Source organism: Enoplosus armatus, chromosome 14 (assembly GCF_043641665.1).
Source record: "Enoplosus armatus isolate fEnoArm2 chromosome 14, fEnoArm2.hap1, whole genome shotgun sequence".
Taxonomy (NCBI): domain Eukaryota; kingdom Metazoa; phylum Chordata; class Actinopteri; order Centrarchiformes; family Enoplosidae; genus Enoplosus; species Enoplosus armatus.
The window spans coordinates 700,875-772,963 of record NC_092193.1 but is presented as its reverse complement, the minus strand read 5'-3'; the positions used below and the strand labels follow the sequence as shown (position 1 = coordinate 772,963).

The 72,089-nt window shown below is 37.3% G+C and overlaps 1 protein-coding gene and 5 gene segments (V, D, J or C); 1 reads left to right on the top strand and 5 right to left on the bottom strand.

Moving 5' to 3' along the window:
• The first annotated feature begins 18,063 nt into the window (after nucleotides 1-18,063).
• LOC139296191 (T-cell receptor alpha chain constant-like) lies at nucleotides 18,064-27,630 on the top strand. The segment is given in 5 exon segments: nucleotides 18,064-18,110; nucleotides 24,933-25,139; nucleotides 25,256-25,294; nucleotides 25,384-25,491; nucleotides 27,293-27,630. Coding segments are annotated over 5 exon segments (372 nt in total).
• A 15,754-nt stretch (nucleotides 27,631-43,384) lies between these two features.
• On the bottom strand, nucleotides 43,385-48,442 carry LOC139296309 (uncharacterized). Its single transcript, XM_070918668.1, has 5 exons — nucleotides 48,388-48,442; nucleotides 48,090-48,304; nucleotides 47,253-47,403; nucleotides 43,977-44,183; nucleotides 43,385-43,867 (listed from the first exon to the last, which is right to left on the bottom strand). The coding sequence occupies exons 1-5, from the start codon at nucleotides 48,440-48,442 to the stop codon at nucleotides 43,503-43,505; spliced, it is 993 nt and encodes a 330-aa protein (XP_070774769.1). The 3' UTR covers nucleotides 43,385-43,502.
• Nucleotides 48,443-51,486: 3,044 nt separating this feature from the next.
• Nucleotides 51,487-52,006, bottom strand: LOC139296308 (T cell receptor alpha variable 14/delta variable 4-like). The segment is given in 2 exon segments: nucleotides 51,487-51,872; nucleotides 51,961-52,006. Coding segments are annotated over 2 exon segments (432 nt in total).
• Nucleotides 52,007-53,590: 1,584 nt separating this feature from the next.
• On the bottom strand, nucleotides 53,591-55,931 carry LOC139296307 (T-cell receptor alpha chain V region RL-5-like). The segment is given in 3 exon segments: nucleotides 53,591-54,046; nucleotides 55,428-55,767; nucleotides 55,877-55,931. Coding segments are annotated over 3 exon segments (768 nt in total).
• A 9,310-nt stretch (nucleotides 55,932-65,241) lies between these two features.
• On the bottom strand, nucleotides 65,242-65,797 carry LOC139296305 (T cell receptor alpha variable 3-like). The segment is given in 2 exon segments: nucleotides 65,242-65,633; nucleotides 65,743-65,797. Coding segments are annotated over 2 exon segments (447 nt in total).
• Nucleotides 65,798-68,910: 3,113 nt separating this feature from the next.
• LOC139296304 (T cell receptor alpha variable 19-like) lies at nucleotides 68,911-69,430 on the bottom strand. The segment is given in 2 exon segments: nucleotides 68,911-69,296; nucleotides 69,385-69,430. Coding segments are annotated over 2 exon segments (432 nt in total).
• Nucleotides 69,431-72,089: the final 2,659 nt, after the last annotated feature.

The following is a 72,089-nucleotide window of genomic DNA, read 5'->3' as shown; positions in this document are numbered from 1 at the left end:
GATTAAACATTGAGCCCAGTAAGTAAAAAATAAATATAATAAATATAATTTACACGAGGCGTCTTAAATAAGAAGTTTGACTTCGTTTTCAGGAATACATAAAATAGTTAGTTCACTCTACTGTACAGTAAATGTCAACATTTACATTTAATTCAACAGCGTATTGTTGTGATTGCAATGTCATGATTCAAGCTAAAGTCTCAAATGTTAAAATTATGTTTTTCTAAATTAAGTTTGGTTTAGTTCGTCAGCTGTGTTTAGTTTGCGTTATGGTACTTCATGTTGTGTGAATACTGCAATTAAGCTCATCTTTGGAAGTGGAACCAGTTTAACCATTGAACCCAGTAAGTACTAATATAGATCATATGTGGAGCATCTTTAAAAGCAATCTTTACCTGTCATATACACAAAATTAGAATGGCAGATAAAAACGTCATCAGCTGGATTTATTGATGAGTGAACAATAATCAAAATAATCAAATACATCAACTGAGAAGGTTAATCAGATACATCAGTGTATTAATCAAAAGCATCAACACTAAAACACTTTGGTCAGTATCTCTACTGTAAATTTCAAAATTTACATTTGATTCAGACAGAAGTCTTTCATGTAAAAATCATGTTTTTCTACATGAAGTTTGGTTCAGTTAGTCAATCTGCTAAATTTGTGTAATGGTGATTTATGTTGTGTGACTGGAGGTGCAAAACAATATAAACTCATCTTTGGAAATGGAACCAGATTAAACATTGAACCAAGTAAGTCCTAACATTGATTATAAGCCAGAGTTTGCAGTTTTGGTGTTATTTAGCAAGTTTTATAAACCTAATTGGTTGAAAATTGTTAATCATATTAATCACAATCAACATATTAACTGATCATGTATTAATCAAAGTATCAATATATTTATTAAGAGCATCATCACTAAAATGGTTCATTCACTATCTCTATTGTACATGTCAAAATGCACATTTTAGTTATAAGATATAAATAATATAAATCTAATGGACAAATAGCATCTTATTGTTGTGACAAGACTATCCATTCAGACAAAAGTCTCAAATGTAAAAACAATGATTTTCTAAATGAAATTTGGTTCAGTTTGTCATTCTGAGTTTGTGTTATGGTGCGTCATGTTGTGTGAATACTGGAAATCGAAATAAGCTCATCTTTGGAAGTGGAACCAGATTAACCATCGAGCCCAGTAAGTAGTAACGCATACCATAATCACTATTTATAGAAGGTGTCTTTAACAGACAAACAAATATACACAAACCAGAATAGCAGATAAAAGATTACTTATCTGGACTGATTGATGAGTGAACAGCTACTGACAGTGAAGGAAACGATCCATTCGACTCCTCAGAATCATAAAAACAGCACAAAGTAGAAAATAATTCAATATAACTCTGATGAGATGAAAACCTTGTATCTCCAAAATGTCAACCTTTCAGAATCTAGGATTCAGTTTTGGGATGAAACTACAAATACAGCCTCATCCAGCTAAAACTAAATGAGTTATGTTAGAACATTGTCCCGAAAACAGTTCGTTCAGCATCTCTACTGTACAGTAAATATTAGAAGCTACATAATATTAATGATATATATTTATCATGTATTATAATGAAAACACCTATTTTTAGGACTAAAAGTCTCAAATGTAAATGTAAATGTTGGTTGGGGGTGCTGAGTTTATGTTATGGTGTTTCATGTAGTGTGAATGCTGGAGGTGGATATAAAACCATCTTTGCAAGTGGAACCAGGTTAACCATTAAAATCAGTAAGTACTAATACAGATCTAAAATATTATTAATATGGGACTTGTAATAAATAATTCAGTCTAAAATCGTTGATGAAATACTTGTAGTTCTAAAATGTAAACTTTTCACAAACTGTTTTTGTTTTATCTGGATGATGCTGCAGTCATCCAAAGATTTAAAGATGCTTTTAACTAACTGGTTGTACGATTGTCTTGATGATTTTAAACTTAAACATTAACATCATAAATGCATCAATAAATGTAGATACTTTACATAAAATCTGGATAATCACATTTAAAATTTTAGTAGAATACTCCGAGATGAAGTTTGGTTCATCACTTTGAGTTTGTGTTATGAGGCTTCATGTTGTGTGACAACTGGAAATCAATTTAGGATCATCTTTGGAAGTGAAACCAGATTAAACATTGAACCCAGTAAGTATTAACATAGATTAGAAACATTATTAAAAAGGAACATTAAAATAGAACTTTTTAAACTAGAAGTTTTACTGAAATATATACAAAAGAAGAATTCATGAGGAATGTCAGGAATAAAGCAAAGTTGATAGTTTATGTGTGAAGACATTTAGTTTTTTTTTAAAAATCTAGATTGAGCCTCAGTTTGTCTGCAGGGCCTCTGTTCAGCGTTGGCTGTTTAAATTGAACCTGCAGCTGTTTACTCTCAGTCTGGTGTGTTGGAGGGTTTTCATCAGGCTGACAAACACTGTGCGATGGTGGGGACTAAGCTGCTGTTCGGTCGAGGAATCAGGCTGAATATTCAGTCACGTAAGTTCATGTCAATTCTGAGCTTAAACTCTGTATGTGTTTCCCCAGAATGGGCAGTAGAAAGTCCACTGGAAACAACAACGATACAAAATTTGACCCCAAACTCTTATTTTTCATTAACTGAACCAAAACGTGAAGCTACCCTGAACCAAACTGAACTGTTAGCTAACATTTCCCTCTATTGTCACATAATGTCAACTTTCCATTTTTGGAATCCAACTTGTGTCTGTTTCCAGAGTTTTCTATAACTTGGTTTGAGTTTGGCTGAAGAGTGCTGTTTGCTACAGAGCCGGTGAGGTTTGTGTACGGAGGTTTTAGACTGTGTGAATGTTAACAAGATCGTCTTTGGAAGCGGCACCAAACTTCATGTTGATGCCAGTAAGTTGAATTCTTCTTATACTGTGATGAAAATCTGCAAAGTTGTTCAAAGCAAAAGGTTGACAAGCTCGTTTCAAAATATTGTACATACAACAACAGTTAGTTAGTTCTTTATTAGAATGACAGCATATCTCCAACAAGTTAAAGATTCATGACAATTATTGGACCGCAAGTTTTTAGGACATTTCTATAGATTTCTTTACTGGCCATATAAAGATCTATGTGTAACAACCTGTGTCTAAAAAATACTATTTGCAGGTGATGTGGTTAAATCCACCACTGCCCCTTTACATGTCAGTTAAGTGCCGATACAGTTCATGCAGATCGAAGAGCCAAATTAGAAAATTAGAAATTAGAAAATGTGATTGCATCAAAACGCTGAAAATGTTTAATTTTGGTGGTGAAATAAATTACATGTTTAAATACTCCAGTTTTTATAGTTTGGTGGAAAATTAAGTATACTAAATAAAAATCAACAAATTTAAAGAAGCCATCAAACACTTAACAGGAACTTTAAATCTGATACTGTAAGAATCTTGCTAATGTAACATATATGACTTATATCATGTTAACAAAGAAATAATGACAAAAACACTTGCTCTTCACCTTTTCTACTTTAACAGTAAAATTACTCATTTATAAAAAATACAAGTTCATTTTGAATGTTTTAACAGTTCTGAAACTGTGAACTTGTATCTTAATTCATGATGTACAGACCTTTTACATATACAGGTAATAAGTAATAAGTCAATGTTAATGGCAAATTTTCCTTTTTGAAATAAGAGTTCAGTTCAGCGGATTAGGACACTGAGCTGCTTCACTGTTAGCTGTAGAGTTGTAGCCCTGCAGAGTTTATGTAATGCTGTTTTGTGTTGTGTGAATACTGGAACTTACAAGCTGATCTTTGGGTCAGGGATCAGACTGAACATTGAAGCCGGTAAGTCCAGTTAGGTTTGTTTTATTTCAAAAATCGCTCTAAACTGGACTGGACTGAAGTCCAAAGATCACAAGAACTAAATCCGTTTGAAGTTAAACGTTCATGTGATCTCAAATCTTTAAATGGTGGGCACCTGACTTTGACTTTAAAAACCTCAGCTGTCAGTTTGAGTGTACAATTTAGATTCAGTCCAATGTAATCATATCATTGCTGTTGGGTAAAAACCTTGTTTCTCAAATTTTGGTGATTTGTCTCACTGTTCAAATAAGTTGAATAATGATGCCATTTTCAAGCCCCTTCACTCATATGACATTACAATGCTCTGTCCAGCTAAAATGTGTCTGTTTGCCCCCAAAATGCCATACTGCTGACATTTGTTACCATTCATGAAGCAGCAGCATGTTTCCGAAAACAAACTTTCCTCCTTCAGTTATTGTGATGGCAACAAACATTGTGTGTCATATTCCAAGATCACATTTGGCCAAGGGATAAAATTGATCGCTGATTCAAGTAAGTTCAGAGGATGATTGGATGAAAAGTAGATTCCTGAGATTAAAGTAGTTATTATTTAATTACATTTTTGAATATACTTTTTCCCCCGTCAAAATTCTGCTAATGCCATGTGTTTTAAGAACACTAGAAGAACCCTTTAGTCTTTTAGTTATATTTGAATGCCCTCTTAACTGCTAATTGTAGCAGATGCGGCAATGAAAAATGACATTTAATAATTAAAGTGCAAAGTCCAAATACTATTAAGCCAAATACATATTTGCAGTTACATTTTTGTTTTACTTATCTTTTGTTATCTGTAATTAGTGTATGTTTACGAGGAAATAGGTTGTGTAGTTATTGTTCAGGTCAGAGTCAATGTGTGACTGTTACTGGAAACAACAAAGTCATTTTTGGAGAAGGAACCAAACTAACTGTACAGAGCCGTGAGTATTAAGAATATAATTTTAATTGTTTTGATCTTTCCACCTGCAACCAAATCTGCTGTTTCTATCATTTAACTTAACATGACCGCTGCCAAAACTGCAAATTGAATGGAATTAATATTTTTACTGGCACAAAATAATGTAATAATACATTCAACTAACTTTCAGAAATTTAGGATTAGAGGACATTTTCTAATATGAGTGTAAGTGGTTAAATGGTCTCCACCCATGGGGGAGCATGTGATCATTTAACTTACCTAACAAAAATCACAGAAATTGGATGTTTTTACCTGACAGCGATGATGATAATAAATGTAATAATGGTTTGAATTTCAGGATATTTACTCTCTTAGTTTGATGCATAAGTGGCTCCATCTGGAATATTTCCATTTCAAGGAATGGTCCTTTTAGGGGAAAATCAAATGTTTTAAACATCAAAGAATAATGTTTTATCTGTATTAGAATCCAGAGAATAAGCAAATATTATCTAAAAAATACAGCTGTTTGCAGATGATGTGATTATATTCGTCAGTGTGAGCTCTGTAGTTATTGTTGAGGGCAGAAACACTGTGATACTGGGACAGGAAGCGTAAAAATACTTTTTGGTGAAGGAATACAGTTGACTGTTGAATCCAGTGAGTATAATTTTAACTTTTAAGGTATCTCTGCTGATAGCACATAAAATGGAAGCTCATAAACAAACAAAATCTAAGACACAATGAGGTATTTTAGTCAAATAAGAACAGAAAACCAGAGATGTTCCATTTAATCTTTCAAAAACATCTTTGTTATAAGCGTGAAAGTCGTTCCTCAAACATATTTCTGTGCTTGCACATTCAATCTGTAGTCAGTCTTTAAAATCCACCTATGATTTGTCAACTGTAACTCTGTACCTGCATGAGGAAAGAGTTGATGTAGTTATTGTTCAGATCAGACTGACTGTGTGACTACGTCTGGAAACTGGAAAATCCTTTTTGGGAATGGAATCAAACTAACTGTAGAGAGCAGTGAGTATCCAAAATACAAATACTGAAAATGAAAAAAATTACCTGATAACTTTTATTTCATGTAAGACATCCTGTGCCAGGAGTTCAAATGGCAGCTCCATGTTAATGTCTCTTGTAGGTTTGTAACTAAATAATTCAACAATGAATCAAAAGACCAACCTGGTTCAATATATCCATCAAGTAAATCTGATGGTTGTTGGTCTTGTTTTTTGAAATTAGCTGGACTTAGTGACACAACAGCTGCTGGTTAACTGTTGGTCCGGTGTGTTTATGTTGCTGTGTTTGTCAGAGTGTGACTGGCTCTTTGGCTAAACTCATCTTTGGCTCAGGCACAAAACTGACTGTTGGCTCAAGTAAGTTGAAGTATCATTTGTCCTCTACAAACTAAACTTAATTCTGAATTTCTCATTTTTACAATTTGGTGTTTTGTTGCTGAGAGAACTATGTCTATGTATAACACATATACTCAAACCAGACAACCCATGCAACATGATACTAGCAAAAACAAAGATTAAAATGCTTTTTTTAAATTTTGTAACAATTGAGAGATCTGTATGGACATATTTGAGACATTTTTATAGAAAGGTGGGCCAAAAGAAAATGTAAACAGTTAGTAATTTACTCAATAACCCTAGCCTTCCTCGTACTGGCGAACCACATAAATTGCTTAAATTAAAGTTTGTAATCCTTTTTACCTCTAATTTTATTTGAATAATTATTAATTGATTTAATGTCGATTAGCTGCATTAGTTGTTGTTATTCATGCAGATGTAAGCAGTGGCTTTCCATGTGGTTGTTGTTGAGCTCAGATCCACTATGTGACTTTTGGATCAGGAAACTTTAAACTGATGTTTGGAGAAGGAATCAAACTAATTGTAGAAATCAGTAAGTATCAAGAATTCATATATTCAAAGATGCCAAAGTTTGGATTTGGTGTTGACACAATGCAAATTCATGTATAGAATTTTAGAAATGTGTTACAATTGTGGAAAAAAATGGCAACACTAGCTGACTTCTTATTTAACTTATAGATTTTGGCACTAGGTCTTCATCTTAGTGTTTGACATTGAGGACGAAAAATGCTTTTATATCTAAATCGTTAATTAACTCCATTAGTTGTTATTAACCAATTCAGTGTCGATTGAAGCAGAAGCAGTCCATGTAGTTATTGTTCAAATCAGATCCACTGTGTGACTACTGGAGGAGGAAACTTGAAACTCACTTTTGGAGAAGGAACCAAACTAATTGTAGAAACCAGTGAGTATCAAGAATTCACATACTCATTACATAAAATTAATTAACGTGTTTTATGTTTATGCAAAGGTATTATTTGAGTTGAAATAAAGCCTAACTTTAATGATAAATTTTGATGACAATATTGCCAATTTAAAAAATTTAAGTTAGTCAGAGTAGACCTTGGTCTGATACGTCTAAACTAAAATAATGTGTTGTGTGTCAGACTAAAAACTCGACATAACAAATACAGAACAGAAAATATTCAATCACTTGTTAGATGTGAACATACTAACACAATAACACTTCAGAGGCAATATGTGATTGATAATTTAAAATAGAAGATGTTGTTTTAATCATTTGTGAAAAAAAGAGCAGATGCCACACCTTAAATGGACTGCTGATTTAAAGTTTATATTTTAACACATCTCTCCTACATTTTATACATACCATCTCCTTTTTTTTTTGACGTTTTAGTCACTCAAATGTCCACTGATACAACTAAAATACAACTATTAAAAAGCAAACAAGATAACCTGCATAAGGCAGTACATAACAAAAAACCTTATATCTACAGTTTTGTTGATTTTCACACTTTCAAATACATTTAATGATGATGTGATAATCTGACAGTTTTCCAACACATTAAAACCTTTGGATAATAATATCAAAACGCACTGAATTTCAGCTAAAAAAAGTATGTTTACAAAAATGACATTTGCAGATACGAGGCTCTCACCTGTAAGAAGCAATATAGCTTGATATTATAAATTACTGTAGTTAAAAGCATATATATTTATATATATATTTTTAAATAGACTGTTTTAAGCAAAGGTGAAAAATTTGGTGTAGCTTCATGATGAAACAGTCCATGCAGTAATTGTTCAGATCAGATCCACTGTGTGACTGATGGAGGAGGAAACTTTAAACTCACTTTTGGAGAAGGAACCCAACTAATTGTAGAAGCTAGTGAGTATCAAAAAATTCATATATTTAAAAGGATAAAATTAATTTAACTGTTTTCGAAAAGCCATGGCAAGCTATTATTTGGTATTGACACAACTCAAACTAAAACAGTCAATTTAATTGCACACTATTCATATAGCCCCAAATCAAATTTCTCTTAATAGTTTGTTCTATCTAGACTCGCCAAAGTTCTTCAGAATTCTGAGAAATGAACCTGTTGAATACATTAAGTCCCCCATGTCTGGGTTTATGTGGTTGGATTACACATAGTGTGACATACTCTGGAGCTTCTAAACTCATCTTTGGATCTGGCATTAAACTGACAGTTGGCTCCAGTAAGTATAATTAAATACATTATCTCTTTTTGATGATGATTTAAGTAACAACCTTATATGTGGAGTTACACTGACATCCAGCTAAAACAAGCTGGTTTTATGTAGTTCCCCAGAAATTACATTTCTCAGATACATGGATTTTACTTGACAGGAGCAATATGGTATGATGATTAGACACAAAACAAAGCAAGTTAAAAAAACAAACCATCAAGTCCCTTTCACTCCTTTATTTCTACGATGGCATTTTTGTCATTATTGTACAACTGTATGCTAGAACACAGCCATCCAAATGATGTTATTCAATGTTATGATTCAATCTGACGTGATAATTTCCAGTTAAAAAGCATCACTTTTTTTGGTACCTTTTCAAGTTAGTTATGATTAGTCTAGCTTGACAATAAAAGTCCATGTAGTTATTGTTCAGATCAGATCCACTGTGTGACTACTGGAGGAAACAGGAGGGTGCTTTTTGGAAAAGGGACCAAACTAACAATAGAAAGCAGTGAGTATCAAGAATTTTAATATTCAAGAGTGAATGACATATCTAGTTGTTCATGCCATGTCATTTTTGCCATTACTTTAAAAAGCGTTATTCATAATGGGAAATATGACAGCAAACACAAGTGATAGATTATGAAAATAATGTTTACCACAAAGTTGCAGGTGTAGTTTGTTCTTGATGTGATTATGGAAAAACGACAATCACTTAAAAATAACAGTTAGTTGGATGCAGTTTTTGAAATTCATCATAAATTCTAAAATAAAAATATTTTTAAAGACGAATTATGTTTAACCTAATAGAACCTTGTATCCATACAATTATGTCAGTATCAGCTGTTTGCAGATGATGTGATTAGATTTGTTGCTGTCAGGTTCTTTATGCTGCAGTTTTTGTTGAGAGAAAGAACACTGTGTTACTGGGACGGGAAACTGGAAAATAATTTTTGGGGAGGGCATCAAACTGATTGCAGAGGACAGTAAGTTCAATATTTATTGTTGTAAATTATTTCCAGCTAACAAATGGATCCACAGTGGACATATAAATTAACTACAAACCCGGCAGGAAAAATATCTGCGTTAGCTTGTCTGTTGCAGAAAAGCGAACCCCCTGCATTTCAAGCCTACTATTTATTTGTTTTGAGCAGTAAATCAAAAGTTCAACTTTATGTAAATAACAGGTTCATTATAACGAGACCCACCCTGAGCAACTAACTTAAATTACATACAACAAAATAATTGTTGCATGTTAATAACATATTTATTCTCCTAAACTGATGATTTGTTGGCCCGTTTTTGTTTGATGTCTATGAGACTCTTCTCACCTCAGAGTGGATCTTGGGGTTTATGTGATTGGATTTCTTACTGTGTGAATAGCTATGGGGACAAGATCATCTTTGGTTCTGGCACAAAACTGAAAGCTGAATTGAGTAAGTTACTGAATTCAGTATTTTTAAACTGGTTCTACACCAGCAACTTACATACTCTAGATACACCTTTAGGTTACAACAGGTGTTTTAAACTCCCTGTCAGCCCTGTAATTGTTCACTTTCATGTTTACACATTTAAGGTAGCACTAACATTTTTTAGTTGTATGTAGTAGTTTTTGTCTTTAAATTAAATTCCTATTAAGCCAAATAAGAATTGCTGGGAATATATTATTGTATGACCTTTTAAATATGAATAGAGTAGCTTCATGAGGAAATTGTAATCTGTCATGTCATTGATCTCTGGGTTTATGCAGTTTACTTATTGTGTGACTGGTTATGGAAATTCAAAACTCATCTTTTCTGGCACAAAACAGAGTTCAATCAAGTAAGTTATTTTATTAATTTTCAAGAACTGATGGTTGACCTAATACATCTCTCTAAACTCAACATTTTCACCTGGATTTACAATTTCACCTAGTTAAGACAAAAATATGGCTTCTAAAATGCCAATGAACTCTAGTAAGCGTTTCATTTCTGAAAAGCTACATTCTGGTTATGCCTTCCTAGTGATTCTCATGCTTAAATCATAAAAATCCAAATAAGATGTGTTTATATAGATTATCATTTCATCATCTTTACATGTAAATAACGGTATCTAACAAGAAAAAAAGTCTATATCATTGATTTCAGGGTTTATGTAGTTGCATTTTCCATTGTGTGACTGGCAATTCGAATACAAAACTCATCTTTGGTTCTCGCACCAAACTCATAGTTGGATCAAGTAAGATATTTTCTTAATTTTTAAGGAATGATGGTTGATCTGATACAACTGAATTCAGCATTTTTTACCTGGTTCTAAAGTTGCCAGAATGTATACTAGCAGCTTCTGCACAAATAAAAACTCTAGATTAACCTTTAGTTCAGACAGAAACACAACCTTTATCTTCCAGGCTTTTCACATTGCACTTAGCCCCAGGCTAAGAAACCTTTCACATTGGCACAATCCTGGAACGTTACAATGGGCTAACCCCAACTTTAGCCTAGGGCTTGCTGGCCCTGCTCCAGTGCAGGGTTAGCCCAGAGTTTGCAGGGTTATCCCCTGAAAATACGGGGCTAAAAGGTGCCAATGTGAAATGGGGCTAAGAATATGCAGTGTGAAAAGCCTTTTCCTGGTAGATATCAAATATTTCAGTCACATGAAATGATTTATGTGGTCAAGTTCAATTATTTTTCAGCAATCCTAATAAGAATCAAAAAGAAACTTTACATTTAAAAGGTGTTTGATAAAAAATAAATAAAATAATAAAAAAATAGAGTATCTTCATGAGGAATAGTCCACGTTGTTATTGTGTAGAGTAGATCCACTGTGTGACTGCTTCAACAGGAATTAGGAGGCTGAGTTTTGGAAAAGGGACCAAACTAACAGTAGAGAGCAGTGAGTATAACCAATTTTAAAATTGAAGAGGAAAATGGCTAATGAATATGAATGACAAATGATGATTTATATTTTAGTATCATCACAAGGTTGTCTGACATCTGAGGCTCCTAAAACCATTTCAAAACTTTGTATAATTTAAGATTTACTCTTCATCAACTCAATACAAGGCTGTTGTTGATATAATTAGTTAAAGGTTAGCTGCCATGAAAAAGTTAACATTGTAAGTTCACATTAAAAAGTAAGATCAAAATTGTGTATTTAAACTAACACAAATCTTGGAAATGGAAATATGATTTATTCAGTAGAAAATGCTGCTGAGAATTACATTTAAATCCAGTCTTCACATACAACTGTTTGCAGATGATGTAATTTGTCCATTTGGATTTTGTCCAAGAAGAAAAAACAGATTCTTTGACAGGGCTGGTTCTTTGATAGACACTACTTTTTGGGGAAGGAATCAAATTGATTGTTGAGGGAGAGACTATTAATGTTTAAGGTTGTTTGTGTTTTTGAAACTACACGAGGAAACAGTTTGTAGTTATTGTTCAGACCAGATCCAAAGTGTGACTACTTCAGGATCAAACTGGAGACTTATTTTTGGAGAAGGAACCAAGCTGATTATAGAGAGCAGTGAGTAGAATTCAAATATTCATTAAGTAAATTACAATTAGTTTGTTCTGACAAGCTAACACATGGTATTTCCTTAACTTAGACAAGTAGAATTAGCTAGACATTATCATAGAGTATCTTAATGCCATTAATGTATACACTGATCAATGAATAACAGCTATCAAACAATCTAACAAAATTTTAAAACGATATTATGTCCATCACCAAAATGAATACTCCTGCAATAAATGCTGTTATTACTGTTATAACATATTTAACCACTTTCAACATATGGGTCAGCCCCCATGTGCAGTCAGTTGATTTATAAACAGATCACAGAAGATTAGACGATTGATGCAGACTGATATAAATAAAACATTATACATTATATATATATCCAATATTTCAGGATAATCCATTCAGAGCTGCCTCCATACATACATACCAGCAGTGCTGGCCCTTGAAAAGCAAAGACATTCATCTGAACATTTACCATCCTCTGATCACTGAGGTTATTAGAAATGCTGGAGAGTTACACTCATCAATATATAGATTTTTTTAATCTTAAACATAATCTAGTACACAGGGTCTGTGCACAGACTGACAGAACAGTAAAATAATTATCGATGAGGATTTGTTTACTGGACTTCATATTGATCAGTCTGCTGCCTCATTTCAGTGGATGTCAGTGTTTTATGTATTTGAGTTTCGGAGTGTGTGACTGACTCTGGACTTTACAAACTCATCTTTGGTGGTGGCACAAAACTGATAGTTGGCTCAAGTAAGTCGATTTCTATGCTTAAGCAAAAGGCACAAGTTAATAGTCTTTTGTATATTATAGAGTTGTATTTGTAAAAATGTACTGAATTGTTTTAAGTAGATAATGTCCTTTCTAAGATTAGTACGTTCTCCATTACATAACAGTTAATACTCACAGTAATAACTAATCATTTTTTAATGTTTTATCATACCCTGCCCTTTTATAATTTTACAATACTTGTAATATTTCATAGGCTACAACCTGTCTAGCATTAAATATGTGTTAGTTTTAATTCCAACAGAATTTAAGGCTTCAGAAAGGTTCCAGTTGTTTTTGTTGAGTCTGTTTCCAGTGTGTGAATGCTGGAGAGAAGCTCCTCTTCAGCACTGGAACGACTCTTCTTGTAGAAACAAGTGAGAAAAACATATCTTTAAAATTCTAGTTGTTGAAAAATTCTTAAGTTTGGTCGGAAAAACACCAAGTACATATAATGAAACTTATTATGAAGTAAAATTAGACACTGGATTAGTAAACGTTAAACAGAAGATAGAACAAACGGACTGCAATGGAATAATCCAACAATTTATATATCACTTTGATCAAATCCAGACTACATTAAACTGTGCCTGCATAATGATGACAAAAATCATGTATAATACGTAACAAATGTCTTTGTGAGTAGTTGATTAGTTCAGTTTAGTTAATCCATTTAAACGCTCTCATGATTTCTGCAACAGCAACTGCTCTGAACTTTTCTTGTTAGAACAAGACATTTCGTTTAAGGCTATAAACACGCTTAGTAACAATCTTAACAAAGGATTAATCAGTTAGAAATACTGCCAGTTTTTATTGTATTCTCAACTGATTCAAATGTTGTCTTACATATCACTATTTGCAGATGACTGACTTTGTCACACTTTGTTTATTTTAAACAACCGATTTTGTTACGGGAAGAAATGTTCTGGAACTGATTGTTTGATAGGATGCAGGAAATTACGTTTTGGGAAGGAAACAAATGAACTGTTGAGGCCAGTGAGTGTTACTGTTAAATCTGGTTTAGGCTGCTATTTTTCTGTTTGAAGATTGGAATCATGGAAGCGTATTTCAACATTTTCCAATCCTCCGTCTTAAAGTTTATATTCATTAGTTTGAAACTTGCTTACAGTAGTTAGCATGAAAACAAAAACATAAGAATGATTGTTTCCAACGATGGCAGTTCTGTAGCCTTTCTTGTGAAACCATTCAAACGTGTTACATTTAAAAATTTTTAAATTAATTTCAGTCCATTAGCTGTCAGTGTTTGTACTGAGCTGAGATCAGTGTCAGTGTTTCTGCAGTTGTTGCTGTCACGGTGTGACTGCTTCTGGAGTTTATAAGATCTTCTTTGGTTCTGGCACTAAACTGTCAGTAGAATCCAGTAAGTTTGTTTTATTCATATTATCACAGATCAATGGTTGATCTACGATCTAATTCTGCAGATACTTTAACTTAGTTTGTATGTTTTTGTCAAAGTTTCAGTTATCTTTCAGAAGACTTCTTGACTCCCCTCTGTCATTTATCCATTATAATGCCATAGACTCAAACTTGGGAAGTATCAGTGGGTTCATTCATGGATTATTACTGTGAGGATAACAATTATCCAAAGACGCTTGACTGATTACTTTCAACTGGACTCGATACAAATAACATGTTTTGCTTTAATGATTAAGACACTGAGTCTTGGGCTTATTGGGACCTGATAAGTATAAAAACCAAGCATCATCTGTTGACATGATGTGGTTCTGCATACGGGGACAATTTTGAATTTCCATATAAGCAGAATTAAGTATTATGGTATAACCCAAAATGTGATGTCCACGCATGTGGATGCCAGGTCTTAGGAGGTTAAAAACAGTAGATCTTGAGATTAAAGCAGTCAATGCTTGAGGGGTTGTTAAGGTAGTCTTGAAACTTGTCAAATTAATATTGTTATCCACCACTATTAATAACTGCCTGAAAGAAATGTTGTTGGTTTGGCATTAGATGACAGGAGAAAATAATGTAAATTTGTTGTTAGTTTAAGGAATATCTCTTTGTAGATGTAAAAGAAAAAGAAAAACTGACCCAATATATCTGCATTATTATATATCATAGACTGAATATCAGGTGTAATCTGGTTAATGCTTCTAACATGCCTTCTTTATCAGCAGTAAATTCAAGTTTTGATCAGTTATAAGCTTTGAAACAAACCGACAGTTGAAGTCAGTTTTTGTTCATCTTGTTGTCGTTGTGTGAATCTTGGGGGAACAAAACTTCTCTTTGGCAGTGGAGCGGCTCTGTTTGTACAAATCAGTAAGAAAAATTTACTTCTTCTAAGATTATCTAAGAGAATAATCGTATTAGTTTGCTTCATAGTTTGTTGTCGCTTCTCTGTACTACTGTAAATGTTTTGTCTGAGGAACCTAATGAGTTGTTGTTTCCCTGTGAAAATTCAAAGTTTGCATTAGGGAATACATTTGTCAACTGTGAGAAAGAAAAAAAATCTAACATCTTAAGATTGAAAAATTATTATATTTCCATATCTGATCATTGGTAACCTTTAGAAAGAAAAAGATTTCCCAACAAAACTATAAACGGAATACAAAGCTCTAGCTGGAGTCTTTGGTTTGTAGCAGACCACTGTGGGACTGACTCTGGAGTCAGAAAGCTCTCCTTTGGAAGAGGAACCAAATTAGTTATTGAAACCAGTGAGTCAAATCTCATTTATTTATCTTTACCTTAACAAAACTTGTTTCTTTCAAACTGTTTTCCCTTCACCTCGATTTCATACCACAGACACAATCAACAAAATCCCTTTAATCGTTGTTGCACAAGTTGTTTTCATTAAACTTTCTAGATTTGCAAAATAATTTCATTTAGTCAGTATATTAAATATCTGTACAGTATAAACAGTAATATGTAAGTTAAGAGTTTATAAGCTCCATTTTCCTGCTGTCTTTCCTTGTTTCCCACAAAACATATTTTGGTTGTATATGATGATCATTTACAGAACATCAGATTGATCCAGGACACACTGCTTTTTTGTTTCAAACAAAAATATAAAAAACATTTAGTTAAGTATTAATGCATTAGAGTTTGTGAAAGAGGTTCTGAGTTATTGCTCAGCCTCCCTGAACTGTGTGACTTCAAGCAGTTACCAAAAACTTCAGTTTGGATCAGGAACTAAACTCATCATCCATGACAGTAAGTAAAACATGTTTATTACAACTGAATCAAATCTACAGTTAATATTAATATAAAATACACATTTCAGATCTTTACTTACCATTTTAGTCTTTTGTTTGTATGAGAACAAAATGATTATGAAGCTATTACCTTAGTTTCTTGTAGGAAAATACAATACAAATATCATGATTTTCATTGGAGAGGGTTCATCAGCACTAATGTGAACATTAACAAATACACGCCATCAATTAAATGTTTGCAAATTGGAGGGATTACTCAAATAACATTGAAATTGAAATTTGAATGGGATTCAGAAAAGTCCCCAAAATGATCACCTTTGACTTTTAACATAAGTGATAAACAATTCCTCAGACAGAACAGACTCAACACTGAAATATTTCGAAAAGGTAAAGACGTAAGTAACAGTCTGCTATTTTAAAAACATTTAGCAGATATAAATGCCATGATTCTTTTTAAAATTTTAGTTTCCTTCAACATTTTAAAAATCAAATCTAAATCACATTTAGCCGCTCAGTGAGTTTATGTTGTGAAGTATCTCAGTGTGTGAATAGTGGGACTGGAAGGCTGATGTTTGGTCGAGGAATTGAGCTGAAAATACAAAACAGTAAGATTTTATTTGTATTAACCTGAAAAGAAATGAATCAGGGACAACTCACTAAATGACAATTCACTAAAGGCTAAAACAGTCTGATTTTCAATCAATAATAAAAGCTGCCTTACACACACTGTAAATATATGAATTTATTTGACTGGCAAGAAATTAATTGATGATAATTTTGATCAATGAAGAATTGCGTTAATCTCATAAAAATACCAATTATTTGCTGGTATCACTATATATCACTGTCAACTGAACACCTTTGGCAATTAATTACCTATTTAACTCAAAAATAAAATGGTTCAAGTTTAAATAAGAATAAAAAATATTGCATCCCTTTTGTTTAAACACTGCAATTTGATACAGTTAACCTTTATCAGAATCAGAATCAGAAATACTTTATTGATCCCCGGGGGGAAATTGTACAGTACCGGTGCTCCCATTCCAGAGTAGAAAAATATGTATTATATAAATATATATATTAATATAAATATTTAATATGTATGATGAACACATTTTCCATGTGTTTGACCAAACCTGTAGAGTTTGTGAAGGAGTATCTGAGTTATTGATCAATCTTCCTGAACTGTGTGACTGGATCTGCTTTTCAAAAACTCTACTTTGGATCCGGAACTAAACTCATCATCCATGACAGTGAGTAAAAACTGTTTGTGGGTATAAACAAACCCATAAACAGGTTTCCCCTTATCATTGACCATTAAATTCTTCTAAATCTTGTGAGAACAAAATGTTATATTGAGGTTCTTCTCCTTAATTTTAATATCTTGTGGGAAAATACTAATATAAGGATTCACTTTGGGAGCTCCAAAGTTTTCATCAGTGCTTATGTGAAGTAAAGGAGTATCTGAGTTATTGATCATCCTTCCTGAACTGTGTGACTACAAGCGGTTACCAAAAACTCCAGTTTGGATCAGGAACTAAACTCATCATCCATGACAGTGAGTAAAAACTGTTCATAAAGATAAACACACTTAAAATGAATTCTATCTGAGTTGTTTGTCATAAAGCTGCTCTTAAATGTAGAAAAGAGTTAATTTTATCCCTTCATCAGGATGGGACAAATATCCCTTAATAATATTTACTTTTACATACAGACTTACATATTTTTCATTTCCCAAGTGGCTTTCATGGTTTTCATTAATTCGGGGAGTGATGTGTAAAAGCACATCTTCAGCATACAGTGTTAACTTAATAACATAATGTGTAATATAGTAATATATTACTATATACATTTTCTTGCCATCTAAGTTGTCTAATTGCTTCAGTGAGTTATTCCAAGCAAATATTGAAGATCACTGTGGCCTCTTTCATGTTTTTGAAAGTCTTTAATAGGCTGACTTTAACAACTGGATTTTTATACGATTTTTAAAACAAATCTATCCCCTATTTCATCTTAGAAAACTCTGGGTGCTTAAATGAACATTAATTCCATTCAGTCAGTCAAGATTTAAACCTTTAATCATGAGTATGAAAGTAAACTGAGGAGAAGCAACATTTAAGGCTTCAGTTTAGTTTGACAATGGTCTGTTTTATCCAACATGATTTCACCGTAATGCAACTGAAAAGTTTGAAGGGGGTTTTAAGGTGTAAAGAGATACTCTCTTCCTCAGTGTATTTGCACTGAAGCGTGACACTGTGTGAATTATGCAGACAACAAACTAATTTTTGGATCTGGCACAAAGATGACAGTTCACACCAGTAAGTCTCTTTAACCACTAAACTATCAATTTAATGTTAATTTCAAACTAATATGTGAAAGTAATCACTAGTTTTTTTTAAATCAGATCTTACATGTGGTAAAATGTATTTTGAGAACATTAATATCTGTTGTTGGATTCCACCTGAGTAAGTTTATCAACACTAATATTCTTGTTTTACAAGTTTAAATGATCATAATTGTCAAATTTTTGACTCCACTTTGCATTGATACAGTAGCTTTTTGCAATTGATTTATAAGTAAAAGTGGAGGTGTATGTTGAAGTTTGACACTGCATCATCATGTCACTTACGCTTTAAATTTTTACTAATTATCCCATTACAAGGAAACAAACTAGCCTTCAGACGACGTTAACAGTAGATTGTTGTGTTATAGTTTATTATCTTTATGAGATGATTGGGCGGTATATTCTATAGTTAAAACATAAAACATTAAGAATTTAAGGTTTAAGGTTTTTGGAATGACGACTTGTACAGTGTGAATGACGCTGCACGCAAGCTCATCTTTGGGAAAGGAACTAAACTCTTCGTACAATCCAGTAAGAATGAAAGAAAAACATAATTATCATTTGTTTTTTGCATGAGAATGAGAAATACCTTCTGTAAATAGTATTTTTTTAAAGCAAGCTACCAAGTGCTTTACAGAGCAACATAAAAAAGATCAAACTGTACAAGACAAAATGAAATAAAAGGGCAGCAATAAAGCAAAACAAACTTAAATATAGTTACTGCAAAGTACCAATAGAAATCAAGTAAAAGAAGAAATGTTTTTAAAGAAAAATGTTTAGAGTTGCAGCTGATTTGATTTACTGTATTGAAAACAGCAGTTTGCTCCAAAGTTTGGAGCCTTCAAAGAAAGCTTGAACCCCCTTGAGCAAGATTTTACATTTAACTGTTTATATACAAATTTCACCTTTTATCTTTTCAATTATTTTACATGTTGCAAACAATTATTATAATTTATAATAATAATTATTAGCTTATTATCTTCTGGGAAAATACAATACTACTAATATCCAAATTTTTCTTATGTGAACACATACAGTAAATGATTTTGAGTTTCAATAGGAGTGTTGGTGGTGGTGGTGGGGGGGGGGGGGGGGGGTTACTGCTTGATTTAGCCATTGAAAATCTAAAAAAGTACAAATTATCAACTTTGACTTTAAGTATCTGATTGTGAACTGAAAGCAAACTAATCTACAGAAACACTCAACACTAAATATCGCCATAAAAATCTATAATGTTGAAAACAAGTAGCAGGTGTAAATGACTATTAAAACGTTAAGTTAAGTTAATGTTAAGAGAAGTTGTCCTGTTGATGTTACTGTAACAAACATTCCTGTTGAGTCGGTCAGTGAGTTCCTGTTGTGAAGCGTCTCAGTGTGTGAATGACGGCACTCAACGACTGATCTTTGGACAAGGAACCCAGCTGAACATACAAAACCGTAAGATTTTATGTTCATTAAACAGAAATAACAGAATCAATCAGTAATAACTTGCTAATTAACAGTTTACAAAACTCCAAAACAACATAATTAATATGCCCTACAATTATTAACATATTGTTCAGTTGAATGACAAAAGTTGATGACAGTTTTGATTATTGATGAGTTACCAACAATCAGTTAAGAAGAAAAACTAGTAAACAAATTGCAATATGCATGCAGTAATAAATGATAATTATCACAAAATGATCTTAGTCATAAGGGATATTATTTACTAAAGCTATTAAAAAAATCACATGGTATAAAGTTAATCAAATATTTCTGTTATTATTCATAACAAAAACCTGTAATTCAAAAAGAAAGTGTTCCAGATTGTCACAGACTTGAATTGATTCTCATAAATCAATAATAATTTATGAGAACTGTGAACAAACATACTGCAGAGTGTGATTACAACATGAATATAAGGAGTATAAATAAGTCTTAACTGATCACAGTCATGACTGAAATATTACATAAATGATACAGAACACAACATTTTATTTATTAGCAGTATGTGTTGATCAGTTCACAGTTCTTGTCAAAGCTCTCTTTGATGTGTGACTCAGACTGGACTCCAAAAGATCTTGTTTGGATCAGGGATTCACGTCTCAGTGGAAACAAGTGAGTCTGGTTTCAGTTCATTAAGCAGCTGATCAGTCTGTTTAAGGTCAGTTTCAATGGTTCACAAAGCTAACTCCAGCCTTCTTAAGATAAGTAAAGTTTTATAAAGCTACTCAGTTGTCAGCTTAAAATGTTTTATATCTGAAGTTAATTCAAACTATGAACCCTAATTTTAATGTTGTTTTATGACATATTGTTTTTAATTAACATAGTCGTCCTGCTGAGGTTAAATATATTTGATTGAGATGCAGCTTCATCACATAAAAACATACCACAATATATACAGTATGTATAAAAAAATACCCAAAAATAAACTGTAAATTCTTCTTTTCTTACATTCAAAAATGATTTTAATAATTAATATTTCTTTATTGTCATTGCTCAGTACAATGAAGATGAGGTTTCATTAGTAGATGTAAATAAAAAATTTCAAAGAAATCCATTAATTAATAACACTATTACTATTAGTATATATATAGTATTGTACTGTAACTACTTCTACTGTAACTGTAAGCTTTTATAGCAATAGAATTTTTCACAGCATACTACAAAACAGGGTTTACTGCTCTGCAGAATATTTCAATATTTTCCAAAGAAATATTAGTTCTGGTTATAATTTAGCATCATTTGTGCTGGTTGTTAGTGTGCATCCTGTCAGCAGGTTATTGTTGAGCTTTCATGCAGAGTGTGTATAGTAACAACGTGAAAATGATTTTCGGTTCAGGAATTCAACTGAAAATTCAAACTCGTGAGTACAAAGTTTCATAAAAAGCTATTTCAATTTTAAAGATAAAGAAATCTTAAAGATACTACAAATTTTCATATAAATTTTAGGAGACGAGGTTGTGTGTTTAACTTTTGTCTTCACTCCGAAACACTTGGGTTGAATCTTTATTGATGCAACTCAACTTAAAGGCAAACAAACTGGTTTCAGTGTTAAGATGTTGATACATCAACTGGATACGTGAGCGAACTAATAGATGGATTATTGGCGGAGAAGTTAAGTGTGGTGGTCTGTTCAGATGGACACGCTGCATGTTTACAGACATAAAGTAAACGTTGTATTTAAGGTTTGAAATAATAATAATGTACTATCTGGGGCCGTGAGGACCAGCAGTCTGAAACTGAGTGTGTGATGGTTTTTGTTCTGGACTCGATTAATGTGTGAATGTCGGATACAAGTTAACTTTTGGAAATGGGATCAAACTACACGTCCAGGCCAGTAAGTTGTTTATCATCTTTAAAATATACATGAAATAGCAGTCACCGTGACTTAATAATAATAATGATAATAACTTGTTGAAGATGTAATTAGTATAACCATTACACACTATCATGAAGGTGACGTTGACATATGTCTTCATGTTGTGTGACTGATGGATGGAACCAAATCTATTTTGAAACAGGAACAAAAGTGATTGTTTCGTCAGGTAAAACTATTTAAAACACGTCTTTAATTTTGGCAGAAAATAACTAACAGGAAACATTATTTAAACATAATAATAATTCTTGGATTTGCATAGACTATAATATTTTTATGTATTGCATACAATAAAAAAACATTACAAACTTTACAACCTTAAAACATAGAAATGCATCATTTGGTGATATAACATGTCATATTGTTTTTACCTGCAATATTTCATATTTCACATGTGAAGAATAACATGCGCCTACATTTAGTGTATTTATAAAATGTGAAATGTCTAAAAACTACATGTCAATTTAAGAATTATGTGAATTCACATATGCTTGAATATTAGTTACTGATAAATGATCCAAACCAATGTCTACCTGCAGAAAGTTAAACAATTAAATTTCACGTTACATTTTTTATAACATTTTATTTTCAACTTTTTTCTTTTAAACTATTTTAAACATGAAGCAGAACACGGTTGGCGTAAAGATGAAGCTGTTGACTTACGCAACATGAAGACACAAACATTACGTATTTAATACCTATTTGTGTAAAAGTACAAAGTATTGTGAATAGTTTACATTTTGTCGATAGTAAAGAGTCCCTGTTGTTCAGAGGAGGTACTTTTAACCTAAAATAGAGATTTTTAAGTGAAAGGAACAAGGATATTGACTTATTTGGGTTTTATTTATGAATGTCTGAATTAGTCGTCTAAACTTGTCTGACAGTTTAACTTCAGACCCTGATTTTTGACTTTTTAGAATTCACGCATTTATAAAATAAACCAACTGTAGTTAAATATGTTTCAAACATCCCCCTCACTCCCTGAGTTTGCTGGTGTTTTTGAAGCCAGATAAATCTGTGTGTGAATAACAACATCAGGATTGTGTTTGGAGCTGGAATTAAACTTATCATCAGTACAAGTAAGTGTGAGACTGAACTACACAGCAGTAAACATTTCATTCATATTTTAATGTAATATTTTAGTTATTACTTTGAAATTGATCTCGATCTGGTCAGCCGTTTTGATTAAAACAAAACTTAATTTCTCACATTTCAAGTCCAAAAAATCTTAAGAGATGTTAATGGTTTTATATTTAAAATCCCCCTCATGTTGAAGTACAAACACCAAGTGTTCCTTAAAGAACCTAAATGAGTGGAAACTGTCCAACAGCACAACAAAATTTTGAGACGAATCTCACAATGACACTGATAGACAAGCAGCTTCTTTTTTTATTAATTATGATTTAATTCATGCACTTCAGAGGTGCTGCAATGTTGCAACAGAACTCCACTTTTTTTGTAGAACATTTAACAAAAATCAAATCTGTGAAGTAAAGGTACCGTTATGTTGGTATGGTTGGATTTTATATCCAAAATAAGTGTAGCATAAATGTTGTTATCACTGAGGCATTGATCTGCAGTGGATGTAAGATATTATTTGGCATAAAATTAACTGTAATGCCACTTAAATCAGTGATGATCTGTTTACTGTATACTATTATTCTAAACTATACAACACTGTACTAACACACAACACTAAACAAGATGCCAAACATATAAAAAGTAAGAACAGATGAGTAATAATTATCTGTAAAATACTAAAAATGAGAAGAAAACCATGCAGAGAAGTTTAATTTCGACATAAATCATGAGAATCAGTTTAATGAGGGACACTTTATGTTGAAGAACTGCACTGGTTCTTGTAACTGGTTTAGTTCCTGTGTGAATGCCAACAACTTCAAAATCATGTTTGCATCTGGAATCAGAGTTTTTCTATTGTCAAGTAAGTATGTTGTCTACATTAACAGATCTACACATGATGATGATTATCACAAAATGATCTACGCAGCTGGAAAACATCAGAATTCATTTTAATTCAGATTCTATAAGAAGAAATATATCTTATCACTGTGCTGATTGGTTACAAAACTGATAATGTAGGAATCAAAAACGTTTACTCTGTGGATAAAAAAACAACAGCAACACATATTCAATATTAATATAAAAAAATCTCATTAAAATATCCGCTCAGTCTGTGTTTTTGCTGCCAGACAAATCTTTGTGTGAATGACATCAGAACTACATTTGGATCTGGAATTAAACTTGTTGTTCAGACAAGTAAGTGTGAGACCGTATTTTAGCCATAACTGAACTCTAATGATAATAATGATGATAACATGATGTCACAATTCAAAATGCCTTCGTAACATTACAGCAAAACATAAAGTCTAATTTATCTGATCAAGATAAACAACAGATTCTGATTCTGAAATATTTCAACATTTCTTGTTACCAAACCAAAGCTTTTTCTGAAAACTGAAGAGCTGTAATCATCCAACAACAACGTGTGACACAACTCTGGAACTAAACTTCAGGTAGAAAGAAGTGAGTCATCAAATATTAAATTGAATCTTAACATCTTTGAAATGTCACAGTGACATTAACACGAGAGGTTTCCATCCTACTACACTAGGTTACTAACTAACTACATCATGAGCTGTAGTTGACAGTTGTTCATCTACTGTTTGTGAATCATAAATTATGTGGCTTCACTCAGATGAGTCGTTTTTGTAGTTAGACAATCTGCTGTGTGAATTACAATGACAACAATATCCTGTTTGGATCAGGATCAAAACTGGTCCCGACTAATACTGTATATATATATATATATATATATATATATATATATATATATATATACATATACATATATATATCACACTAAAACTGAGAGAAATACCAAACCTCATAATGTATTTGCTTGAAATGGATAAAAATGTAAATATATATATATATATTTTCAACACAATTCTTTGTTTTTTTTCACTTGATATCTTCACATCAGCTGATACTTCAAAGTGATCAGGGTAGAATTTCTTTAAATTTCCTTCAGTGTACACAATAAATGAGACGGTAAAGTAGTGTTGACTAATGAATGAATCAAGGATGAGCCTTGTTTTATTGAAAACAGTTAAATGGACAGAAATGTACACTTCAAGTTGAGGAATAATTAAAGATGTTTTCCAGCAGTAGTCTGATTTAGGATCGTTATTATTGAGTTTTCAACCTTCAGCTAAAATGGATGTGTTAGTGTTTCAGTCGCGGTGTGTCTGAGTGACGTCTTCTTCTTTGGATTTTGGTTCGATGTACTTTGGGTTGCTCTTTTTTCTTCATCTGTTCAACACAGAAAACGTCTCGTGAACGGGATACCGTCACATTGGCGATGACTGAACATTATTCCTGTGTGATTATGAGTTATCGTTTTGTGTTTTTCAGGGGAGGAGTACGAGCCGTCCTACTACGAACTGGAAGAGGGCAACACCACGGCATGCCTGGCCACTGGTTTCAGCAGACACAATGCGACAACGTCAGGCGTCAATAAGGACATTTTCAATAACACACAGGCTGTCCGGATATCAAACGACTCACTGTACAACCAGGTGGCTTTCTTTTCATCTTCAGATGGAGCCACATGTGGGCAAGGTAAGTGTGAATGATTTAATATGTATGACATCAGATCAAATGTATTAAAAATATGTGGCAAAGTAATTATCACTGTCAAAACTAATAATCTTGTGGTGTCTGATATCTTCGAGCAGATGCTGGATCTGATGCCTGTGAAGATACTTTTGAGAAAGGTTTGTATTAGATCTGACTGAACAGTTGACTCTGGGTTTAAAGCTCTGTTTGTGCTTTGGTTTAATGTTCGTGATGTTGTTGTTTGCAGATCCGACAGTGAACTTCATGTCTCTGACCATCATGGGCCTCAGGCTGCTCTTCATCAAGACCATCGTCTTCAACGTCCTGATGACCCTGCGGCTGTGGATCAGTCAGTGTGAGTACAAAATCACATGAATCACACAAACACCGTGAATTCTTATAGAACAGACAGGTCTCCATTTCCAGCTTCAGCTGTTTTATCAGTATATTTGATGGTATGTTGGTAAAAGTGCTCCCTGTTGTCTGACCTGCACCTGTTTTAATTTGCTGTTGATACAAACTCAACACTTCCTCCATTATAGTAAAGATTCTCTTTGGGTTTTGGACTGTTAGTCGGACATGAAGATGTCACCTTGGACTCTGAGGAACTGTCATTGACACTTTATTCTGTTCTCTGGTGTTTTATAGACTAAATGATTCATCGATTAGCCCGATGTTAAGCTCCTGTTGATAAACCTCAAAACTTCCTGCTCTAGATTTTTCAGATTAAAAGCCTTCCAGCAGCTCAAAGGGCACAATCCCTCCTCTTCTTGGTGAGCTTTTAATGTGAAACATCTGCTGAAAGATTCACAGCTTCATTGATGTAACAGCAATAAAAAAACACTCCCAGCAAAGTACAATAAAGCGTGTTTTTTGAAATGACCTACTCACCAAAGAAAGAGTCACTTTGGGACGATTGCTCAAACCTCAGATTGTGTTTAATGACCACATTTTTTGAATCATTCACTTTCAACCTTTTAGTCAGGTTCTTACTGTTGGTGGTTGAGTTCTGGTGAGGTCACCCTGACCTCGACACCTTCTGTACACTACAGAATCAGTCAGTATTGACCCCGTCTCCTATAAAATATGCTTATATCCCTCTAATTTCCTTTGGCAAATATATTTTGGAGGAAACGTAATTGCTGCCTTCACTTTCAACATTTATTCAAATCCAGGAAGTGTGAAGGAAGGTTGAGGGTTATGGTTGGACGAACAAAGCTCAGGATTTGGTCCTTTGCCCCATGTGTGGTCAAGTTGAGGTAACACTTGGTTACAGTTCAGGAAAGATGGTGGTTTTGCTAAAATATTGAAAACATAAACGGTTCCTGTCTTGTGCTTCGAATTTTTCAATATTTAACTAAATCATCCTTCCCAAACCTTAATCAGGAGCTTTGAGTTGCCTAAACAGAACCCTAAAAAGGATCATCATGCTTTAGTTGTCTGATGTGAATATTGTACAAAAACATATGAAGTATGTTGGCAGTGAACAGTTGGCAGATACGTCCAATATAAACCTTTCCACAAAACAATTAGTTTTCTAAGAATGATTGTTAGGAGACAGTGCTGCCATTATGGACACGATTTACAGTACTGAGGAAGGACACATGAAGACCGAATTTTACGCAACATCGTCCACGAGACATAAAACCAGTTCAGATAATCGTGATCATCTAAACCACTGATGTGGAGGAGAAAACCAAGGTGAACATCAAAGTTACTACCTGAGCTTTGTGTTGTAAAGTCCATTAGATGTTATTGCGTTATGTCTTGGTTCAACTTTGACCGTTTGTGCTTTCCATAGTTGTTTAGAACTCACTAATGGATGCCACAGTGGACATTTTAGGCACCTGAACCAAAGTTCCCAGTCAGTGGCTCAGATGGTTATACTGGACGTGGTTTGGAAATGAAAAGCTAACATTTCATTTACACAGTTTTTTTCTTGATGATGTATTTTTGGCTCTGTTCTGACTCCGTACATCTTGATAAAACAGATTTTCTGGTTGCAGTTTGCATCATATATTTTCACATCTAAAGCGTCAAGTCAAACCACAGAGATTTAAACTGAAAGTCAGTCGATCTTCGTCTCTGTCTCTGGATTTATACTGAAGCTGTTTCAGGTCACATTAATTAAATTTGTGTCATGTTTTATCTTGTAGAAACTGTGCAGACCTTCACCAGAGAAAATCTCCAAGATGACGGATTCGCAGAACTACCTTCTTTTCCATTCCATGAAACAGAGTCATCGCTCAGCTTCATTTCTTCTTTCATCACTGTCTCATATGTCTGCATCATGTATAATAACATATAAACACCAGATCCTCAGCATCCTGTAATACATCTTTATTATGTTGGAGTATGTTTTTTTGTTGCTTTTGATGAGTCGGACACACTGATCGTCCTGCTTTCAGTAAAAAACTCAAAAGACTTTTTAAAAAAACTGCCCTGTGTGATATTTCCTGTGTGACGTTGTTACAATAAAAACTGGAGAAACAGACTGAACGACTGAGTTATTTTTTATTGGTAATTCCTGCTTTAACTATAGTTTTTTTGTTGACATTGACTTTACTTTGGGGTCACACAGACTGCTGGATCTGTAAAAAATTATAATAATTGCTGAATCAATCAATATTTTTATTTTCTTCTGACCTCATTGAATACTACTTACATATTGAAGTGGTAACCCTTCACTTTGACACAAAGAGGACTTTAACATTGTGATGTGTGTTTTTAACTGACCGGATGATAAGCAGCAACACTGGTTTGAAGCTGTGATTCTGCTGCTGTAACAGCCTCCACTGGACTTTGTGCTCGGGGAAACCATCAATTCTGTGCTGTAACATTAAAATGTGGCTTCAAATCTTAATTATTCCATTAAGCATTCATGACTAAATAAGCAGAAGCTGTGTGGGAGAGGTTTGGACAGATTTGATTAACGGTAACTAAACAACCAATCAACTGGCATCAAATTCTGATTCAAATGCTGCTGAATCCTGATTGGTGCACAGAAGTACCAGATAGAATAACATGTTCATGTAGGACCTCATCACTCACAGTAAGAAGCTCATTGAAAATGTGTTTTAGGCCCTTTAAGATTTCTCTTGCTGGAACTAAAGAGCTCAGGAACGAGCTGCTGTGCACATGGACTCTTCAGTCACATATTAAGGAAGCTGAATCTGTTAAATATGGACGTTTCCGTACTGAAGTTGTGCTGACAAAGACAAAAACCAGAATATGAAAACAGAGATTTTACTTGGATCAGGTTTTCATGCCGTGTGATCAGAAAATCAGACACTGAAACTGAGTGTTTTTCTCTGGAGCTGTTGATGTGTTTCAGTTGGAGACACTGAGTCAAACTGATATCAGTGTGTGTCATTAAACACACTGGCTGTGTGAAACTGAAGCCTGCAGACTTCAACTGATGGAGGCTTACAGGAAACAACTGAGTCACTGCACAAACACACTGAAGTGGGTTAATGATTAACAGCATCGTATTAGTATGTTTCCACTGTTTAAAGCAGCCGTGGTCAGAATCAGTTACTGCTAAGTAGGTTTTCACATACAAGGTATTTTAGTGAATAACAATAAACATAGAAAGAGAAAAAAAACTAGAATCATAAACATAAAACAAAAACATTCACAATAAGAAATATGAAAATATATTAAAAATATGTCAAATGTGTCTGTTTTTGAAACGAAAAGAGCTGTACGGTGTTTGAAAAGAAGACGATGAGCATAAGTTCATAGTATAAAGAATAAAATAGTCCAACAGATCATTCAGTGTCAGTGGGGGTCTCGGGCTTGTTGATGAGGAGGAAACTGTTTCAAACATTCATTGCAGACTAGCTTGGGTTGTGTAATCCATCATGGTTTAAACATGTGCCTGTTCATGCCGTGACTTCTACAGTCGCTGCATTAAAACGATGAACAGCAGTGAGGAACACTGAGGAGGACAAATGCTTCTAGAAAGAGCCGCATTTACAGACCAGAGTGAAGCCATTAAAGCAGCAGCAGTGTAACTGAAAACCACCTGTTGGTCCTGCAGAAGTGTTCATGAGAGTTTGTACATCTTTACTATTTATCTCATTGTTTAACCATATTAATTTTATTTCAGTATGAGATCAGTATCACACTGTGGAGGCCTTTTCCACACCAGGAAACACACAGGTGGAACTAATAACGTTAATGAATGCTCACCTCTGATGAAGTGTGTCAGACTGGAACAAGCACTCTTAAATGTTTGTTGAAGCCACATGAACTTGTTCCTTTAGCTTGTGTGGCGTCAGTATTTGTTTAATAAATTAAACAGCCTGCACACTGTCACTTATACACAAACTGTTACGTAAAGTCATGCTATTTCTTTATGTACTGACAAATGATCAGAGAGTTCCCACTTTCCATATTTGAATAGTTTCCTTCAACATGTAGGCAGGTTGTCAGGTTTATGGATCTCAACTGTTGGATGGAAAAGAAACTTCACAGCCGGATTGTTTGCTGTATTTAAATGACTTTGGTTGTTCTCGAGTTGTCGTGTTGAGCAGCTGTCCCTCTGCCTCCTGCTGTAGATGTTAAATGTGAAGGTTAATAAAACAGGACAGTAATCAGTGTTTGTGATCAGCAGAGCAGCTCAAACTGGATCGAGCTGCGATTCTCTCTGTGGTTTCCTGTTTGTTCTGCTGCACAAAAAACACCAGCAGTGCAGAGATAAAAGTGTGTGTGTGTGTGTGTGTGTGTGTGTGTGTGTGTGCTCTTACACTTCTGTCTTTGTGAGGACCAATTTGAGTTTAGCCCTTGAAAGTGAGGACATTTTAATCCGAACAATAAATATTGCATGTAGAAATACACATCATGGTGGTGATCAGGTCTGGCTCTCAGTCGGCGTTCCAGGTCATCCCAAAGGTGTTGGATGGGGTTGAGGTCAGGACTCTCTGCAGACCAGTCAAGTTCTTCCACAGCAAACTGGGAAAGAATAGTTTATGTATTACTGTTTTGTTTTGCCACATTAGGTCGTACAGACTGCCCGAATTGTTCTCAGTGTTGTTGGAAGTGGATGAAGTCGTAGGAAGGTGGTCAGGGTGGACGAAGTGCAGGACTCTGAGACCAGAGTTCACATCCTGAGTCCTACGTATTCACGTTCAGGGAACAAAAACACTTCAGGGTTCGGGGACAGATGGTGGTTTCAGTTGAATATTAATAAAGTAAACGTGTCTTGTGCTTTTTTTCCTCCTGTGCAGAAACATTCCTGCCAACAGCTTTTAATGTGTTGTGCAGAAGGTGACTAGTTTGAGCTGAGACACAAGCCGTTTACACATCAACACAGTGGTTTTTAGTGTGCTCTGAAATCCCTCATTGCTTTTTTAGGTCAAGTCCTCGACTCGTTTTTTATCAAGTAGGGAAATTTGTCTCTATTGTTTCTCCCCACAGGACTATTAGGGGTTTAAACCCAAATGTCATCAATCAATCTCCCTCGGATTATATGTGATTCCAGTGACAGTGTACTTGTAAGATTAATACTCATTCAGCGGTCAGTGTTGTGAGTGAGTGAGTCCTGTATTTTAAGTCCTGTAACTTAAAATGTGCAGGAGTTTAAGACTGAATCTTTAATAAAAGTTACAGTTTTGACTTATTGATAATGAAAGTCAGTAACATCAACATCAACCCAAACAGGAAATAAAAGAGAATTCAATCATCTTCTCGAGACGACTGTTCGTCATAGATGTCCCCTCTCTTCATTCTGACGACGCTGATCGGTATGAGATGTGGAGGCTGGAAGGCCGCAACGATGAACTTCAGTGGTTCACAGTTACAAACGCAGTAATTCAGCATCAGATGTGAGGAAATGGATCCTAAACATGTTGGTCTGATCACTGAATGTGTTACAAGAGCAGACTGAATGGAAACAGTGAAAACCACAGAGTGTAACTCACAGCTGTGTGTGTGTGTGTGTGTGTGTGTGTGTGTGTGTGTGATCCACAAATACTTCCACTCCACCTGTTTTCCACTGGCTCAGTCTTAGTGTGTGTTCATCTTAATATTTTTAAAAATTATGATTGATTTGTGATTTATGAAACAGAAACTCTTGTATTCAAATACTTTGTGCTGAATATTATCATCACATTTCTATTTCAGGCACCTGCACACACACACACACACACTCACACACACACACACACACACACACACACTACATGTACACACTACAGAGGTCAACGTTGAGACCAGGATGAGGAGCAGGAATCAGTTACGACGGCTGAGTCTCTGCTACTCCAGAAAGTCAGAACACAGAGTAAAAGTCTGCTTTCTGTCTGTACTTTATACTTCCACTCCACTACATCTCAGAGGCTTTTTACTTCACTACATTTATTCATAGTAACTAGTTCTTTTTCAGATTAAAATTTTACAAACAAAACATATGATCAGTTTATAAAATATGATCCAGATAAAACTACTAAAAGTATTAGTAGTTCAAATTAGCTGCATCTCGACATACAACAACATTAAAGTACTTCCTACATAGTAACACATCAATAAGACGATAGTATGGAGTATTACAGTACTATAGAGCAGTATGAATACTTTACTCTTGAAGTACATTTTGTTGCGAATACTTCTGTATTTTTATATTGTGGTATTACTACTTTTACTTGAGTAATTGATTTGAATACGAGTTCTGTCCCAAGACAGTAATGCTCCAAATGACCTGGGAGCTCTCAGTCAGCGTCCATGGTCATCATCCCGGTGACTTGTGGTGTCAGAGTGTAAATCTGATATTCAGTTTGTGTGAAGGTGAAGCTCATATGTCCACATCTCATCACACATTCATACAGATGACAATAAATCCAGTTTGATGTGTGATGATTTAGTTTTACTGTAAATATACATAACAGTGATGATAACAGGTGTAATTAAGAAAGGCCTGTTAATAAGTGTTTTCTCACTAAATGAACTGAAACATCTCATGTTGTGATGCACAGACCGCTGTGCCCCCCCCCCCCCCCCCCCCCCCCCCCAGACCAGTAATAATCATTAGTTTCATCTGTGAAATGAATCAGATCTGCGATCTGCTGCATTTAAACTCTTGTTTATTCTTCTTGTTTGAACGAAAACATCACATCAAAAGTAAAATTATCTAAAGCTGCTGAACCACACTTACTACACTATATGGCCAAAAGTATGTGGACAGCCCAGTCTACTGTACTTCTGGTCTGGGCCTGATTGTCCTGGTTTGGGCCTCTTAGTTCCAATAAAGTTAAATGTTAATGCCGCAGCATACGATGATATGTTAGACAACAGTGTTCTTCTTTGTGTCTTTCCTGTTTCAACATGAAACAGAGCAGCTCCATACAGGAATGGATTTCCCAGTTTGCTGCTGAAGAACTCGACCGGTCTACACAGAGCCCTGACCTCGACCCCATCCAATACCTTTGGGATGACCTGGAACACTGTCTGTGAGCCAGACCTGATCACCAACATCAGACCTGGACCTCACTGATGCTCTGGTGTCTGAATGGGAGCAAATCCCTGCAGCTGGTTCAACATCTGGAGGAAAGACTGAGACCAGTAGAGTGGAGGCTGTTGGAGCAGCACAGTACTGAACATGGAGTCACCATCACATGTTACACATATGGTCAACTGTCCACATTCTTTTGGCCATGTGGTGTATCTGCATAAACCAGGCCTCAGTGGAGAGGAAACCTCCAATCTGAGAGTTGCTGAGCAGCCAGGGTTCAATGAAAATGGAAAATGTTTGAATGTAAAAAATATATTCACAGAAAAATCACAGAATAACAGAAAACATCAAATATGAGCTGTGCAGGGAAGTCAGGCAGTGCTGAGTTTGAAAGCCCCCAAATCTTCAATATATACAAAGGAGCTGAGATACAGTGAGCCTGGAGCCAGTGATGATCTCACTCTCATGAAGTTATTAGACCTACAATGACCCTTTAACACCCTTTAATATTCTATTAAAGTGAAACGTTTTAAACATTCAGACTTTATGTGTTCAGGTGTCTGTTGGGCAACATAAATCTAACTTCACTGAACTCAGCTGACAGGGTGACATGTGCTTCTTTTAACATAATATTGTGCTCTGAGGGATGGTCGGTCTGAATGAAATCATCATCAGCGTTCACACAGACTGCAGATTAAAGTTTCTGTGTGTAGTCAACATTTAGACTGAATACAAAGAAGGTCAAAGGTCACACATGGGGGCGTAATCCAAGCGTCAAGCATTTAAGATCATTAATAAGCTGAAATAAATGAATGAATATCAACAGAAGCGCTGAGGGAGAGAAACTTGGTTTATTACTCTGTAAACATTGTTGTATTTTTTAACAATGTAAATAATTGTTTGTCATTCTGTGGAGGAGTTTGTATCTGCGACCTGATTGGCTGCTGCTGTTGCAGGAAAATCTTCTGCCTCACTGTTTCCACAGGATGTGGTCGCTCGATGAAGACGAGCTGCGCGAAGATGCCTGTGTCAGAGACGAAGGCGGCAGCGGTTTCTGCCTCAAAGCCTGCTGGGACAGGATGTGTGTGTGTGTGTGTGGGCGGGGAAATCGAGGTCAGGTGGTGCTGAGGTGAAGACGCATCATCAGGTGTGGCCTCAGAATCAGTGTGAGAAAACAGATCAGACGCCTGAATAATATAAAGCGTGAGTGCAGCAGGTCACACTGTTCTTACCACACTGGTCAGGTCTACCAGGTGGACAAACAGCTGCTCGGGGGCTGGCGGGGGCCGCCACCAGGCCCCCAAATCTTCTATGCATTTTACTTTGTTCCATTTTCTTTCCATCTCCGTGCCATTCAGCTTTGTATTTCATTCTTGAACTTTTAACAGTCATATTGTTCTGATGTTGCACTAATTACAAGCAGGCTCCTCTGTTCATTCAGTATTCATGTTCATAATATTTCATATTCTTCTTACAGTGACACTTTCTATAAGAATGAAATAAGACACTTTTGAGGTTTTTCTTTAAATGCAAACAAAAATAAAACAATATAAGACACTAAAAGATAAGATAAACCATTACTGAAGGGAAAATTAAGTAAAAATCACTTTAAGTGTTTAATTGGCCCTTTCCTAAGCCTTTCCAGAAGTAGGCGATAGATAGAAAAAAGAGAAGTGGCAGAATGGCCACTTGTAGACAGTTTATATTACAACGTTAGATAATTGGAGCTTTCGTGTGTAAACAGCTGGTTTCACATACTTCATGTTGAGTCATTTGATCTTTAATAAGTTGATCAGATGTTTCTTCTATATGAAATGTTTTTAAGTTTAGATGTCAGACAACAGACAGTGAAGTAAAAAGTACAAAGTAGGATTAAATTGAAGTATTCATGTAAAGTACAAGTACTTTAAAATAGTTCTTAAGTACAGTGCTTGTGTACATTTATTTAGTTAGTTTCCACCACTGTAAAAGTGGTTTTCGGACCTTTATTATTTCTGCTCACATGTTCGTAAATTAAGTTGTGTTTAATCAAATTAATGTGGACTAACACAGAAAGCCTGTGAGATAATGGAGCTGCCATGTTTAGTCTGCTGTGTGCTCTGTACTTGTTGGGAAGTTAGAGATGATGCATATGACATACAGAAGATATTTAAAAACGCTGTTGTATCAGGTTGGGCCTAATTTGTCACCTCCATCAAGTTTGGAAACCCGAAACACTGTGTTGTTGCTTCCTGTGAAGGCCTGATCGACAGATCAGGTATGATGCATGAAATACAGTAAAGATGGCAGCTTCATTATATTTTTCAGAGACCCAGAAACCCACCAGAGTAGAGTGGAGTACTACCTGCCCCAGGTTTTCTGTATGTTAGCTTGATGAAACTTTATTTAGTAAAATACACCATGTGAGCACACTGTACACTAAAACAATAAGGTGTAAGAGCTAGGTTTTGACTCAGGGCCCGTCTATGAGACGGGGCCACTAAAATACATAATCATGTGGGAACAAGTTGGTATTGTACCTGTGGCTTTTAGGGCCCCTGGCAGTTTAGGGCCAGTTGGCAATGCAGCCCCTTTTTTTATTTGTCCACTGTGACATCAGACTTTATTACATTATTACATCATCACACAGTGTTTATCACTGTACATCATTTATGTGTTTGTCCAATATGACATCACTCTCTGGTTGTCTGTTACAGTCCTCTAGAAACATAAAAATCAGAATCATCATCATCACCATGTTGATGATGAAGGTAGAATTTAACCCTGCGTGACCTGCTGTGACACGAACCTCATGACTCTGTATCAGTTCTTAACGGTGATGGAGCATCATTTGTTTGTTTGTTTGTTGGTTTTGTAGCTTCGCTGCCGACAGGAAGTGAGCAGCAGAATGAGGTTAAAAAAGAAGAAGAAACGAGGCTGCAGCAGCGAGAAGCTTTGAGGTCAGAATCTGACAAACATCCGTCAGCAGACACAGAAGAAGAAAAACACCACCTCAGAATATTTCCAACACGTGGTGGAAAAAACCTGCAGCTGAAAGTGTTTCAAAACCTTCAGTAACTTTGTGACTGTAATATATACACATATAGAATAGTAGATTAATACTACATATAGATATATAATATATCTATATGTATAAATATGGTAACACGGTATCTTAATGTGATATTAATACAGCTGTGTTGTACTATTATTGTCTTTCATCATGTGTTTATCCAGCAGCCTCCACTTCTGGGTCTCCACAGGAGGAGTTACAGATGTTAACTAATACTTTAATAAACCCTTAGATCTGTTTACAGCTACATTATAGTGTGTCACAAACCATTTATTACATGATTATATACTGTTCATATGTGATAAATGGATCAAATATTGCCACATATATTGGCATAAGAAAGGTTACATTCTACAGTATGTAGTATCTACAGTATAGACATCAGGACTGTCCACATACTTTTGGCCATATACTGTATAATTAATGATAACAGAGGAACAAATAAACAATAAAAAAACCCACTTCTGTTTGTCAGAATGGGGAGTTTTATTTATTGATTTTTATTGTCATGTAATATTCATATTTGGACTTTCTACACTGAGTGGCATTTACATGTGTTCAGTATTACATTGTCGATCATCACATGGTGTTTATAGACCTCATGGTATAAATTTATATAGTATTTTACTGGTTTACTGGGTTTATTTTGTTGTCTATTGAGATAGAAATTTAATTCTAAACATTTAATCACTGATGGGGTTCATAAAGAAAGAAAGTTTTTGTTATATAACTACTTGACAGAGGCCGTACAGTCTGTTTTCTGCTGTTAGCTCAGGCTTACATGCTAACAGGAGTCATGTGTCCTGTAGGTGGTGTACTGAAAGCTCTCTGTTTGTTTTTCGGTGTGACACCAGCGTCATCCTGAGGCTTTCTCATGAACTGTTACCCTCAAATCTACAAGTGCTGAATGAAGCAGATCATTTCTACCATGTGATGTGGGAAGGATCTTGTTTTGATTTGTTTGCTGAAACAGGAATGTGGATGAGCATTAGTAGGTTTCACTCAGATGATGGTTGGTTTTGTTGAGTGACAGAAAATAATTTAAATGATTTAAAGTATTACAACAACACCTCTGTAATAAAAACACACAGAGAACGATTCTTAACTATGTAACCACTTAGAGGCACGTCGAGGCCAACTTACTGTATGTAGGGCAGCCTATATGGCACTGCATCATCTTTTATCTCCCACAGGGGCATCCATCCCTGAATCCACCAGTGGTCCCTAAAGTGAGCACGTCAGAGTTCAGAAATATATTTAGACTTTAAATCAGCCACATGTTCCAAGTTTGACACTCTTGCCGCAACCAAATAGCTGCCATTCTAAGACATTATGTGTTTTTTCTGTCTCAATTTTTGTATTTTGTTTTCACTAATAGAACAATTAAAATTTCACAACTTTGTTGAACGTCTACCGTGACTTGATTAACCTCCCACAGGCCGACCGCTGGGGAAGGAAATGGCTGCTACGCCGCTCTATTGACCCCTCACTTTTCCCTCATTCTCTTTGAAATGTGAACAGTTTTTGTATATTGGCCCCAGATTTGCTGTGTATGAGTTTGATTTAACACACCGGGCCTGAAGTTCAGGTAATAAAGCTGGGTCCCGGGGCTGGCTGGTGGTCCAGCCTCAGCTTTGCGTCGTCCTTCTTCTTGTGTTCTACTGTTTTCCAGTGAAGATAAATTAGCAGTATGAGCCCGTACAGTCCACCTGCAGCAGTTTGTTGATGTTGTGTCCTGCTCTGTAATGTGGAGTCATGTGACCTGAAGGCGGTGTACTGCAGGCTTCATGTTTGATATGGCACTAGCACCACCTTGTGGCTTTTCTCTGGAAGTGTGACACACGAATCAACAAGTCCTGAATGGACTCTTTGTTTTTGTTCCCTTTTGGATGCAGAAGATGCAAAAGTACAACCCATGAATGAGCTGCTCAGGTCATCAGTTCTGAATATTAATATTGTGTTGGGTGTAGTGGTGATATACTGTAGTACTGTAATGTAACTGTGAACATGTGTTAATTAAATATATACTGCTGTGCATTTACTGTATATTTTAATATGGACCTCAGGAAAAGGTGTTGTTGCCAAGGTAACAATTGACAGAGATCCAAATAAACAGTAAATAACAAACAATTACTATCAAATATTTCGTATTTCTGTCTCCTGATATTCACACTAAATGGGATATCCTGTAGGTCAGTCTAAAAATATTATGCCATAACAACACTTACTGCAAGTGATCAAGTGTGCAAGTGTTTCAGGTTCCAGTTACAGAAAGAAAATACACATAAAATCCATTTACCTGTAATTTACCTTTCCACAATTCTGTGAAAATGTTTATAAGAAACATCTTCGGTGTGTGCAGGAAACTGATCCGGACTTTTCATGACACTGTGGCAGCTTCGGCTATCTTCTATGCTGTGATCTGCTGGGGGGGCAGCACGGGCAGGGACAGGAGGAGGCTCAATAGACTTTAGACTTAGACTTTATTAATCCCACAGCGGGGAAATTTACAAGTCACAGCAGCAAAGACAGATTAGCAATAGACTTATAGACTGATTAGGCGAGCTGGCTCTGTTCTGGACTGTCTGCTGGACTCCATCGAGGAGGTGGGGGAGAGGAGGATGTTAGCCAAGCTGACATCCATCACGGACAACACCTCTCACCCCCTGCACGAGACTGTGGGGGCCCTGAGCAGCTCCTTCAGCAGCAGACTGCTACACCCACGGTGTAAGAAGGAGCGCTACCGCAGGTCGTTCATTCCTACGGCTATAAGACTTTTTAATAGCACTATAAAATTCTGTACATAAATCTGCACATCTGTACATATTTTACATTTTCCGTGTATATATTTACTTTGTTCCCAATATTTATATCTGTATTTATTATATGTATATTGTTTTATTAAAAAATACTTCTGGTTTTTGTCTGCTGTGTGTTTCTGCACCTTTCTGTCTTTGCTTTGTGACTTGTAAATTTCCCCGCTATGGGATTAATTATTGGGATTATTAAACTAATACATTTTACAGAGAAAATAAATTACATATGGTGTGCACAGACAATTTTGTTTGACAATTAAAATGTCTATTTTACAACAAGATTTATGAATACGTGAATGAAAAGTGCAAAAAAAGAAAAGAACACTGAACAACAAACTGATTCTCTAATGCATGTACAGGGCATTCTAAATTATTGTTCATACTTAGATTTATTTCTTTTGAACCTTGGAAAATGTAATAAACTTTAAATTCAAATTAAGGAAAAAGATTAGGGGAAAAAGTAACTTTAATGATGGCAACATACCACAACAACAATTATACTAATAATACAAATTATAATAAATTCTTGAATTAATAATATAATTTTTGTGCACCGCAGAGCATGTCATTAGATGATTACAATATAATTGAGTAGGCCTAATATGACTGCCAGAAACAGAAATAACCAAATAATAAAATTAAATTTAAAACAAATAAATAAATACTACCGTAGAATTAAGTACCCCATGAGATAAAGCGTCTTGTAAAGGTGTTGGAGAGAGAAGCAATTAAAGTAACTCAGGAATCATGTAGTTTTTAAACACTATTCACTACAATTAGTCACATATACTGAATATATACATAACTATGAACATTAGTAATGTGACGTGAGGGCTGTGACGTGATTGGCTGATTCAATCACAACTGAACGCGTCGCGAGCGCACCGCAGAGCTCGAGCCGAGGAAGAAACGTATTGTTGGACAGTTACCGAGAAGTGGTTAAAAGTTGCCGAATATGAGATTTGGAAAGTTGACCGTTTGTGGGGACATGTTGTAACGTCTGCCATCAAGAAACACATGGATTTGGACATTTTCGGCTTTGACGTCTCAGCTTTTCAGCGCATTTTAGTCTGGAAAGAGTTAAAGGTTGTTTTACCGCCAAGGTGACACACGTAGTCATAGCTAACGTTACCGCTTCAGAAGCTAGCTAACATTGTACTGCGCTAACAAGATGCTAGCTAACGTTGTACTGCGCTAACAAGATGCTAGCTAAAGTTGTACTGCGCTAACAAGATGCTAGCTAACGTTGTACTGCGCTAACAAGATGCTAGCTAAAGTTGTACTGCGCTAACAAGATGCTAGCTAAAGTTGTACTGCGCTAACAAGATGCTAGCTAACGTTGTACTGCGCTAACAAGATGCTAGCTAACGTTGTACTGCGCTAACAAGATGCTAGCTAAAGTTGTACTGCGCTAACAAGATGCTAGCTAAAGTTGGACTGCGCTAACAAGATGCTAGCTAAAGTTGGACTGCTTCACCACTGAGGGCAGCTGTAAGGTAAGAACAGTAAGCTCGTGCTGTCGTCTCTCGACAGGTGAGACACACCTAGCCCAGGCACATGAGCACCCAGGGGTCCTGGTGAAGGTGTTCGATCAACATCCGTTTTATTGTGTGTCTCACTTGCGTCCGCTTCAAACAGGCGGAATGAGCATAAAATATAAAATGAATAGACTGCAAGATGACTTCAGGTCGTTTCAGTCTCTGTGCCCAACGGCGGCGGGTCCGGTGAGTGGATCCTGTAGGCGGGTCCGGCAGGCGCCAGGGAAGAGTATCTCTGTCAGCCTCTCGGTGCTCTTTCAGGTTGCGAGATGTTGCGTCTATTTGTTGCTGCGTCCTGGCTAAGCTACTGGTCTAGCTACTGTATGCTAACACCACTGTAAGGTAAGTAAAATAATTGTTACTCTTGTATTTCTTGTACAAATACTTGTGTTACTGCATTGTTTGTCTTGTGGCTTGTGTCGTGGTTTTGTGGTGAACAGTGAGCACACCACTTTTTAATCACCTAATTAATTATTCATTCAGTTTATTAACAGTTTATTATTTGCAGTCATTGAAGTAGGTAGAACTGGCATATGATCGTATCACTAAAGCTGTTACTGTAATGTAGCCGTTAAGATGATGAAGATGATAGTGAAGTCATTATAGAGATGAGTTGAAGCTGTCTTTTCTTGTAGCATCACCATATTCTCACACCGTCACTTACAACCTGCCAAGAAGACCTGCTCCTTATTCCTTTATGGGTCACAAAGAGCATCAATAAATGGTTAATAATGGTTAAGTAATGTTTACTCAGCATCTTTATGCATGTTACTTAAGGGATATACACACAGAGTTAATTAGTAAATGGTTAATTGTGTTCAAGAACTGCTTATATAACGTGGACAATCATTTATAGGTTAGGCTATAAGTCAAGGAACGTCGACATGAAGATAAAGGAAGAAGTGAACCTCTGCATGAAGACCATGGAGTGTCTGCTGATCTCAACCTTTACCAAAATAAGTCATAAGTTGGAGGATGGACAAGTAAGTGAACACTCATTACCCTTAAATAAACATTCATAAAAATATCATCACATACATGTTAATTAATATCTTTATCAACCATTTACTAACATTAGTTAGTACCTTAATTAACATGTAAACCCTTAATAAATGTTAACAAGATACATTTGTTAAGTCATTTCACATCACTTATTATTGTATTAATTAACTGTTAGTTAATGCTTATTACTGCATTAACTAACATTAATGAATGTACCCTTATTGTAAAGTGTTACTATTACTCCTCCTCTGAGTGCATCATGAGAGTTACCAACTGCCGGTGAACCGTTCGGCGTTCACTGTTGCCGCACAAACACAACAGAAGAGACGGTGATAAAGAGGCTGTGTAGGAGTCGGCCCAGGAAGTTGACTTTGGAAAGTTGACAATTTCACATCCGAATTTTCTGTTTATTTGAATTTTACTGGTAAAACGTAACAAGGGAAGACATAACTGCTCCTCCTGATTTGTTCTGCCAACTAGAAGCACAGGGATTTGGACATTTTCGCCTTTCATGTCTCGACATTTCAGCTTGATTTTGCCTTTGAGGAATATTGAGTTGACGGAGAGACCTGCTAATGTTAGTGGAACGTAATGCTAACATACTTTTCACAATCTCCCTCCGCTCTCTGAGAGGTTCAAAAGGGAGCCGCTGGACAACATAAGGTAAGAAAAACACATTTATACTGTTGTTGTATTTCTTGTGAAAACTACTAGTAGTAAAAGTACTGTTATTCATTTGTGGTGGACTGAGGTGTTGTAAGGTGCACTTTACACTGCCCTTTTTTTATTCTCTGCAGTGTGTTTAAAACCTTAAAGACCTGTTATCACCCTGCTGAAAACAAAGCTGCCTTTCTAAAAAGTAGACATTTTGGAAAAACAATGATATTTGCCTGTGGTCAAACTGTTGATAGCTGTAATCAGTAATCACTCCTGGCTGGCTTATGATGGAAAGATGAGGTGTGTGAAAGGTGTGAAGAACATAGAGCAGCCTTAGCTTCAGTCAGAGATCAATGTAGCTTGTTGCTCTGTTGTTTCCTTTTGATTGGCTGTGAGTGACCATGATTTGGCTGTTTTGATTATGATCAATTATTTTACTACACACACATGGCTACAAAAAGTGGGTGGTTGTTGAGTATATTTATAATTCTGTCGGAGATGCAAAACTAAGCAGATGGGTATTGCAGGCACTGAATGTATGGTCATGTTTGTAATGTTCATTTATTCTTTGTTCAGATAGTTCCTGTTTTCCATCAAATGAAAATGTTCACATTTACATGTTGAGCCTGATATAGGATCCATGTGATCTCTGCAAAGTGTTTAGGTTGTCGCCCCCAGTGAAATAATGTGTCGGAAAATAATGCAGAAACTGGACCTTGTAAAAATGAGTTTAGTTACAGTGAGGCCGTGGAGAATATATACCATACGAGAAGTTATACATTTGAGAATTTGCTATACTGTTTCTACCTATTCTTCATTTACTTTTGTTTTTATCACCACTACAAATAATCTAGACTGTATCATAAACCATTGAAGTTGAACAGTGTGTGACTCCCTCTAGTGGACGTTGTGGAGTATTCTGTTGTCTTTGCTCCAAAGGTTTTTGTACACAGTTTTGGTGTTTCCTGTCACTGTGGGCCGCAGAGCACAGTAGTACACAGCAGAGTCAGACAGCTGAAGCTTCTGGATCTTCAGAGGAACTGATGTCCCGTTGATTTTAGCATCAGTTCTCTTTTCCTCTTCAGAGTTACCTGTTTTTGAAGAGTACCGTCGCAGCATAAACTGTGGGAAATCATTTACTTCTTGTTTGTACCAGAACAAATAGGGGAATTGGTCACTTGTCTCAAATGTACATTCAAGTGTAACTGTCTCTCCTTCAGTTGCAATGACATCTCCTGTTGGCTGCATCACTCTGTCTTCTCCTTTACACTCTGGGGAAGAAGAGAACATGTAGAGGAAGAGATGAATCAATAAAGATGATTGATTAAAGGAGAACAATCAGTAGGTTTAAAGACTTACCTCGCCAGAGAGTCAGAATCAGGATGTTTCTCAGCCAGTGTTTCATGTCTGCAGTGAGAGGGGAGGAGAGAGAGGAAGAACATTGATGCTCTGATGGATCTGGGCCTTCACATCATTGGCCCTTCCTCTTCATCATCTGTGGAGGAACTCTCAACATTTACATCTCATTTAACGTGATGAAATCATTGTCATGAGTCTCAATGACTCTGTTGGAGATATAAGGTATCTAACATGAGGTCTGCCACCACATCTTATCAACAATGATAGGAACACAAACTGTGGAGGAAAAGGACTTCCTGTCAAGTGCTTCTGTCTAAAGAGAGTTAAGAATCACACAAACAAGGAACTGGATTACATCTTTTTAATGTCGATGAAACTGAATTGATCCATTTAAAAAGAAGAAGTAACATTACATTCTTTCAGTAAATCATGTTGTCAGTGTCCACATGATGGCGCTGTTGTTCAGTAAGAGGAGGAGCTGAAGTGTGTAAATCTTCAGTGAGGAGCTGTCAGGTTTTTGTACAGAGACTGTGGGTTTGCTGTCACTGTGGGCCTCACAGCACAGTAGTACAGAGCAGAGTCTGTCACTGCAGCAGAGGAGATCTGCAGATCCAGATGTTTTTCTCCAGACAGTTTAGTAGAGAACTTCGTGTCTGATTCCAGAGACTCTGCTGGTCTTGTAAAGTTAGTCCCTGAGATGTACAAGAGAAATTCTGGTGGTTTTCTTGGATATTGTCGATACCAGAAGAAATTGTCGCTACCAGTTATGGTCTTGGAGTATCTGTAGTACAGAGTAACAGTGCTGTCTTCTAAACTGGACTCTTCATCCTTGACTGGAGTGAGTCCTTCACAGCTGACACCTAAAGGAAGACATAACTCTGTTATTTCATGTTGTAAATGACTCAATAAATCATTCACATTCAGATGTTATTGGAATGAAATTTTTTCATGCTGCATGATCTAACATACCTGTTAGAGTGGAAAGAAACACCAGAGACAACACACAATACTGCAGTGACATCATGTTGAATAAAGTAAAGTTTGTTTTGTGTCTTGGACTCTGCTGAATATGGAAGTTCCTCTCTCTTCTATAGTTCAGTAACAGCTTAGCTCCTCCCTGAATCTCTCCGTCTCCTCTTACATCTTTACTTTCAGTTCTCTCAGTTACACTTCCTCCTGGTTAACAGACTGGTTTCAGCATTTTGTAGCAGCTGAAGGTGGGTGGAAGTGTTTTTGTCTGTTTTTTGGTGATTCTTTTATAAAAGGAGTTACAGAAAGGTAGCTGAGATGATTTAAAGGAAAGATCACCTGTTCAGGTTTAGCAAAGGAATAAAGTGAAGAAACTGTTTTGATCCCATGTCATGGGTTTCACTTTGTGTCATATATGTGTGATTGTTTGTTACTGCTTTGTGATCTGGTTCTGTTGTTCAGGGCGGGTTGTCTCGGAATTTCCCTCTTCTGGTCAACGCCCCCAGGCCGCCCACCTATGGTCGCTTCGACTCTTCCCCCTCTTCGGCGGCTCCCCCCCATTGATCCGTCACCAGTTCCGGCTGCCAATCAGTTGTCTTGCTAATTTGCTATTCACGCTGATGCAAGCAGCATTGTGAACATGCCAGTGGTGGCTGTTATTTAATGTGAGCAGTCAACCTTTGTGTGATGTTGAACTTGTGATGCTGTTAACTCGGATTTCTAGGGGTATAACTCGATGTTAGTTTATTAGTTTATGATGCACTAGTTTCGTAGATTTGGGGGGATCGCTCATTAGTTCACTTTGTGTGTAATGTTGTTATTTCGTGCCTTACTCATAGAAAGTATCCTGATTGCTCAGGGAGAAATTTTAAGGTCTTGTGGGTGGTTACTATCCAGTGTTTTATTTTTGTTACAGGTAAGATTAGCGAAGCCAGTTAGGCTTTTTTTTTGTTTCTGTCAGCTGTGGTAAGTCAGTAGGGGGTTGTGAGGTCAGAAACCTTGGTTTTGTTTTATTTGTTTAATGATTTTGCGCCACTCAACAACCTTACATTTTTTTTTACCTCGCCTTATCTTCTGACTCTTTCTTTGTTCAATGTGTTGAGTATAGAGCTTGTAGCTCTATGTATCTATTTGTTGTCCCTTCGCTGATAATAAATGGCTTTGTCAGTCTGATCACGACTGTATGTTGCTTCCCTAATCCCTAGACGTTTACAAGGTTGGAACATCCCAGTACAATTTAAGTCAGCATATAATGAAAGAAAAGCTCAGCATCAAATATTATAACCAGACCATGAGCGGTAAGTTAAACATCAACAGACAGTTTCCTGAAATTTGATTTCACCTGGTTGACCAATTTTTAGCAGGAAATAAAATGATCTCAGTTCTAGACTCACTTAATTGTAGGAAGGTCTGTAACACCAGCACTTCACATGAAATAAGCCTGCTGCCATAATTACTGGATTTTAATGAAATCTGTAATCACATATTGTCAGTTAAACAATGGACACTGATATTGTGTTTAAAACTAGTTAGATTCACAAGCAACATGTAAATAGAAAATGAGAGGACCCAGGATTGAACCCTGTGGTTCACCACAAGAAATCACTGCCTGAAAGAAGTCTGTGATGCCAACCAGTTCATGGAGAAAGTTGTTTGTCAATAGTGGAGTTAAACACAACAGTAAATATAATGACACACTGTTTTATATGATTACCACATTTTTGTGTTATTGAATAGTTTACTCATATTGTTTGCAGTGTTAAAAACCTTTCACAATTTGGCAATTATTAATAAGTGAGAGAGTGCCTCACGAAAATAATTGACCTACAGAGTTGAAGTTCAGCTCTATTAGATGGATTTGTTGTTACATTCAGTTTACATTCAGTTATTGTTATTTTCCTCATTTTGTGTTTCATCTTAAATTCTTCTTCTTTTTTTTATCACCACTTCAAAGAATCTAGACTGCATTATAAACCATTGAAGTTGAACAGTGTGTGACTCCCTCTAGTGGACGTTGTGGAGTATTCTGTTGTCTTTGCTCCAAAGGTTTTTGTGCACAGTTTTGGTGTTTCCTGTCACTGTGGGCTGCAGAGCACAGTAGTACACAGCAGAGTCAGACAGCTGAAGCTTCTGGATCTTCAGAGGAACTGATCTTGAGTTCAAATCCAGTGTGGAAGAAAATCTCTCCCTGAACTCATCTGGTGTGTTCCCTTCATCCAGTTTAAGGCGGCTCAGTATGAATTTGGGGCTGTTGTTTCCATCCTGTTTGTACCAGAAGAGATAATCATTCGTTGAACTGCTGTTATATTGACAGTCAAGTGTTACTGCCTCTCCTTCAGTAGCAGTCACATCTCCTTTTGGTTGCAGCACGTTGTCTTTTTGTGCTCTGCATTCTGTAAAACGGCAACAAACAGTATCAGTGTGCTGTTAAAGAATCATGTCAATGTTGGATCCATAAAGAAACAGAGGTGTGTTTATACCAAGGCACATAGCAGCCAGCAACACTGAGATGAACAGAGGCGTCATATGTTCAGTGTTGAGTAACTGTGAGCTACAGCAAGTATAAAGAAGGCTGTGATTTCTCTGTTTAGTCTTCATCAACACTGAGGTGGTGGATTAGAAGGAGGAGCCTGATCACAGTGACAGAGCTCATTCACAGCCCTGTGTTATTCCCAGACTGACAACTTTACACTAAACACATTTGTATTTGGGTCTTACGTAGGTGTAAACGCAACCCGTACAACGTGCTGGCAGCTGTACCACGTCACCATAGGGTATTTGACTCCTCCTCATTAGTCATTGTCACAGAGTGCAGGATTTCATTATCAACGCAGAAGCCGTGGGAGCACACCGGGCTCTCCCTCACCTGATGATGAAGGTGCAACATATTATATTTAGAGTTCTGTTCCAAAGTGAGATATTGACAAAAATATACATAGTTGAAAAGAGATTTAAAAAAATATATGGAGATATATAGAGAAGTATAATTACAAGCCTTTTATTGACAATTACATTGAGTTTATGCAAAGAGTCAATGTTTGTAGACAATGTTGCAATTCGCCCTGGCATGCTGTCAATCAACTTCTGTGCCACACCCTGACTGATGGCAGCCCATTCTGGCATAATCAATGCTTGGAGTTTGTCAGAATTCGTGGGTTTTTGTTTGTCCACCCGCCTCTTGAGGATTGACCACAAGTTCTCAATGGGATTAAGGTCCTGGCACCAGTTCATCCTCCAGAAGTCTTCGCTTCACTGTGTGTGCAGATGCATTCACACCTGCCTGCTGCCATTCCTGAGCAAGCTCTGCAATGGTGGTGCCCCGATCCCGCAGCTGGATCAACTTTAGGAGACGGTCCTGGCGCTTGCTGGACTTTCTTGGGCGCCCTGAAGCCTTCTTCACAACAATTGAACCTCTCTCCTTGAAGTTCTTGATGATCCGATAAATGGTTGATTTAGATGCAGTCTTACTCGCAGCAATATCCTATATACAGTCTGTGAAGCCCTTTTTGTGCAAAGCAATGATTACTGAACATGTTTCCTTGCAGGTAACCATGGTTAATATAGGAAGAACAATGATTTCAAACACCACCCTCCTTTTAAAGCTTCCAGTCTGTTATTCTAACTCCGTCAGCATGACAGAGTGATCTCCAGCCTCGTCCTCGTCAACACTCTCACCTGTGTTAACGAGAGAATCACTAACATGATGTCAGCTGGTTCTTTTGTGGCAGGGCTGAAATGCAGTGTAAATGTTTTTTGTGGGATTAAGTTCATTTTCATGGCAAAGAGGGACTTTGCAATTCATTGCAATTCATCTGATCACTCTTCATAACATTCTGGAGTATATGCAAATTGCTATCATAAAAACTGAGGCAGCAGACTTTGTGAAAATTAATAGTTAAATTAAAATTAATTCGCCACGGCTGTACATACGTTTTCAGTGGTTTTGTGAGTTATTGGAAATCCAGAATTAATTATTCTACATGCAAATTAATCATGCATCAAACACTCTCCCACATTGTGGCTTTTTATTTTTAGATTTTGCTGTTTTTATCACCACTTCAAATAGTCTCGACTGTATCATAAACCATGCATTTGGGTTTTATCCTCACTCACATTAACAGACAGTCCAGAGTTTGGATCATTGAATATTGTTCCTGTTCCTGAGTGAGAGATGAGGAACTCTGGTGGTTTTCCTGGATATTGTCGATACCAGAAGAAATAATCATTAGCTGCAGCACTTTTGGAGTATCTGTAGGACAGAGTAACAGTGCTGTCTTCTAAACTGGACTCTTCATCCTTGACTGGAGTGAGTCCTTCACAGCTGACACCTAAAGGAAGACATAACTCTGTAACTTTACGATCTGAACGTTTTTATCAATGAATCTCTTTTAATGTTAATTCTCTCACCTACCTCTTATTGTGACCAGAAAGAAAGTCACAAACAGACTGAAGTTCACTGACAGCATCTTAAAGATGAAGAGAATCTGTCTGTTTTTTGTATGAAACAACACTGTGATGGTTTGTCTTTTCTGTACTTGAGTCACAGTTTTGCTCCTCCCTTAATCCCTCTCTCCTTCCTCTCACACCTCTGACAAATAGTGTGTTTGTCTCTGCTGTGGTGGTGTTATTCACTAAGTTACATCATTTCCATCAGGTAAGAAGCAGAACAAGACAGAAGGAGTTAAATCTTTAATTAGATGATATACTACTATTCACTTACACATGACAACCATATGAATTACTTATTACCCTCTGTCTGACACAAGCCGTCTGGGCTCCTGTCTCTTCAAGGCCCGCCTCCCTAAAAGCCCCCTTTCTTCTGATTGGCCCGCTCCCTGCAGCCCACAAGGACCAGGGAGACGCCTCTGAGCCCTGAACACAGCGCACCGCTTCATACTGAGCCGCTGTGGCTGACTGCAGGACAGCAACAGTAATTTAGCTTGGAAAGTAGAGACATGGGGACTGAATGTGATGAACTTCCTGTTTATCAGACCACAAATGAGACAAGAAGTAGGTTGGAAAAACGATAGATGCTGCTGGACTGAGTGTTTCTGGGGACTGGGCCTCACTGATTACTGTACAAAAACACACAACTTTATTCACTGATTTTGGTAAAACTCATTTTATGGAGAAAATGTGTTCTGGTTTTCCCTCTGATGTCCTCCGGCTGCCTCAACTCTCTGTGATTTACGAAGTTTCCTGATGGACAGAAAGCTTTAGAAAGTAACTGCTAAGTGCTGCTAACTGTAGCCGCCGTTAGCTCAGTTAGCTCTGAGCACCAGGGGAGTGTTGGTGTTTACACCGCCAGCACAGGAGTTTTGGACCGCCGAGAGGAGGAGGTTTTCAGTCCCGGGCTCCGAGAGTCAGATGGTTAGAGTCAGCTAACTGAGAGCATAAATATAGATATATATATCTATGGCTAAGAGGATATATATATATATATACACACATACATATACATTGTTATTGTATATATTTTTTTACTTTTATTTTTCACTTAAGTACTGTAAATGTGTATATTTCTATTTTCCATTTCTTATTTTTATATTTTGTACGTACTTTTAGCTCTAAATTATGCTACTTTCTACTCTTGAATGGGAGTACCGGTACTGTACAATTTCCCCCCGGGGATCAATAAAGTATTTCTGATTCTGATTCTGAACTAGCGAACGGCAGCTACAGTTAGCAGAAGTTAACGATAACTTTAGCAACATGTAAAGCCATCTGTCCATAAAGAAACGACCTCCTACCTACTTTCCTTCACAACAGAAAAAGCTCTTTCTGTGAGACACTGAACAACCTGAGTAGCAGTAAAGAGCCGTCCTGAGCAGAGCAGCCCAACAACTCAACAGACTGAGGGGGGTGAGGGGTCCTCTACTTCGTGGCCGTGCTTTGTTTTCCTACTTCTTCTTCGTGGTAAATAACTGTAAAACTAAAGCAAGTTGAAGAAAACGTCAATGTCAACTATTATACTCAGACTATGAGCGGTAAGCTTAAAGAGAAATTCCAGTATTTTTTAACCTGGGCCCTATTTCAACACACTCTGGTTTCTAAAAGAGTAATTGTCACAAAAAGTTTTGGAATTGGTCCAGTAGATTATGGAAAGGATCCTTACAGAGATAGACCTTTTTGTTTAACCAGAAACACTGGCTGACTTCGAAGCCGCCTACTATACTAGCAGTATGTACTGATTTGGCCAAAATGTAGCATGTTAAAAACACCCGAATGTTATACTGATTCGGAAAAATATCTCCAGTGTGCTTCGGACCAGTCTATCTCGCATACTGTGCACTCCCACAATGCAAAGCGCTGCCATTAACATTAGGTAAACTTTCACTTATTTCACCAGTCCAACAAAATCTGTTTCTGAACAAACAGACAACCCAGTTACTGAATCTTCACTATTAGATCTACAAGGTCTCGTTTAAAAGTGGGTTCCAACTATCGTAAGGCAGGGGCATAATACCTGCATGATTATTACTTCTGCTTTCCAAAACCGGAAACCATCTAAGCCTGGCCGGGCATACTGCAAAATGCATCGATTTGACAGTTTCATACTGCATACTACTATGAAATGTATGAACTGCATACAGCATACTGCGTTTGTCAATAGTATGTAGTAGGTATTTCCGCAATAACACACTTTTCGCGATTTCACAGTGGGCCTTCTCCTTGAGCGAGACTTCTGTTTCTGGTTAAACAAAAAGGATCTTACTCTTTGTAGGGATCCTTTCCATAATGTTGTCAGAGACTGACAAGGATTACGCTGCAGCCACTGCAGCCCATTCACAGCTGCTGGTTGAGGTGATTCACTGGACCAAAACCTTTGGTAACTATTTCTCATTTAGACACCAACACTTGAAAATAGGGCCCATAATTAAAAAGGATAATTAAAGGATCTCAGTTCTGGACTCTGGATTATATACCAGCTGCCATAATGACTGGATTTGAATGGAATCTGTGATCACATTTTGAAATCAAAATAATGGAAATTATATAAATAATAATATGATTTGATGGCAACATTTAAATAGAAATTGAGAGGACCCAGGTTTGAACCCTGTGGTACACCATAAGAAGTCTGTGATACCAACCAGTTTATGGAGATACTCCAAACTATGTGATTTGTCAATACTGGAGTTAATTATAACAGCAAATAAAATAACAGCATTACATATGATTACTATATATTGAATAGTTAACTCATATATGTTGTTATATATGTCCACATTGTTAAAATCGTTAGAATGCCTTGCAAACATATTTGACCTTCAAAGCCGAATTTGAGTTTTGTTAGATGTCAGAGGATTTGCTGTTACTCTGTTATGATGAGGTATTGTTCAAATAAATAACAAACAGCACCTCATTATCTCCAGAATTTATGTCAGATGAAACAACACTTTCCCTCTTTGTTTTTTATTTACTGCTTCATTTTCTTTTGTTTTATCGTCATTACAAAGATTGTAGACCGCATCAAAAACCATTGAAGTTGAACAGTGTGTGACTGCCTCTAGTGGACGTTGTGGAGTAATCGGTTGTCTTTGCTCCAAAGGTTTTTGTACACAGTTTTGGTGTTTCCTGTCACTGTGGGCCGCAGAGCACAGTAGTACACAGCAGAGTCAGACAGCTGAAGCTTCTGGATCTTCAGAGGAGCTGATCTTGAGTTTGAATCCAGTGTGGAAGAAAATCTCTCCCTGAACTCATCTGGTGTGTTCCCTTCATCCAGTTTAAAGCGACTCAGCATGAATTTGGGGCTGTTGTTTCCATCTTGTTTGTACCAGAACAAAATTGGACTTTGGTCACTTGTCTCAAATGTACAGTCAAGTGTAACTGTCTCTCCTTCAGTTGCAATGACATCTCCTGTTGGCTGCATCACTCTGTCTTCTCCTTTACACTCTGGGGAAGAAGAGAACATGTAGAGGAATAGATGAATCAATGAAGATGATTGATTAAAGGAGAACAATCAGTAGGTTTAAAGACTTACCTCGCCAGAGAGTCAGAATCAGGATGTTTCTCAGCCAGTGTTTCATGTCTGCAGTGAGAGGGGAGGAGAGAGAGGAAGAACATTGATGCTCTGATGGATCTGGGCCTTCACATCATTGGCCCTTCCTCTTCATCATCTGTGGAGGAACTCTCAACATTTACATCTCATTTAACGTGATGAAATCATTGTCATGAGTCTCAATGACTCTGTTGGAGATATAAGGTATCTAACATGAGGTCTGCCACCACATCTTATCAACAATGACAGGAACACAAACTGTGGAGGAAAAGGACTTCCTGTCAAGTGCTTCTGTCTAAAGAGAGTTAAGAATCACACAAACAAGGAACTGGATTACATCTTTTTAATGTCGATGAAACTGAATTGATCCATTTAAAAAGAAGTAACGTTACATTCTTTCAGTAAATCATGTTGTCAGTGTCCACATGATGGTGCTGTTGTTCAGTAAGAGGAGGAGCTGAAGTGTGTAAATCTTCAGTGAGGAGCTGTCAGGTTTTTGTACAGAGACTGTGGGTTTGCTGTCACTGTGGGCCTCACAGCACAGTAGTACAGAGCAGAGTCTGTCACTGCAGCAGAGGAGATCTGCAGATGCATTTGGGTTTTATCCTCACTCACATTAACAGACAGTCCAGAGTTTGGATCATTCAAAATTGTTCCGGTTCCCGAGTGAGAGATGAGGAACTCTGGCGGTTTTCCTGGATATTGTCGATACCAGTAAAACTGATCACTACCAGTTGCTTTTTTGGAGTATCTGTAGGACAGAGTAACAGTGCTGTCTTCTAAACTGGACTCTTCATCCTTGACTGGAGTGAGTCCTTCACAGCTGACACCTAAAGGAAGACATAACTCTGTTATTTCATGTTGTAAAAGACTCAATAAATCATTCACATTCAGATGTTATTGGAATTAAACTTTTTCATGCTGCAGGATCGAACATACCTGTTAGAGTGGACAGAAACACCATAGAAAACACATAAAACTGCAGTGACATCATGTTGAATAAAGTAAAGTTTGTTTTGTGTCTTGAACTCTGCTGAATATGGAAGTTCCTCTCTCTTCTATAGTTCAGTAACAGCTTAGCTCCTCCCTGAATCTCTCCGTCTCCTCTTACATCTTTATTTTCAGTTCTGTGTGAAGCCATGGTGATGCATCTTGTGTTTGCTGAGAGCCAAAGGAAAGCATTTAAGGCTTAAATAAAAGAGGTTCAACAACTGACCCCTGTTGGACCCCATCCAGGATGTTAAACTGACTGTGGCAACAACCGCTAACAAAACCTCCTGTTTTTGCAGACAGTATTCCTGGGGAGAGATGACAGAAAGATTCATCTAACTGTCATCTTCCAAGGTGTTACCTAGTGATGGAAACATGTTGTATTTAGACTTCTGTTCCAAAGTGAGATATCCATCACTTGAAAAACAGCACACATTGACAAAAATATACAGAGTTGAAAAGAGATTTAAAAAAATGTTTCAGAGAGATGAAATGTTAATTGAATCTGTAGTATACATACGTTTTCAGTGGTTTTGTGAGTTGTTGGAAATCCAGAATGAATTATTCTACATGAAAGTTAATGATGCATCAAACACTCTCCCACATTGTGGCTTTTTATTTTTCTATTTTCTTTTGTTTTATCGTCATTACAAAGATTGTAGACTGCATCATAAACCATTGAAGTTGAACAGTGTGTGACTCCCTCTAGTGGACGTTGTGGAGTACTCTGTTGTCTTTGCTCCAAAGGTTTTTGTACACAGTTTTGGTGTTTCCTGTCACTGTGGGCTGCAGAGCACAGTAGTACACAGCAGAGTCTGTCACTTTAGCTGAGATGATCTCCAGATCTACACGTTTCTCTGTTTTGTTAATGTGAGCTGAGAAATCAGAAACAGTTGATGGATGAATCAATCGTCCCTCTGTGATGTAGAGCAGGAACTCTGGTCTGGATCTCTGGTTTTGTTGGTACCACTGGATATTGTAGATAGCACCCTCATATTTACAGGTCAGGTTGATGTTTCTTCCCTCTGCAACATGTTCTTCAGTCCTTTCTGGCTTTATGCTTTTCATTGAACCAAGGCTGCAAAATGAGTCATTCATGTCAGTTAGTCTGCAAGAGGTTCAAACATCAAGTGACTCAACGCAGGTTCTTGACTTTTTCTCTCATCTGTGATTGTTTGAGATGCATTCAATACACCAAATGTCTTTTTCTATCATGGAAGTTGTTACCTTACACAGATAAACCTGTAGTTATGAAATGTTGACCAAATATCTGGTTAATACAGCAGGTTAAATGAGACTTTGATATCTGTTCCAACACTCACCTATAAAGTGAGAGAAAAGTAAAAAGAGGAAAAGCAACATGTCTCTGGAGTTGTTCAAGACAAACAGACAGCAGATGATCAATGTTCTTCCACCGCAGTAGAATGAAGAAACTAAACAGTCTCTCTGCTGCACAGCCCTTCTCCTCAACATCAAGCTGATTGTGCTTTTAGTTCCTCAAACATTTGTGCTCTGGAGACAGAAATAACCTCATTGGTTGAGTTAAACGTCAGTGGGCGGGGCCAGAGAATGACCTTTTTAGAGATTCTCTGCCCACCAAAGTTCAGTTCAGCCAGTGAGATTATTTCTGCATCCAAAGCAGCTCTGCCTCAGAGAAATGTTGACTGAATGTCCAGGTTCAGTTCTTCACACCATTGTGAGACCAAGGCAGGTCACACTAGAAGAAAGATGACCTGAAGATGTGGTCTTCATTCTGTGAACATGGAGGACATTTTATACTTATTCTATTTTGATGCCTTATACTATTTTATAGATTGAATATCAGCCCTAGCGATGATCAGAAGCCATCTTGTCTTAATGTCTTAACTTGTCTTTGTTAAGCCGTTGGATGACTTGTGGTCGATGACTTTGACCCCTTCCCAGTCGCATTGACTGATTTTGGTCTGTGTTTCTCAGACAGCTGATGTTGTCTGTTTCTGCTGTTCATTCAGTCTCTTGTCCAGGGTTCTTGCTGTTTCATGATATAGTGTTCCCCACAGTTGTTGAATGTGTAACCACTCGTCTTTCTCTTTGATGACCCCTGAGCCATGAGCTTTGGTTGAAAGTTCAGAAACGCTACCAAGTGGACCTTTGAGTGTGAAGCCGTCGGTAACAAATTATTAATCATAATTATATCATTATTTTAATGGATGTTTTGATATTCATTAAGGACGTGTAACCAATAACAGAGAGTTGAGATAAAAAAATCACTGAGTGTTGCCATGGTTACATGGGAGAAAGTTAAATCTTCAGTGTCAATTAATTGAGTAGTGTCATTTCTGAAGGTCTACATCACAATTTTCTCTGAGAGTAAAGTGATTCTAGACTGCATTATAAACCATTGAAGTTGAACAGTGTGTGACTCCCTCTAGTGGACATTGTGGAGTATTCTGTTGTCTTTGCTCCAAAGGTTTTTGTACACAGTTTTGGTGTTTCCTGTCACTGTGGGCTGCAGAGCACAGTAGTACACAGCAGAGTCTGTCACTTCAGCAGAGGAGATCTGCAGATCCACTCGATGCTTTTCTTCAGTCAGATCAGTAAAGAACCTTCTGTTCGATTTCAGAGATTCTGCTGTTTTTGTAAAGTTAGTCCCTGAGATGAACAAGAGGAACTCTGGTGGATTTCCTGGATATTGTCGATACCAGAAGAAATAATCATTGGCTGTAGCACTTTTGGAGTATCTGTAGGACAGAGTAACAGTGCTGCCTTCTAAACTGGACTCTTCATCCTTGACTGGAGTGAGTCCTTCACAGCTGACGCCTAAAGGAAGACATAACTCTGTTATTTCATGTTGTAAAAGACTCAATAAATCATTCACATTCAGATGTTATTGGAATTAAACTTTTTCATGCTGCATGATCCAACATACCTGTTAGAGTGGAAAGAAACACCAGAGAAAACACATAAAACTGCAGTGACATCATGTTGAATAAAGTAAAGTTTGTTTTGTGTCTTGAACTCTGCTGAATATGGAAGTTCCTCTCTCTTCTATAGTTCAGTAACAGCTTAGCTCCTCCCTGAATCTCTCCGTCTCCTCTTACATCTTTATTTTCAGTTCTGTGTGAAGCCATGGTGATGCATCTTGTGTTTGCTGAGAGCCAACGGAAAGCATTTAAGGCTTAAATAAAAGAGGTTCAACAACTGACCCCTGTTGGACCCCATCCAGCATGTTAAACTGACTGTGGCAACAACCGCTAATAAAACCTCCTGTTTTTGCAGACAGTATTCCTGGGGAGAGATGACAGAAAGACTCCTCTAACTGTCATCTTCCAAGGTGTTACCTAGTGATGGAAACATGTTGTATTTAGACTTCTGTTCCAAAGTGAGATATCCATCACTTGAAAAACAGCACACATTGACAAAAATATACAGAGTTGAAAAGAGATTTAAAAGAATGTTTCAGAGAGATGAAATGTTAGTTGAATCTGTAGTATACATACGTTTTCAGTGGTTTTGTGAGTTGTTGGAAATCCAGAATGAATTATTCTACATGAAAGTTAATGATGCATCAAACACTCTCCCACATTGTGGCTTTTTATTTTTATTTTTTATTTTGTTTTATCGTCATTACAAAGATTGTAGACTGCATCATAAACCATTGAAGTTGAACAGTGTGTGACTCCCTCTAGTGGATGTTGTGGAGTATTCTGTTGTCTTTGCTCCAAAGGTTTTTGTACACAGTTTTGGTGTTTCCTGTCACTGTGGGCTGCAGAGCACAGTAGTACACAGCAGAGTCAGACAGCTGAAGCTTCTGGATCTTCAGAGGAACTGATCTTAAGGTGGAATCCAGTGTGGAAGAAAATCTCTCCCTGAACTCATCTGGTGTGTTCCCTTCATCCAGTTTAAAGCGGCTCAGTATGAATTTGGGGCTGTTTTTTCCATCCTGTTTGTACCAGAAGAGATAATCATTCTTTGAACTGCTGTTATATTGACAGTCAAGTGTTACTGCCTCTCCTTCAGTCGCAGTCACATCTCCTTTTGGTTGCAGCACGTTGTCTTTTTGTGCTCTGCATTCTGTAAAACAGCAACAAACAGTATCAGTGTGCTGTTAAAGAATCATGTCAATGTTGGATCCATAAAGAAACAGAGGTGTGTTCATACCAAGGCACATAGCAGCCAGCAACACTGAGATGAACAGTATGTTCAGTGTTGAGTAACTGTGAGCTACAGCAAGTATAAAGAAGGCTGTGATGTCTCTGTTTAGTCTTCATCAACACTGAGGTGGTGGATTAGAAGGAGGAGCCTGATCACAGTGACAGAGCTCATTCACAGCCCTGTGTTATTCCCAGACTGACAACTTTAAACTAAACACATTTCTATGCCACTCTCCTTTCCTGGTGTAACACGTCTTGTATGTTGTCATCATTGAAATGTCAGGTGACATGTTTCCTGTTTTACAGCTGGTGCAGACTCACTTTGTTCCCTGACATATAAAAGGTGCTGATTGTTGTGAACCTGCTATGGCTCCTTAATAGTTATTATCAGAAAGATTGAAAGTAAACTGAGAATGAATATTTGAACAAACTAATTGTGAAACTTGGTAAAAGCTTCAGCTGTTAAAATCAGTTTTAATTTTGACGTCTGGAAACATAAATTACTGTCAGTTTCAGAGTTGTATTAGTTGATGCTTTAGTGTCTATTTTGGGTGTATTTCCACATGTTAGACAACGTAGACCTTCTGTCGAGGTGTAGGTCGTCTTAGCAGGCGGCCCAGTATCCACACATGGCTACAGTCAGTCTGTCCATCACACAATCTATCTTTTATCAACAACTTTAATCTCTTTTGGGAACAAGCTTCATTCTTCAGAAGAGATGGTATCCACCCCTGCTTCCACGGCACGAGTGCACTTTCAGCTAACATCTGGCATGCAGTTACTACAGCCTCACGTCACTGACTGACTGCAGTTCACTCCACAACAGCTCTGGACTACACACCAGTCACTGATGGCTCCTCTACCCCAGTGACCCCCAGTGTCCTCTTGACCACCTGTTTCCACCTCCAGCTCCCTCTACAGCCCAAATAATTATTGGGACAATCCAGAGAGCCTCTCTATCATCCCAGTTACAATCAATAATAGACCACACAAACGCTATACTGCAGTACGCAAATCTTTAATCTCCTCCAATTTAATTGGATGAGGACCACATTGGCAACTCCGCTCCTGAATGTTCCAGACATTAAGACCCCCCCCCCCCCCCTAGCAAATTTGGTCTGCTAAATGTGAGGTCCCTCTCTCATAAGACTTTTGTATTAAACAATTTCAGTTTGTCCCAGAAATTAGATTTCTTTTTCTTAACTGAAACCTGGCTGAAGGAAGGAGAATATAGTCAACTTTTGTCAACTATGATAGTGGTGATGGTTGGTGATTTTCATTTCCATGTAGATGATGCAACAAATGCCTCAGCAAGTGATTTTATTCGTGTAACTAATTATTTTAATCTTCTACAACACGTCAAGGGTCCCACCCATAACTGTGACCATACCCTTGACCTAGTTTTTACCTTGGGTATGTCTCTCAGCTCTCTGAAATTGGATGATTTTATCTTTGACCATAAATGTATTATGTTTGATACTATTTTACATCCAACCATTTTAACACAGAAGTGTACTGTAAAATGTCTGATGCTCATTAACAGTCAGTCTATAGCCGCATTTTCTTCTACTTTTTCTGTACTGGATCAAAGTGGGTCATCTTCTGCACAAACTAATGACATGGTTAACAATTTTAATGATATATGTGCCTCTGCTCTGGAAGCTGCTGCCACTCTTAAAACCAAATCAGTTTCTAAAACCAATCCATCTCCTTGGATAAACGATGACATTCGCTCTGTGAAAAGAGACTATAGACGAGCGTAGGTGGAAATCCACATTACTGCTTGTTCACTATACTAAAATGAAAGACTTGATGATTTTGCTGAATCAAAAACTTAAGGATGCACAAACTTAATTCAACAATCTCATCACCACAAACACAATCCTAGGTTTCTCTTTAACTCTGTTGACCGCCTCTTAAATAACTCCGCCTCCAGCATGTCCTCACCTTTGATGGAGAATTGTGAAAATGTTTTTTTTGTAGACAAAATTAGCAGAATAAGAGCATCTATCGTGCCCCTCAGCTCACCTAGCCCCCATACTGAGCCATGTCACACCTGTCCTATCTTAATGGATCATTTTTCTCCCATCTCCCACAGGGATTTGACTGATACTGTGTCCCACACTCGTTCTTCCATGTGTCCTCTTGACATTGTGTCTCCCAGATTACTTAAAGAAGCCATTAGCAGTATTGGACCATCTCTGCTTGCTATTATGAATCAGTCCCTCTCATCGGGCTATGTCCCTGAATCCTTTAAAGTGGCTGCAGTTCAACCCCTCCTAAAGAAACTGCACCGAGATCCAATTGTACCAACGGACTACAGACCTGTTTCCAAGCTACCTTTCACATCAGAGCTTCTAGAAAAAATGTATCTGCAAACAACGTCTGGATCTGGTGGAACTAAGTGACATATTTGATAAATACCAATCAGGCTTTCATCAGAAACACAGCACCAAGACAGCTCTGCTAAGGGTCACGAGTGATGTTCTCATGCAGCTAGACCAAGGTGAAATTGCCATTTTAGTTCCTTTTGATTTGTCTGCGGCCTTTGACACTATTGATCATGCTATTCTGATTGATGGGCTGACAAAATGGGTTGGAATATCTGGTGTCGCACTAAATTGGTTTTCCTCATACTTATCCAACTGGAAGTTTTTTGTATCCACTGATGACAAGGCATCCATCTGCGTTGCCTTGACTTGTGGGGTGTCTCAAGGGTCAATTCTTGAATCCATTTTATATTCATTAGATATGCTCCCCTTAGGGCAGTTGATCCACCAATTTGGTTGTGTTCTGTATCATTGCTACGCTGACGATACACAACTCTACTTATCCGTTAGTCCCAGTGACCTCTAAAATGTCACTACTCTCCACAAGTGCCAGCCAAGATTGGTAACTGGATGTCTCAAAATGTTCTCCAATTAAATCATAGCAAAACTAATAACATCCTCGGTTCATTGGCTACAAACACAAAATCTTCCGCCAAAAACCTAGGCGTCATTTTTGACCAGCTGAAATTTGATAAACACGTCAAGTCAGTTATTCAGTCATGTTACTTTCAGAGAAATATTGCAAAGATTCGCCCACTGTTATCTTTCCAGCAGTTGGAAATGTTCATCCATACTTTTGTGTCCTCCCGCTTAGACTACTGTAATGCTCTCTATTCCTGCCCAAGCCAAGAAGCTTACAGCCGGTTACAGTTAGTCCAAAACTCAAACTCAAGATTACTCACAAAGATCTCATGTTGTTCTCACATCACCCCGGTTCTGATGTCACTACACTGGCGTCTGATTTCAAGATCGTCCTCCTTATCTATAAGGCTCTGAATAATCTTGCTCCAGAGTATATCAGTGTACTGCTGTTGCCCTATAACTCTGCTAGGTCCCAACAAGGCCTCCTAGTGGTATTATTTTCAAGACTGAAAGGACGTGGAGACTGTACGTTCTCAGTCCTGGTCCCAGGCTCTGAAATGGTCTACTGCTGAGAGTCAGGTCAGCAAACTCAGTTGGGTGTTTTAAGTCACAGCTGAAGATCTTTTTGCAAACTATTTTATTAAATGTATGATTTCTTAACTGTTTTGGTATTTATTGTGCTATATCTTCTGCTTGAATGATTTTATAAGGCTTTTGTGAGGCATTTTGTAACGACCAGGTTCACAAGGTGGAGGACTCAAGTGCACAACACAGGGTTGAAAGCAAAAACCCAGTCTTTATTTATCACAGGCAGAGTTTGGTACACAGGTGAGCAGTCAGATAAGGCAGAGGCGTAGTCAAAACCAGAGGAGATCCAAATCCAGAAAACATACGAGGAGTAACGCTTAAAGGCTAATCACAGAGGACATAGATGAACTGGCACAGTAGGAGGGGAGAACACAGACTAAATACACCCAGGTGAGTAGCTTAGGAGGGGCAGGTGAAACTAATGAGGCAGCAGGTAATCATACTGGCAGGAAACACACAAGGGCAGGAAATGAAGTGTCTGAAATGAGAGTAGAGGTAAGTACTACAAAATAAAACAGGAAATGTGCAACACATAACAAGACATGAACAATAAGACAACAGACTATCGAACAGGACGCGACGTGACAGTAACTTAGGTTTGGAAAGGTGCTATGTAAAGAAAAATTTACTTCCAATGGAAGTAGCCCATCGTGACTCACATGGTACGAAGAGGATTTAGTGAGTAAGTCAGTGTCCATTGATTTGTTGTCATGGTGTCTTGGGTTTGAAGCTTCATCCAGTTGGTTTCTCATTGATGTGGATTTGCTGCTCATGTGAATCCTCCCACAGTGTTTCATTAGCAGCTGTAACCACAGTGACTCTGATAAAACAGGAATTAGCAGAATCCATCTGATACGAAGCTGTGCTTTGAATACCACTTCCCTCTTCTTTGAAGAGTAGTCAGATATCTGTGTTCAGGTTTTTGTACAGCCTCTTCTACTCTTTGTATCACTGTGTTTCTAGAGCACAGTAGTAGAGAGCTGTGTCTGCCAGGGTTAGGCCTCTTATGGTCAGTTCAGTTGAAGTTCTGGATGTTTTGGAGTCATATCGTTTGTCAGGAATGTGTTCCTGATGACTCTGTGATCTTGCTCCTTTCAAGAGTATAAACTGAGGTGCCTGAAGGTCAGAATGATGTCTGTACCAGTAAAGCCAAACGCCCTCTGATGTTGTCTCATAGTCACATCTGAGTGTGACAGATTCTCCTTCTCTTTCACTGACTTCATCTCCTACAGGAGAGATTTTGTCTCCAGCTATTAGTCCTGGAAAAAGTGGAGAAAATGAAGCCATCAGACTAACATTGTTCATGAGGCTGAGAGGAGAAGACAGTGGAAAATATCAACTGTACAGTGTTACTCTGTGGACAGAAACAGCTCAACTGTTCAGAGATTTCTGCTCTGAACTCCAGTTTCGATAAATCTTTGGAAAATAATAAAAAGATGTTGAGCTTTCTATCTTACCAAAGAACAGAGCAGCCAGAATAATCCACAGCCAATGTTCCATCTCTACAACAAGGTTTAAATCAACAGGAGAAACTAGCTGATGTTCAACATTCAGTCTGAGAATTGTTCTCTTCACAGCAGCAGTTATTATTGACAGAATGGTTGAACACAGTGCAGAAGTAGTGCACCGCCTACTTGATAATGTCGCCCTCTAGTGAAGGTAAAAGGTTCATCATTCAACAGTGTGGCGAAAAGGCTTCCAGCAGCTTGTCAGTGTGTCAGCTTGTGTTTTTGTACAGAGACTGTGGGTTTGCTGTCACTGTGGGCCTCACAGCACAGTAGTACAGAGCAGAGTCTGTCACTGCAGCAGAGGAGATCTGCAGATCCACTCGATGCTTTTCTTCAGTCAGATCAGTAAAGAACCTTCTGTCCGATTCCAGAGACTCTGCTGGTCTTGTAAAGTTAGCCCCTGAGATGTATAGGAGAAACTCTGGTGGATTTCCTGGATATTGTCGATACCAGAAGAAATAATCATCAGCTGTAGCACTTTTGGAGTATCTGTAGGACAGAGTAACAGTGCTGTCTTCTAAACTGGACTCTTCATCCTTGACTGGAGTGAGTCCTTCACAGCTGACACCTAAAGGAAGACATAACTCTGTTATTTCATGTTGTAAAAGACTCAATAAATCATTTACATTCAGATGTTATTGGAATTAAACTTTTTCATACTGTATGATCCAACATACCTGTTAGAGTGGAAAGAAACACCAGAGAAAACACATAAAACTGCAGTGACATTATGTTGAGTAAAGTAAAGTTTGTTTTGTGTCTTGAACTCTGCTGAATATGGAAGTTCCTCTCTCTTCTATAGTTCAGTAACAGCTTAGCTCCTCCCTGAATCTCTCCGTCTGCTCTTACATCTTTATTTTCAGTTCTGTGTGAAGCCATGGTGATGCATCTTGTGTTTGCTGAGAGCCAAAGGAAAGCATTTAAGGCTTAAATAAAAGAGGTTCAACAACTGACCCCTGTTGGACCCCATCCAGCATGTTAAACTGACTGTGGCAACAACCGCTAATAAAACCTCCTGTTTTTGCAGACAGTATTCCTGGAGAGAGATGACAGAAAGACTCATCTAACTGTCATCTTCCAAGGTGTTACCTAGTGGTGGAAACATGTTGTATTTAGACTTCTGTTCCAAAGTGAGATATCCATCACTTGAAAAACAGCACACATTGACAAAAATATACAGAGTTGAAAAGAGATTTAAAAAAATGTTTCAGAGAGATGAAATGTTAATTGAATCTGTAGTATACATACGTTTTCAGTGGTTTTGTGAGTTGTTGGAAATCCAGAATTAATTATTCTACATGACAGTTAATGTTGCATCAAACACTCTCTCACATTGTGGCTTTTTATTTTTCTATTTTCTTTTGTTTTATCGTCATTACAAAGACTGTAGACTGCATCATAAACCATTGAAGTTGAACAGTGTGTGACTCCCTCTAGTGGACGTTGTGGAGTACTCTGTTGTCTTTGCTCCAATGGTTTTTGTACACAGTTTTGGTGTTTCCTGTCACTGTGGGCTGCAGAGCACAGTAGTACACAGCAGAGTCTGTCACTTTAGCTGAGATGATCTCCAGATCTACACGTTTCTCTGTTTTGTTAATGTGAGCTGAGAAATCAGAAACAGTTGATGGATGAATCAATCGTCCCTCTGTGATGTAGAGCAGGAACTCTGGTCTGGATCTCTGGTATTGTCGGTACCACTGGATACTGTAGATAGCACCCTCATATTTACAGGTCAGGTTGATGTTTCTTCCCTCTGCAACATGTTCTTCAGTACTTTCTGGCTTTATGCTGTTCATTGAACACAGGCCTGCAAAATTAGTCATTCATGTCAGTTAGTCTGCAAGAGGTTCAAACATCAAGAGACTCAATGCAGGTTCTTGACTTTTTCTCTCGTCTGTGATTGTTTGAGATGCATTCAATACACCAAATGTCTTTTTCTATCATGGAAGTTGTTACCTTACACAGATAAACCTCTAGTTATGAAATGTTGACCAAATATCTGGTTAATACAGCAGGTTAAATGAGACTTTGATATCTGTTCCAACACTCACCTATAAAGTGAGAGAAAAGTAAAAAGAGGTAAAGCAACATGTCTCTGGAGTTGTTCAAGACAAACAGACAGCAGATGATCAATGTTCTTCCACCGCAGTAGAATGAAGAAACTAAACAGCCTCTCTGCTGCACAGCCCTTCTCCTCAACATCAAGCTGATTGTGCTTTTAGTTCCTCAAACATTTGTGCTCTGGAGACAGAAATAACCTCATTGGTTGAGTTAAACGTCAGTGGGCGGAGCCAGAGAATGACCTTTTTAGAGATTCTCTGCCCACCAAAGTTCAGTTCAGCCAGTGAGATTATTTCTGCATCCAGAGCAGCTCTGCCTCAGAGAAATGTTGACTGAATGTCCAGGTTCAGTTCTTCACACCATTGTGAGACCAAGGCAGGTCACACTAGAAGAAAGATGACCTGAAGATGTGGTCTTTATTCTGGGAACATGGAGGACATTTTATACTTATTCTATTTTCATACCGTATACTATTTTATATATTGAATATCAGCCCTAGCGATGATCAGAAGCCATCTTGTCTTAATGTCTTAACTGGTCTTTGTTAAGCCGTTGGATGACTTGTGGTCGATGACTTTGACCCCTTCCCAGTCGCATTGATTTTGGTCTGTGTTTCTCAGACAGCTGATGTTGTCTGTTTCTGCTGTTCATTCAGTCTCTTGTCCAGGGTTCTTGCTGTTTCATGATATAGTGTTCCCCACAGTTGTTGAATGTGTAACCACTCATCTTTCTCTTTGATGACCCCTGAGCCATGAGTTTTGGTTGAAAGTTCAGAAACGCTACCAAGTGGACCTTTGAGTGAGAAGCCGTCGGTAACAAATTATTAATCATAATTCTATCATTATTTTAATGGATGTTTTGATATTCATTAAGGACGTGTAACCAATAACAGAGAGTTGAGATAAAAAAATCAGTGAGTGTGGCCATGGTTACATGGGAGAAAGTTAAATCTTCAGTGTCTATTATGAGAGTAGTGTCATTTCTGAAGGTCTACATCACAATTTTCTCTGAGAGTAAAGTGATTCTAGACTGCATCATAAAGCATTGAAGTTGAACAGTGTGTGACTCCCTCTAGTGGACATTGTGGAGTATTCTGTTGTCTTTGCTCCAAAGGTTTTTGTACACAGTTTTGGTGTTTCCTGTCACTGTGGGCTGCAGAGCACAGTAGTACACAGCAGAGTCTGTCACTTCAGCAGAGGAGATCTGCAGATCCACTCGATGCTTTTCTTCAGTCAGATCAGTAAAGAACCTTCTGTCCGATTTCAGAGATCCTGCTGTTTTTGTAAAGTTGGTCCCTGAGATGAACAAGAGGAACTCTGGTGGATTTCCTGGATATTGTCGATACCAGAAGAAATAATCATTGGCTGTAGCACTTTTGGAGTATCTGTAGGACAGAGTAACAGTGCTGCCTTCTAAACTGGACTCTTCATCCTTGACTGGAGTGAGTCCTTCACAGCTGACACCTAAAGGAAGACATAACTCTGTTATTTCATGTTGTAAAAGACTCAAAAAATCATTCACATTCAGATGTTATTGGAATTAAACTTTTTCATGCTGCATGATCTAACATACCTGTTAGAGTGGAAAGAAACACCAGAGAAAACACATAAAACTGCAGTGACATCATGTTGAATAAAGTAAAGTTTGTTTTGTGTCTTGAACTCTGCTGAATATGGAAGTTCCTCTCTCTTCTATAGTTCAGTAACAGCTTAGCTCCTCCCTGAATCTCTCCGTCTCCTCTTACATCTTTATTTTCAGTTCTGTGTGAAGCCATGGTGATGCATCTTGTTTGCTGAGAGCCAAAGGAAAGCATTTAAGGCTTAAATAAAAGAGGTTCAACAACTGACCCCTGTTGGACCCCATCCAGCATGTTAAACTGACTGTGGCAACAACCGCTAATAAAACCTCCTGTTTTTGCAGACAGTATTCCTGGGGAGAGATGACAGAAAGACTCCTCTAACTGTCATCTTCCAAGGTGTTACCTAGTGATGGAAACATGTTGTATTTAGACTTCTGTTCCAAAGTGAGATATCCATCACTTGAAAAACAGCACACATTGACAAAAATATACAGAGTTGAAAAGAGAGTTTAAAAAATGTTTCAGAGAGATGAAATGTTAATTGAATCTGTAGTATACATAAGTTTTCAGTGGTTTTGTGAGTTGTTGGAAATCCAGAATGAATTATTCTACATGAAAGTTAATGATGCATCAAACACTCTCTCACATTGTGGCTTTTTATTTTTCTATTTTCTTTTGTTTTATCGTCATTACAAAGATTGTAGACTGCATCATAAACCATTGAAGTTGAACAGTGTGTGACTCCCTCTAGTGGATGTTGTGGAGTATTCTGTTGTTTTTGCTCGAAAGGTTTTTGTACACAGGTTTGGTGTTTCCTGTCACTGTGGGCTGCAGAGCACAGTAGTACAGAGCAGAGTCTGTCACTGCAGCAGAGGAGATCTGCAGATGCATTTGGGTTTTATCCTCACTCACATTAACAGACAGTCTAGAGACTGGATCTGCTAATATTTTTCCTGATTCCAGATGTGAGATGAGAAACTCTGGTGGTTTTCCTGGATATTGTCGATACCAAAAGAAATAATCAGCAGAACCTGTGGAGTATCTGCAGGACAGAGTAACAGTGCTGTCTTCTAAACTGGACTCTTCATCCTTGACTGGAGTGAGTCCTTCACAGCTGACACCTAAAGGAAGACATAACTCTAAGTCCTAATAACTGGATCCCATTCATAACACTTTGAAATCTATTTATGAATGCAGATTGTAACATACCTGTTAGAGTGGAAAGAAACACCAGAGACAACACACAATACTGCATTGACATCATGTTGAATAAAGTAAAGTTTGTTTTGTGTCTTGGACTCTGCTGAATATGGAAGTTCCTCTCTCTTCTATAGTTCAGTAACAGCTTAGCTCCTCCCTGAATCTCTCCGTCTCCTCTTACATCTTTACTTTCAGTTCTCTCAGTTACACTTCCTCCTGGTTAACAGACTGGTTTCAGCATTTTGTAGCAGCTGAAGGTGGGTGGAAGTGTTTTTGTCTGTTTTTTGTGTGATTCCTTTGTAAAAGGAGTTACAGAAAGGTATCTTAAAGGAAAGATCACCTGTTCAGGTTTAGCAAAGGAATAAAGTGAAGAAACTGTTTTGATCCCATGTCATGGGTTTCACTTTGTGTCATATATGTGTGATTGTTTGTTATTGCTTTGTGATCTGGTTCTGTTGTTTAGTGTGAGTTGTCTTGGCATTTCCCTCTTCTGGTCAACGCCCCCAGGCCGCCCACCTATGGTCTCTTCGACTCTTCCCCCTCTTTGGCGCCCCCCTCCCATTGATCCGTCACTAGTTCCGGCTGCCAATCAGTTGTCTTGCCAATTTGCTACTCGCGCTGATGTAAGCAGCATTGTGAACATGCCAGTGGTGGCTGTGATTTAATGTGAGCAGTCAACCTTTGTGTGATGTTGAACTTGTTATGCTGTTAACTCGGATTTCTAGGGGTATAACTCGATGTTAGTTTATTAGTTTATGAAGCACTAGTTTAGTAGATTTGGGGGGATCGCTCATTAGTTCACTTTGTGTGTAATGTTGTTGTTCTTACGTGCCTTACTCATAGAAAGTATCCTGATTGCTCAGGGAGAACTTTTAAGGTCTTGTGGGTGGTTACTATCCAGTGTTATATTTTTGTTACAGGTAAGATTTGCGAAGCCAGTTAGGCTTTTTCTTTGTTTCTTTCAGCTGTGGTAAGTCAGTAGGGGGTTGTGAGGTCAGAAACCTTGGTTTTGTTTTATTTGTTTAATGATTTGGCGCCACTCAACAACCTTACATTTTTGTACCTCGCCTCATCTTCTGACTCTTTCTTTGTTCAATGTGTTGAGTATAGAGCTTGCAGCTCTATGTGTCTATTCGTTGTCCCTTCGCTGATAATAAATGGCTGTGTCAGTCTGATCACGACTGTATGTTGCTTCCCTAATCCCTAGACGTTTAAAAAGCACAGCATCAAATATTATACCCAGACCATGAGCGGTAAGTTTAACATCAACAGACAGTTTCCTGAAATTTGATTTCACCTCGTTGACAAATCTTTAGAAGGAAATAAAAGGATCTCAGTTCTAGACTCACTTAATTGTAGGAAGGTCTGTAACACCAGCACTTCACATGAAATAAGCCTGCTGCCATAATTACTGGATTTTAATGAAATCTATAATCACATATTGTCAGTTAAACAATGGACACTGATATTGTGTTTAAAACTAGTTAGATACACAAGCAACATGTAAATAGAAAATGAGAGGACCCAGGATTGAACCCTGTGGTTCACCACAAGAAATCACCGCCTGAAAGAAGTCTGTGATGCCAACCAGTTCGTGGAGAAAGTTGTTTGTCAAGAGTGGAGTTAAACACAACAGTAAATATAATGACACACTGTTTTATATGATTACCATATTTTTGTGTTATTGAATAGTTTACTCATGTATTGTTTGCAGTATTAAAATCATTTCACAAGTAGGCAATTATTAATAAGTGAGAGAGTGCCACATGAAAATAATTGACCTACAGAGTTGAAGTTCAGCTCTATTAGATGGATTTGCTGTTACATTCAGTTTACATTCAGTTATTGTTATTTTCCTCATTCTGTGTTTCATCTTAAATTGTTATTATTTTTTTTATCACCACTTCAAAGAATCGAGACTGCATCATAAACCATTGAAGTTGAACAGTGTGTGACTCCCTCTAGTGGACGTTGTGGAGTATTCTGTTGTCTTTGCTCCAAAGGTTTTTGTACACAGTTTTGGTGTTTCCTGTCACTGTGGGCTGCAGAGCACAGTAGTACACAGCAGAGTCAGACAGCTGAAGCTTCTGGATCTTCAGAGGAACTGATCTTAAGGTGGAATCCAGTGTGGAAGAAAATCTCTCCCTGAACTCATCTGGTGTGTTCCCTTCATCCAGTTTAATGCGGCTCAGTATGAATTTGGGGCTGTTGTTTCCATCCTGTTTGTACCAGAAGAAATAGGGTACTTTATCACTTGTCTCAAATGTACAGTCAAGTGTAACTGTCTCTCCCTCAGTAGCAATGACTTCTCCTCTTGGCTGCATCACTCTGTCTTCTCCTTTACACTCTGGGGAAGAAGAGAACATGTAGAGGAAGAGATGAATCAATAAAGATGATTGATTAAAGGAGAACAATCAGTAGGTTTAAAGACTTACCTAGCCAGAGAGTCAGAATCAGGATGTTTCTCAGCCAGTGTTTCATGTCTGCAGTGAGAGGGGAGGAGAGAGAGGAAGAACATTGATGCTCTGATGGATCTGGGCCTTCACATCATTGGCCCTTCCTCTTCATCATCTTTGGAGGAACTCTCAACATTTACATCTCATTTAACGTGATGAAATCATTGTCATGAGTCTCAATGACTCTGTTGGAGATATAAGGTATCTAACATGAGGTCTGCCACCACATCTTATCAACAATGATAGGAACACAAACTGTGGAGGAAAAGGACTTCCTGTCAAGTGCTTCTGTCTAAAGAGAGTTAAGAATCACACAAACAAGGAACTGGATTACATCTTTTTAATGTCGATGAAACTGAATTGATCCATTTAAAAAGAAGAAGTAACGTTACATTCTTTCAGTAAATCATGTTGTCAGTGTCCACATGATGGCGCTGTTGTTCAGTAAGAGGAGGAGCTGAAGTGTGTAAATCTTCAGTGAGGAGCTGTCAGGTTTTTGTACAGAGACTGTGGGTTTGCTGTCACTGTGGGCCTCACAGCACAGTAGTACAGAGCAGAGTCTGTCACTGCAGCAGAGGAGATCTGCAGATCAAACTGTTGTCTATCTTTGTAATGGTTCAATGACAATCCTGGTTCCTCTGAAAATTCCTTGATGAGAAGCTGTGGAGATGAACTGGACTTCTGTAGATACCAGTAGAGGTTTAGTACAGAGCCTGAATAGTTGCAGGAGAGAGTGACAGTGTCTCCTTCCAAGGCCAGCATTACATCTTTTAATGGTCTCACTAAATCCTCAGAGGATCCTGAAAAGATCAAAGATATATTTCACCCAGACATTTGAATTTTTTTCATCATATTTATATTTATTATATATATTTAAAGTTGATGTATAAAAAGTTAATGAATTCAAAGAACAGAAGAAGTTTTTTACATGTTTTACATCTTGATGCTTGTTTTGATTTCTTACCAGTATGAAACGTGAACATCATCATCCAAACTAACCAGAGCTGCATTATTTTCACTTGTACTGAATGAACAGTAGAGAGAACACAGCAGCTCTTCAGTTACAAAATGAATCCTTTCATATTCAGTCTTGTAGCTCCTCCTCTTTCTGTGGTCTGTTTACATTCAGGCTGATGGAAGCCGTAGAAATGACAGTGATGCTGCAGTCATCATCATCCAAGAAGGTCAGACTGAAGGAGGAAAATTCACCTGAATGAATCTGGAGAGAAACAACTTTCTGAAACATCAAAAAGCCGTCAACGGCATTCTGTACAGACATGCTAACTGTCTTGTGAATGTGAAACATGGTCAAATAACAAAAATGAGTTCAAGTTCAAACTGTCAGTTTAACACTAAAATACTGTAGACAATGCAGAGAGACAGACTTGTTGTTTATTGTTGTGATTCTGATCAACTTTCTTTTTAGCTGATCTTCTGATTTGAAATCCAGATCGAATGATTCTCTGTGACAGTGTTAAATAATGCAGCAAACACTCTCTCACATTATGGCTTGTAGTTCTCAATTTCTCTGTTGTTTTTTTCTCACCTCTACAAAGAATCTGGACTGTATCACAAATCGAAGTTGAACAGTGTGCGACTCCCTCTAGTGGACATTGTGGAGTATTCTGTTGTCTTTGCTCCAAAGGTTTTTGTACACAGTTTTGGTGTTTCCTGTCACTGTGGGCCTCACAGCGCAGTAGTACAGAGCAGAGTCTGTCACTGCAGCAGAGGAGATGTTCATTATGATTTGGTTTTGATCCACTTCAATCTTCACTCCAGAGATTTGATAATTTCCTACATTTCCTGAAGAAGAGTGTGAGATGAGGAACTCTGGTGGTTTTCCTGGATATTGTCGATACCAGAAGAAATAATCACCTGTTGATTTTTTGTATCTGTAGGACAGAGTAACAGTGCTGCCCTCTAAACTGGACTCTTCATCCTTGACTGGAGTGAGTCCTTCACAGCTGACACCTAAAGGAAGACATAACTGTTATTTCATGTTGTAAAAGACTCAATAAATCATTCACATTCAGATGTTATTGGAATTAAACTTTTTCATGCTGCAGGATCGAACATACCTGTTAGAGTGGAAAGAAACACCAGAGAAAACACATAAAACTGTAGTGACATCATGTTGAATAAAGTAAAGTTTGTTTTGTGTCTTGAACTCTGAACTGAATATGGAAGTTTGTCTCTCTTCTATAGTTCAGTAACAGTTTAGCTCCTCCCTGAATCTCTCCGTCTCCTCGTAGCTCTGTAGTTTCACTTGTCTCAGAGATGCTTTCTCTACCTTCATCTCTGGAAATGACACTGATGCTGCCGTCACCATCGTATGAATCATGTTTCACTCATGTTGGAACTTAAAAAAAGTTATTTTTGAGACTAAAATGCATGAAGCACATGTACCACACAGAAACATCATTTGGTCCAGATTATGTCAGATATTGTGACAGTTCAGTCAGTCAACAACTGATTTGCGTTACCACCTCTCACATCTCTAAAGTCATGGATTTACAGCAGCAATTAATTGCCAAAGTGATGCTACAAACTGTTCAGTCACCCTTCAAACTTACAGCTGGTGAGTATTTGAAAGTCAAACGAGACATTTTCAGTGAAATATTCCTTCAAACAAATAAAAAGTGTTAAACTTAAGGTCATCTTGGGGCAGCTGTGGCTCAGGTGGT

Bases quoted from the DNA above. Each gene is read 5' to 3' on its own strand.
- LOC139296309 (XM_070918668.1), bottom strand. From the start codon at position 48,442: ATGCTGTCAGTGAACTTCAGTCTGTTTGTGACTTTCTTTCTGGTCACA. The intron at 47,404-48,089 runs GTGAGTGAGGAT...CGGATCATCAAG, and splicing joins ACTCTGGACTGTCTGTTAAT to AACTTCAAGGAGAGAGGTTC. The intron at 44,184-47,252 runs GTGTGAATGCAT...TCTGTTAACCAG, and splicing joins TCAGGAATGGCAGCAGGCAG to GAGGAAGTGTAACTGAGAGA.